The sequence below is a fragment of the Eschrichtius robustus genome, chromosome 6, assembly GCF_028021215.1.
Source record: "Eschrichtius robustus isolate mEscRob2 chromosome 6, mEscRob2.pri, whole genome shotgun sequence".
Lineage (NCBI taxonomy): Eukaryota > Metazoa > Chordata > Mammalia > Artiodactyla > Eschrichtiidae > Eschrichtius > Eschrichtius robustus.
The window spans coordinates 145904842-145975264 of NC_090829.1; the positions used below are offsets into that span (position 1 = coordinate 145904842).

Sequence of the window (70423 nt, forward strand, 5' to 3'; positions counted from 1 at the left end):
GCAGAACTAAACGCCAGGCGCGTGTGTGCCAGACGGTCGAGCCAGGTCCACGACCTGCAAGTGGAGCGAGGGCAGTGCCCCCACAGAATCTACCAGAATGCGCAGACCAATTACAGGTGAGCTCCGCAGACAGGAACAGCCCCGTAGAAGCTCCGGTCCTTCTAACACTCCGAGAGGCTTCACTCCCTGGGATTTGTGCCTCTGACCTGCCGTGGGCCCCTGAGCTCAGGCAGGACACGTGTGTCACTCACTCTCGGGGTTCCTCGGGTTGCAAAGAACAAAATCTGCCCCTGGGGACGGAAGTGGATGGAGGGCTCCGGGGTCACGGGGCCACAGGAAGTCTGTCCCGAGGGGGATGTGCTTGGGATGCGTCTGTCCTGGGACCCTCGGCTCAGGGCTCCAGCCCCCGAGGCACGGCCCTAGTGGCTGAGGCGTGGATTGCAGGCTCCCCGTCCCACCGACGGCAGCCATGGAGGAAGGCAATTCCCAAAGGGCGCTGGGGGGGGGGGCATTGCCAAAATAGGGGAGAAGGGGCCCAGGGCCCAAGCAAGCACCTCACATGTCACACCGCCGCAGCTGTCCCCGTCCCCCCGGCCGCCCGGCCGCCCCAGCCAGCAGCCTTAGTCCCCTGCCTCTGCTCCTCCGCGGATCCATCGGCAAATCCCGTGCGTTCTCCAAAACCAGCCTCGACTGCCTCCAGTCTCCATCTTCTCCGCCCACAACCCCCTAGCACGGCCTCCAGCTGACCCGGCTTCCGTGCCCCCTGCCCCACCCGTCCCCCGCCAGCAGGAGGGGCCTTTGAAGACGCCACTCCACGCGGGTGGCTCCTGGGACCTCGATGGCCCCACCACCTGCGGAGGGACAGCCACGCTGGACACGCCGCCCACGGGGCCACGTCCGGGCCGCTCCGTCCAGCCTCACCGGGGCGCCCCATTCCCAGCCATCCCTGTGCACGTTTGCGTGTGGGCATGTATGTATGCATGTGCCTGTGCACGCGCGTGTGGCTGTCTAACCAGTAAGGACAGGGCCCCACGAGATTCCGAGGCCTGTGCGTCTCCTCCAGCCGCAGGTGATGAGCGCTGGGGGCAGGCCCAGCTTTGATGGGATCTGGGCAGACCAGGTGCGCAGGGCAGCTGCAGGTGAGGGAGGGAGCTGGACAGGTTCCGAGCACGACTGACTCCTGGAGGGTCATCGCTAATGAGGGGCTGGCGACTGGTCTGGACACGCGGTGAGCCCGCCTCTGTGTGTGTGTGTGTGTTTGTGTGTACATACATACACGAGGGTGAGGGTGGGGCTCCCCATGCCGGTGCTCTGGGCAGAGGTGGCGTTGGAGGCACCCTGGAAGGCAGCGTAGTAGAAAGTGCCCGTTACTCAAGGCCTCCTGCCCTCGAGGACCCCGGGGAGGTCAGCCCCGAGCCACAGTGGGCGACGGCGGTGACAAATGACAATAACCACAGACACGGGTCCTGTTTACGTCGAGCCCCTGAGCGCCAGGCTCTAGCTCCAGCGAGAAGGATCCAGGCCCAAGCCCAGGTCTGGCTGCTCCCGAGCTAAGTTCTCAGCCACCCCTGGGCAGCTGTGCGAGGCCCTCCATGGGGACTCCACGGTCTGGCCTCAGGACGAGCCCTCCTGGGGTCAGTTTCAATCACTACGTCACAGCCAGCAGGGCGGCTCCTCGGGGAATGGGACGCGGGAGCCCCTACAGCAGCACACGAGGCTCTGCCTTGAGGACAAAGGCTCTGGACTTGAAGCTGGGCCGAAGGAAACAGAGGAGGAGCCGCAGAGAAGGACGCCCCTCCCTGGGGGCCCCAGGTGCGGGAGGCTCCCGAAGCTGGGACATTCACGCCATCAAGGAGGCACCAGGCCAGTGCTGGGAAAGGGGACCGCTCGTTCCATGAACACTTACGGGGCAGGGGATCCAAGCCAGGCCCGGCTCTCTGCACAGGGCAGGAGGCCATCATGTCCCCCAGATTCACACACTGAAGCCCCAGTGTGATGGTTTTTGGAGGTCATGAGGGTGGGGCCCCAGCGGGATTCGTGTCCTTGAGAGAAGAGGGGGAGACCAGAGCTTCCGCTCCTGCCCTGAGAGGACACGACAAGGAGGCTGCAGGCCAGGAAGAGGCTCCTCACCAGACCCGACCGTGCAGGCACCTGGCCTCGGCCTCCGGGCACCAACCCACGACAAGTGAACATCCGTTGTTCAAGCGGCCGCCCGTGCATTTCACGTGGCAGTGCCATGCCTTCCCCATGTGTCTCCATAGAGACAGACAAGCGACTAGACGGAAGGGTGGGGTGCTGGGGCAGACAGTGGTGGGGGTACAAAAAACACCCCCCAGTGCATTCAGGGCTGAGTGACAACAGGAGCCCACGGGGGGGTGGGGGGGAGGAGGAAGGGAGCAGGAAGGCGCCCGGACCTGGGAACCCGGGCTCGGCTGGACCTGGGAACCTGGGCGTCGGCTGCCCAGCCTGGCTGAGCCCTCACGTTGGAAGGCAGGGCTCCTGAGAAGAGGTGGGACACCCCGCAAAGGGCTACACTCTCTGGGTGACCACAGTCCCGAATGCAGCGAGTCTAGGAAGGTGGCCCTCAACGCAGCAGAGCCAGGGACCCTGTCCTGGAGGAGTGGCAGGCACGGAATGCTGGGACAGGAGTCAGGGCAGTCACACTTACTCATGTGCATTTGCAAAATTTAAAAGGAAACAGAGTTCAAAAATATGCATACAGCTGAGCGAAATCTTGGCTGGTCCGCTCCTCCCCAGCAGACATCACAGACCCCAGGTGAGCCCATGGTCAAGTGTAGGGAGAGGCTCCAGGGGAGGGAGGGGATGAGAGGAGAGTCCTGATCTAAGACCGGCCACCCCCCAATCCTTCCAGGCCCGGGAGGCCCCATCCTTGTCCCGAGCCCTGTGGGTGACTGCTTCTGGCCAGTGGGCTGTGAGCGAGGTGACCGCATCCCAGAAGGGTAGGTGGCGGGGGTGGTCCTGGCCCACGTGTCAGGCACCTGCAGGTCACACTCACTGAAGACGGGGAGGGGACACCCGCGAGGGACCCAGCACTGCCCAGTGCAGCCGGCACACCCAGGCCCCAGGCTCAGGCCCTCATCCCGGGAAGGGCTGGCCTGTGGCTAGTACGGCTGCAGAGCTGGGCCTGGGCCCCGGAATGACGGGAGGAAACTCCGGGCGTGAGAGGACCAGGTGAGTTCACCTGTCCAGTCCTGGCCACAGAGCAGTGCGGGTCTGGCTGCCCGGCGCTTCCTCCCGTTCTGATGGGTGATAGGTCTCGGCGTCCTCGGGGCTTCGCGGATTTGCAGCCCTTGCTGCTGAGACCCAGAGACCTTTCTCGTGATGTAGTATCCTCTAGATGCAGGCCCAGAAGGACACCTGGCTCCTCCTTCTCCTCAGTCTTCAGATGGCAAGTCGTTCCTTTAAAGCACCTTCAATAAGATTTAACTGCATTTTCAAAAGAATTAGATTTTCAAAAGCTTAATTTTAATAATTTTGATTTCCATGTTATAATCATTAATTATATTTGTATTTTGCAAATCATGTGTTATAATTTGCACTTTCACTTTTAATAGGTACCTTTGAATACCTCAGAAGAGAACTTTTTGAAAACACTGAAAAGTACTTTGTCATTTATCTTTCTATTTAACTTTACTTATTTGATGGAAACGTATTCAAGTTTTGTACACTCTGAATATAATCACAGCTGTTAAGAATATTTTAGAGCAACACTGTCAATAGATATTAATTTAGTGAAAATCTTGAGTATGACGTGATTAGTGATTCTGTTGAAACGAGGGCAAGAATATACATTTTATGGGATAAATGCACAACAACGAGGGAATAAACCATGTCTGTGTTCATTACACATCCGACGTCACCAGCTCACCAACAGAGGCCCCAGACCCAAGCGGCCACAACTAAACTGTGCTTTCGTACCTTGCCGTCGACACCTCCTGGTCGGGATGGGGACAGACGTGTCTTACTTCACGTTTTATTGTCTCCCCTTCGTCCTTCCCATGCGCAGACACCCCCGTCCCCGCCACCTGCTGGCTCTGAGCCCCTCCCTTCCTGGAGGGGCCGTGCAGGGGAGGAGCCCCAGCCGAGAGCCCCTGCAGACCCCCCGGACCGGGATGGGCAGCGAGGAGTGGGCCCGCCCCCCGGCCATCCCGGAGCCCCGCAGCCACCTGGCCGCAGCACGAGTGGTCACCCAGGCCACATCTGGAGACCCCGCAGGCTCCTGCGTCAGAGGACGCCCCTCCCTGGAGCGCTGGGCTGAGGGGCCGGCCAGTGCCCGGGCAAGCCCACGGGGCTCCGGGCGGGGGCCCCAGTCTCGGCCACCGAGGCAGCCTGGCATGTGCCGATGCACCGGGGACCTCGTCTGCCACCTACGGTCAGCAGGGACGCAGCCGGTGGGCAGGGGCTTTGGCGGGTCCCGGTCCTCCGGATGAGGCTTGGGCCCCTCCCCCGGCGGCGGGCAGCCGTCTCCCCGGCGACCGCAATCACCTGGAGCCAGGCGTGCGCAGGCTGGCAAATCGCAGGTGATTCATGTGGCTAATTTCTTTATGACAATCAGGCTAAATTAGGTTAATTATTTTTTAATGATTCTCTCGAGGGTACATGAAAATACTTGAAGCCAGTCCACAAACGTGGAGCGCTGCCGGGTACGGGGCGCTATCTGATGGACGGGATGCCAGCGGCAGGGAGTGCCAGGGGTGGGGGATGGCGCTGAGGCCAGGCCTCTGCCCTGCTCCGGGAGGGGACTGAGGGCCCCTTGCGGGGTGTCCAGGCACTTAGATGTGAGTGTGTGCTCCGGGCACTGTCTGCTTGCCCAGCCCTGCGGCCCCTCCCTCGATAAGCCTGGACACCAAGACCTGGGTCACCAGCGGGCCCCTGGGTGCCGTCACCATAGTGGGGTCCCCACCCCAGCTCCTCCGTCCTGGCCCCCTCGTCCCACCCACCCTCTTCCATTTAGCAGCACAACTGAACTTTCTAGATCAATCTAGAAACCGTGGGATGCAGGGCCCCCCCCCCCCCGCCTGGCTCCTCCCCTGAGACTTCAGCCTTCCTGACCCCCACCCCTGGTCACAGCCCTGCTCCGGGCCACCTGCCAGCTCAGCCATCCCTCCGGAATGTTCTGGCTCCCCCAGCTAACCCTGCAGGGGAGCTCGGGGGGCTGCACACAGCCAGACAGAGCACCGGCCACGGCTGGCTCCTCCCGCCACCAACGCAGAACCTCTGGCAGCCAAGGTACCCCCACTGCCCCAGGCTGCCCCATGAACCGCCCCCTCGCTCACCACTCCATCACTGTGGCGGGAAACCCTGCCCTGCTCCCATGGCCCGTACCTCCTGGGCAGGCTACCCCACGGACGCTGGGTGCCCTCCGTGCACTAGTCGCTGACCACACCCGCCACGGTCCCCGGGCCAGGCACACCTGCACGGTGGCCTTGCCGCGTCGGGGGTTCTGGTTCTTGCTGCTTTGGGTCTTTGGATGGGCCTGACACCAAGGTCTGTGCGAGGCCCCCAAACAGAGTGTGGGTTCATACAGAGGACGGTCGGTCAAAGCCAAAAAATAATGTGAAACACACTTTAAAAGTAACCTCCAGGCGTCCAGGGTGAGAGAGAAGATGGTGCAGCAACATGCCCCGGAGCAAGGATGGCTGACAGCTGCTCAAATCTGGCAGACACACAAACTTACACACTCACAAAGCTCCATGACACCCAAACAGGACAAACTCAAAGGGGCCCAGGGCCAGACTCATCCCATCAAGAGAACCAGAGACGGAGGCCAGGGCCTGGAAGCCGTCAGAGGGACGGAGTGCTCAAGGGACGGCAAGTCCAGCCACGAGGGTTCCTCGCCGGATGTGGAGACCAAGAGGCAGCGGGGACGGCGAGTCCAGTCTGAATCCCACGTGGGATGCAGCATCTCCGGGAACAGGGGCAAAACCAACAGGCTGGGAGGAAAGAGACGAGGAGGACGTCCTCAAGGCAGAAAATGTCACCAGGGGGACAAGGCCCCAGAGGCCGGGGCAGAAAACAGAAAGAGTGAACATCTCAACAAGGATAATACGTTACTTGTCTCCTTGAAAGTCTTTAAAATAACTAAATCCTGAAAGCAAAAACCAGAATATCGTCTGGGTGACACCCCCCCATGTGCACATGTGACACGGATGACAAATGGGGGGGTCCTGCACGGCTGTACGGGTTCTGGGTGTCACTTAAAGTGGTAACTTATTAACATAGACTGTGCAAAATAGGCATGTCTACTGTAATCCCTAGAGCAATCGTTAGAAGATTAATACAAATAAATATATTTTAAAAGCTAACAAACTAAACAGAATACTAAAAGAGATTCAAATAACCTAAAAGAGGGCAGGAAAACAGGTACAAATACCCCAACCAGAGGAGCAGACAGAAAGCAAATAAAGCTGTAGACCAGATCCAAGCACTTCAATGACTTTATTAAACAAAAATATACTAATTAAAAGAGAGATTGTCACATCGGATAAAAATAATAAAAACAGAGAAACAAGACCCCAATACATGCTATCTATAAGAAATCCACTTTAAATATAATGCTATATATGGCTTAAATGTTAAAAAAAAAAAAATTCCCCAAAGAAACCAGCAAGTCCAGATAGTTTAACAGGTAAGTTCTACCAAACTTTCAAGAAACAGGTGATCCAGTGAGAAAAAAGGACAGAGACTCCCCAAACTACCCTTGAGGTCAGTCTGACTCTGATGCCAAAACCAAGACACAGAGAGGAGAAGCCAACCCGCTCCCTCGTGAGTGTAGCCAGAAACCCCTCAGCCAAACGCTGCCAATCAAGTGGAACAGACAATTTCAGGAAGAACATAGCGGATTACCCCACAAACACAGGATGGTGCAATTATAGAAAAATCCAGAAACGCAACTCACTTTACGGATTAACAGGAAAAGGGTGCTCATGGGTGCAGGCGGGCGGCAGGGGCGGGGCAGGCATCATCAGAGCAAGTGAAGTCTGAGCAGCGCCCCGAAAACTACCCGGAGCGGGTGCTGCCTCTCAGCATGGGGAGGGGGTCGGGGGGCAGGCTCTCCTGGGCAGTCCTGTCCTCCGGTGACCGGCAGCCCTCGGGCTTCATGGCACAGGGGCCGCAGGACTCAGCGTGTGCTCTGAAAGGCGAGTGATCTGGGGGGAGCTTCTACTTCCCTGCGGCGACTGGCAGCCCCACTCCATGGTGCCCTCGGCCCTGGGCAGCAGCGTGATGACACCCAGCGGGCACCTCGCTGTGCTTGTCCACCCTGATGGCACGTCCACAGCGGGGAGCGCTGATGCGACGGGGTGGCCCCGGCCGACGGGGGTAAGAGGAGACAGAGATCTGCGCTGAAGGGCAGGCTCCATTCTCTCCAGAGGCGTTCCAGAGACCCCCAGGGGCCCTGGCTCAAGTACGCATTGTGACCACTCCCTCGACCACCCACGGGCCCCAGCCCAGAAGAAGGCCGGCCGCGAGGCCCCCCTGTGGGCCCCACCTGCAGGGTGCGCTGAGCCCCGGCCCGGCCCACCCCTCCTCCCTCCGCTACCCTGGTTCAGGCCCCGCTCTCAGGTGCCTTGGGCCAGGTTTGGCCGAGGGAAGCTCCAGCACGTCCCCGTGGCCCGGAGGAGAGTGGACAGATGGAGGATTCACTCCCACCCTCCCCCGTTGCTGGTCCCTGGCTGGCGGCCGGTCACAACCCGGTGACCTCAGCTCCGGCGCAGCAGGGCTAGGACGCCCTCCATCTCTCGCCCAGGCCTCAGGGTCCCTGTAAGACTGCCGGGATCCCGGCGGTGCCCAGGGGGTGCAGGGGCGGGACGTGAAGGCCACGCTCCATCCTGCCCCGCATGGCCGGACCTCGGTGGTCTCATCCTCCCTGGATACCGAGGGTCCAGCGCGGGCGCCGGCGCTCCCCCTCCACCAGCCTTCAAGGCCCAGAGGCTTCTTGCCCCGGAGGAGCCCCATGCGGGCACACGTGGGGTGGGGGCACCGGCCCGGAGCAGGCAGGGCAGGGCTGGGCGAGGTGGTGCCCAGGCTGCAGGTGGGGCCTCCCTGCCACCCGTCGCCCCATGGAACTGCTTCACGGGCGGGAACTAGTCCAGCAGGGAGAACCCGGTGAGAATCCCCACGTCTGCTCTGCCCTGAAGCTGCAAGTGTTCCCGCGTCTGCTCTGCCCTGAAGCTGCAAGCGTTTCCTGTGGTTCCAACTCGTTTAGTGCATCACCCAGGATTTCCAAAAGCCACCGGCAAAAGACAATCCTCGGTCTCATCTCCACCGAGTCGGTTCCAGCGTCAGGTCCTCTGCCGGGAAGGTAAGCCCACATGCGCGCACACGCTCACGCCCGCTTGAAAGGGACGTGTCGCCACCGTTCCCTGGAGCGAGCACGAGTCACAGGGACGTCCAACCGCTCACACAGCTCCGCCGAGCCGCGTGGGGTGGGGACAGACCCCACCCGCGGCCCCCACTCAGCAGGCCGGGGTGCCCTCACAGTGCTGCTGCCAGGGCCCAGTGGGAGCCGCTCGGACAGGGCAGCCCACGGCCGCAACGCAGCGACCTGCGCGGAGGGACGGAGGTGATGCCGTCTCACCGCCCCCCACCGCCATGTCCCCCGCAGCCTGCGCCCCTCCAGGGGCCGAGCTCAGCTCCTTGCAGGGCTGGATGCCCAGGCCTGGGGCCCATGAACACGTCCACCCTTGTCGGGGCCCCTGAAAGGAGATGACACCGCCAAGCCGCCCTGGGACTCGAGGGAGGGCCTCCACGGCGCGGCTGCCCCCCTGCTGGCTCCGCGAGCGCCCCCAGTGTCACAGCAGACACTCCCCGCCCCGGGGACCTCTCCCTGCCATGCTCCGTGCGTTTTACACGTTGTCCTTCACGTGACAAGTGTAGTCAGCAGAGAGGGTGAGGCCAAAGACGCCCCACATGTCGTGTCCGAAGGGCAGCAGGTCGACTCGCCCCAGCAACGCTGCGACCGCGGGGCCACAGCGGAACCTGCCCGGGCGCCGCGCCCCACGGGCGTTCAGATGAGGAGCCCGGGGCGGCGGGGGCCTGCCAGCTCACTGGGCTGACGAGGGCCGCGGAGACGCAGGCAGTGGCGGGCTCCGGGGCCCCACCCTAGGACGGAAGGAGGGGAGCAGCCAGGCGGGGGACAGAGCACTGCTCCCCCCGAGGCTGCGGGCGCTGCAGACAGCTGCGGGGAGTCTGCGCCCAGGGCACACGTGGCAGCCCCCAGCAGGGCAGGCGCTGGTGGAGAGAAGCTCAGGGTGACAGGGCTGGGGGCCCAGGCAGATGGTGCTAAGGGGAGGCTGGAGGGGCGGCCTCGGTGACCCGGCCGGGCTGGCATCCTCAGGAGCTGGGCTTCGCTTGAGCGGGGAGGTGGTGGGCCCGGGATGAGGCCACACCCAGGACACAGGCCAGATGCCGCGGGGCCCGGGCGGCGGGGGCAGGGCTTGGGGACATGGTCAGGGGTGGGGAAGGCACACTTCTGCCTCTGCAGGGACTGGACCGTGGTTCCGTGCCCTCTACAAAGGCCAGTCCAGTGTCCTGCTGTGCTCTGAGCTGACTTCCAGGGCTGGGGCATGGCCTTCTGGCCACATGGCCTACGGTCAGGCCTTGGGGGGGAGGGGGGAGTGGCAGCAGGCAATCCTGAGCCTCCCCCGTGTAACCAGGGTGGGTTCTGTATTCCACCCAGGAGCCCTGACTGACGCACAGGACGAATGCATCACACCAGCACGACCTCTGAAAAATCAGCAACCTGACCTGTACAAAAACCAGACGGAGAGCAGCCACAGCCCACACATGGGAGGGAAGGGTGGAGTGGACCCTGGGGGCTCCGTGTTTCCAGTCATCCGGGGCCACAGGGCCGGCAGGGATGCGCCCCTCCCCCCAGAACACGCCCAGGACAACGCAGTGGGGCTCCCACACCCAGAAGATAAAACCCCGGAACTCCCCTCTCTGTGCCCGGAACCAGACTGGCAAACAGGAAGACAAGGGTGGGCATTCACCTCAAATATCCAAACATTTGCGGAAGACCAATGCCATGGAGAAGGGGCACCAAACACAACACATGAAAAATGAAACACAAAGAAACCTAACAGAGCAAACCAACCTTTTCAATTAAATCTAATTAAAATCCCCAAAGGGGAAAAGTTCAGGATACCTGTGCGGGAAAGAGCACAGCTGGCCTGGGACGGCGTCCTCAGGCAGCTGGGGATGTGCGCTTGGGGAGGGGGTCCCACGTGGTGGGACAGGAGCGCCTCACTGGCCTAAACAATCTGCACCACGGTATGGCGTGCGCTGCACACCTGCTCTCCCTTGGGGGGCTGGAGTCTTGGTGCCAGGCAGAGGGTACCCACGTGACCAACCCCAGATTAAAAACCCTGGGCGCTGGTCCCCCAGGAGCTCCCTGCTGGGGAGTCAAGCGCACCCCGTGTGGCTCCGCTGGGGGTGTTCGGGAGGCCTGTGCCTGGTGCCCCCCAACCCCTCCCCACACCACGTTCCCTGTGGTGCTCGAGTCCCTGGGCCTTTGGCTGTAAAAGTGGTCCCACGGAACCACTGAACATGGGGGTGGTATCGGGGACCCCAACTCACGATCACATCAGAGATCTTCAATAGTAAGAAGTATGCTGGAAACCCCTGGGCAAAAGGCAGGATGAAGGCTGCTGGAGGGCGGGCCAAGCCCCTGGCCCGGACACGGCGCAGAGGGCGTTGGGGGAGAGGAGGCCGAGGGACATAAGCAGGCTCACGTCAGCAGCCGTGACGAGACTGGAGACTCGAGAGCAGGACAGAAGCGCCACCTCCGCGCCTCCTGGTCTCTCCTCGCCCGACAGCCGTCTCTGCCAACACTCACAGGTCAAGGAAAGGCCGAGGGTCAGGGGAGGCTGGTGAAAACGTCTGCAGACCCCAACAGGGACACCCGGGAGTTCCAGGGGAGACCAGCGGGCGGAACGAACAGGAAAGAGCAAAACTTCCCGAAGCTCACGTGTCTTGGGAAGGAGGTGGTAGTGGGAGTCCTGGCGGCTGTGCCACCTGTCGGGGGGCACCCCCGCCACCCGCCGGCCACGGGGTTCCCATACGATTATATTAAAACACGGCAGAGAAAACACTGCTCGGGACAGGGGGAAAATATAGCTTTATTTTACCATAGGAATTAATAAACTCCGTCACAGAATAATGACACCATGGGACTCCTTCTCTTTTGTTTCATTTAATAAATACAAATGAATAAAAATACTTTCTTTTGCAAAGAGACTGCCTCTCTTCCTTCTCCAGATTTCCTGAGCCCCCGTGGCCGCAGGCCCACACTCCACCACACCCACCTCTTCCTCTCTATGGAGAGGGCTATGTCCCATCCAACACGCCCGCAGATACTATGTAGGTACACTACCTCTCCTTTCCCCGTCCCCTTCCGAATGCAAGTCCTCGTACTGCATTTCAACTTGTAAATGATTCCCTTCTGAGAAGGAGAGTCTGGTTTCCACAGAAGCCCTTTAGCCAGTACCACGTAACACCAAGAAATGAGCGAGGTTTCAGTAAAAGACTCCTGCCCACGGGCACATTACGAAAGGGAAAGGATAATGTAAAGTAAAATGTACGTCTTGTAGACTGTCCCTTATTTCAAAAATAGAAACTCCTATTTAAATTTAACCTGTTTGAAACAGGCCAAATATTTGACTGCACGCAACAGATCTGTTATTGCTTGAAACGGAGCCCCGGCCCCGCGGCTGAGCTACCCACGCCGGAGGAATCCAGACCACCTCAAAACCACGAGCCGCAGCTGAGCGCCCCCCACCGGCCCGGGGACCCCGGGGACGCCGTGTGCCACGCTCCCACGAGCGCCGGTCAGGTCTGGGATGCAGCACACCTCCGTGCCCTGCGCTAACGGCAGCGGCCCTTCCCAAGTGGCGAGAACGGTTTTGTCCCAACAGTTAAAAGTTCCTGCTGCAGCCACCACGTACAAACGCTTAGAACTTTCCAGTTTTCAGATTGGAATAGAAAAGCTCCGACACACCCAGAAGACACTCTGACTAAAATCTCGGTCTCATGTGCCCCTGCTCTGGTAAACGCACTAGGAACTGAGACACGAGCGTAAAGTGTGATCAACACCAGCAGGGAAAACGCCGGTCTTCATGGCCAGCAGGAAACTTCTTTTCTATGTGCCCCATTTTTCATTAGTCCACATTTTAAAAAAGTATTTATTTCCTGAAAGTATTTCTAAATGTGATTATTTGTAACATACAACAAATGAAAAATGTGACTAGATTGCAAGAAAAAAATCTGCTTGTAAAACAAAGTACTGAAACAAAGTCATGTCCTCCTCATGGGGGACACGGGAGCCCGGAGGGGCCCCCAGGGACAGCCGGCCGCCGCCCCCCTCCTGGGCTGCAAGGCCCCGCGTCTTCGGAAGGAGTGGCACTGGTTCTAGTCTCTGGGGGCCGGCGCGTACGCCCCGCCCCGCTCCGCACTAAGTGCTGGGTCCGCAGGCACGTCCGCTGGAGAGGTAGTGGTGACAGCTCCCATCATCCCCCTGGGCCACCTCGGCAAGAACGAGGGGTGGGTCCCTCAACTGCACCCAGCTGTCATCGTCCTACAGAAACCATCACTGCAGAAGAGAAGGCTGTTTGGGGTGGGAAAGGTAGAAAAGAAATAGATGCTGTGGTTCTGCAAGCTTGCCTTTTTTGGTACCAGCACAGAGTGTCACTGTCACTAAGTGTTTTGGAGGAGAAACTCCAAAATCTGCTCGGTGGTGTGCCTGCACGCACGCGCGGGCACACGGCTGTGCACACACGTGGGCAAGGCTCAGAGCCCCAGCGATTTCTGCACGATCTGTTTGGCGATCTTGTAAAACTGTTCCCGGTCATCCCGCCACATTTTGGAGGCATCCACGTTGGCCCCGCTTTCATCGTTGGGCTCTGAAAGAGAAGGAGAACCTCCACGTGAAAGGGGCTCAAGAAAGAAGGACCTGGCAAGACCTCCCACCCCCTGGAAGGACACCAGTGATCTTCCCAGAGAGGTAACCGGAGACAAACCGGAAGCACCGAGGGATGTGGAACTCCGGGCAAGGACATCAGTTCTGTGGAGACAAGAGCCTTCTCCTGAGGGGTGGGGCTGAGCAGCGAGAGGGCAGCGGACAGACCCACCCTCAGGGCTCCTCCACCCACGCCTCCCAAGGGCCCACACCAGCCAACTCGGCCTCACTCAGGAGGCACCAGCCGAGCAGATCAAGCGGCCGCTGTGGGCCTCCCCCTCGGGCCTCCCGCTTGGCCACCAGCTCCCTCCGTTTGATGCTCCTCTGTTTCACGGGTGCTCTCTTCCCCCGGGGCCGCCGGGCCGTTCCTCTCTCGGCTCCCTCCCCCCACGTGCTGTCCCTCACCTCCACGGCCAGTCCTCGGAGAGCCCCCGTCAAGGCAGCCACTCACACAACACCCCGAACTCTCGTCTCCCCCGAATCCTGCTCCCTCTGGAGTCCTGTCCCCACAGTCAGCACCCCTCCACCCCGCAGTGAGGGCAGGAGCAGGAGTGCCCCCAGGACACTGAGCCCTAGAGCCGGAGTCTCCAAGGTCCCCCTCCCCAACCTCCCCCACCCTCTTGGCCTGGGACCCACCCCGCCTGTTTCAAGCACGTGGGCTGCAAGGGCGATCCGTGGTCTAACAGCCCCACGAGCGAGTGTCAGCTCCGGGCACGTGCAGGTCCACAGGGCGCCCCGCCCCCAGCCATACCAGTCCTGGCGACGCCCCCAGAGGGTCCACGCCCCCCACCAACCTTGTTAACTCCCACATGTTCTACACTCACCTCGGGAAGTGGCCTCTGTACCCTGATCTCAGGATTTATCACAGTGTCCTGCAATAGTCGGTGGCTGTGAAAGTTCCCTGAGAATGTGGGGCCTTAAGGTTGGGGTCAGTGTCACCTGAGCTTTACAGCCCAGGACACGGCGTCTGCAATATAGCGCCCACTGAATGAATGAAATGCCCACGGATACTCATGGCCAACAATGTGATACGCACGAGACCATCTTTACATCCGTAATTATAAAAAGCAGCTTACGCTTGGAGAAGTGTGTACGAATAGCATTACATGAAAAAGCAGAAAAGAAAACAGTATATACCGACTCCTCACGGCGGACAGGGAGCTGTAAGACAAGGGTTAACGAGGAAAGAGAAGCAGCACCGAGCGTCGGGTCGGGTCTCCCCCCTGGACGCGAAGCTGCGGCGTGTCAGGAGCCGGCGGGGCGGCCGTTACCTGCCAGCATGCTCACCACCGACAGCAGGATCTTCTCCACGCTCTGCACGGGGCTCCACCGCTCGGCGCTGCTCTCGTAGCCCATGGGGTCGTCGCCGGGAGCGTGCAGGATGGAGATGCAGACTCTGCCGTCGGGGTAGACTGCGGGGTCAGAGCACACCCGGTGAGCGGGGGGTAGACTGCGGGGTCAGAGCACACCCGGTGAGCGGGGGGACGGGCCCGTGACAGGGCGCTCGGTCAGGCCCGCAGAGAGAAGGCAGCAAGCGGCGCAGACACCGAAACGGAGCTGTCTGCACGCGGCACAACCTGCGGCCCCAGCGCCACGCTCACGGCCATGCTCGTGTCCGCGCGCTCCCCGCGGGCCCGGCCGGGCTCCCAGGGCACCGCCCACGCACGGACAGGGTGCTGGGCCGGTCTGAACAGTTCTAGTATCAGGGGGTGACTCCACCTTCATATGGATTTTAAAAGCATTATATCCAAAGGGGATAAATGAAAGGCTACCTGGCAGCCAGATATTCCACCAAAATATCTCATGTAATTAGGACTCTTCACAACACTCCTCATAAAAAGTTTCTTAGATATCCCTCGTTCTGCCATTAAATCCCTGAAATGGACTGTGTAAAATATACGTTGCCATAGCTGGGAAAAACGCTACAGGAATTACGTAAATATCCAGAGAAAGACAGACACCAAGATTTCTCTTGGTAACTTACAGTAACAGAAAAACGACCGCCTGTCTTCTCTGGAAATCAGCTGTGCCTGAATCTAAATGCATCTCCCATCAACAGCATCCCTAACAAGACCCTCAAGATCTGATTCAAGAAAAATAAATTTTCAATTCAACGTCTGGGGTTGGTCCTGTCAAAAAGGTCAAAAGCATCTGTTATCTTTCTTTTAACACGTACTCGGGGAAATTCTCAGATGATTCAGTACATGCTCAGATATCCAGGAATCACTTGTAAAACTGTAAGGCTATTAAGCTATAATAATAAGAATACCAGACAATTTTAAATAAAGTTAATTCACCCTCACTCATGAGCTCAGCATTTCGTGACCATTTAGAAATGTGAGTCGTTATAAACAGCCTTTCTTTTACACCTGGTCCCTCGTTTTCCTCGTGCATCCCTTGTTCTAGTGGTTTCTGCGCTTTGAAACTGTACCGCAAACTCTCACTGAAGGGTTAGGAAACCACGCGCGATCTGTCTCAGACACCAGGATGTCCGTCTGAAGTCCACACACACGGGACCTGGCGCCCAGAATGCTCTGAACAGTTCTCTCTGCCACGGACAGAGAGGAGGTGTTGCAGAGTTCTCAACTTCAGTGTCACTTCCTCAAGGTGACAGCACCATGTGATGACACCGCTGACCCCAGAAACATCAAAAAGCAGCTGTGTCCCTGCCACCCCCCCCCCCACATCAGCGTCACTTCCTTACCCTCCCGAGTCCCCGCCCGGCCAAGTCCCCGCCCAGCCGCAGCGCTTCAGCGCCAACAACTCCCGCTGGTGCCAGGCTGGCGGTCTCCCCTCCAGGCCACGGCAGCGACCCAGCACGCGCTCCGCTCCACCGCCAGCCTGCACCACAGTCACCCTCCAAAGGCCATGCTGGTCCCGCCCCCCCTCACGCTCACTCCCAGCCCCTCAGCGGGTCTCCACTGCTCCTCGGATAAACATCAAAGTCCTTAATGCTGACCGAAAGGCCTGAACCGGTCTGGCCCCTCCCCCTCCCTCCCCACACTGGGCCTCTGCACCTGCTAGACCCCCTCCCCGCCCCAAACAGACCCCTGGGCAACTCCTACAGCTCCTCCTGCAGGTGGTGGGTTCAACCACCAACCCTGCAGGTGCCTCCCTGGCCTCCCATGTGGTTTCACATCTCCCTGTATGATTCCTTCATCAGCGTCCATCGCTGCCCTCAGACTGGGAGCTCCTGACCGTCCAGCCCCCCACCTCTGACGGTCTGCTCACCACCCCATCCCAGCAACTCTCAGTGAATCTGCTGGATTATTTTTTTAAGTATTTATGGACCGACCAATTTTTATGACATTGGTAGACCTACTGAATAGCTCTTCTCAAAAATAATTTTTACAAAATAAGAGTAACACATACCCACCTACGGTAACGCCAAATTTAAAAACTATTTGCATTGATTACCTGAACATCAAAAATAATATTATCAGGCTATTCTTAGTACACACATAATTCAATCAGTTTACTGGCCATATCTGTCTTTAAACCACATCACAGATGTCGTTCTAAAGAATGTATTTATCTTCAATATAATCTTATTATTTATTTATTTATTTTTGGCTGCATTGGGTCTTCGTTGCTGCGCGCGGGCTTTCTCTAGTTGCGGCGAGCGGGGTGGGGGGGCTACTCTTCGTTGCGGTGAGTGGGATTCTCATTGCGGTGGCTTCTCTTGTCGCGGAGCACGGGCTCCAGGCGCTCGAGCTTCAGCAGTTGTGGCACGTGGGCTCAGTAGTTGTGGCACACGGGCTTAGTTGCTCCGCGGCATGTGGGATCTCCCTGGACCAGGGCTCGAAGCCGTGTCCCCTGCACTGGCAGGCGGATTCCTAACCACTGCACCACCAGGGAGGCCCTTATCATTTATTTTTTAATTACCCATAATCCTCTTCATAGTTGCATTTTATGATTAATCACCTTGAACTTGCTGACTTCCTCAATCAACTCTTCTGACCATAATGAATTTTTAAACTTTGTATTATGGAAAATTCCAAACACAGAGCAAAACAGCAGTATACCATGAATGCCCACATGCGCACAATCTCTAGGCCTCTCCTGGAACCATCGAAACTACTTCAAAAGCACTTACTGTTGGGATGAAACATCTCACAGGTAAATCTCATCTTTGGAGGACTTAACGGGTAATCAAGTGGGAAACTCAGGATGGCAGGAAAAACCCCAAACTCAAAACAGGTGTCTTCTGGGCCCCTAAAAGATACAAAATACAGAGACAGAACTTCAAGGTAGATTTTTTTCAATGTCTACCACACTTTAGAAACGAGTTAAGGAAATATCTATTGCTTTACAAATGCGCATGAAAAGATTATCTAAATACTATAATAACGATGAATTGGTATTTTTTTATGGTTGGAAAGTAACGTGTCATTGTTCTGTTCCAATCAGGTTTAAATCACAAAGACCGGATCACAGGCACAGTTTTCACATTAATAAGGTTGAGAGTGGGGCAGCAACACCTGCTGAAAATGACGGGATCAGAGAAAAGAACTGCAGCCGACACTGCAAGATCGCAGGGATTCTGTTTTTCTATGTGGTACGATTACATTTTAGGATAAAGATAAAAATCATGGTACATGTTAGAGCAGGATTCTATTGTACTAAATGAATGAGGGGTTAAGAGTTGTTACTTCAAAGGCTATTTTTAATCTTTAAATGCGCCTGAGAAGTGGTTTGGTAACCTTCGAGAAACAGGTACAGAGCACACACAGATCACCGTGACGCTCGCGCGCACGTGCGTCAGCCGCAAGCCCTGACCTGCAGGCCTGGGCTCGTGCCACATCCTGGGACGACGCAGTCACCTGAGTCCTCACCGTCACCAGGCACGTGCCTGCCTGCCTGCCTGCCTAAGTTCACGTCCTCCTCACGTGGAAAAATGGCAGAAACGGGCCAAACCAGTTCCAAAGTCCTGTCAAATTTTAAAGCTCTATATGTGTAAATGAACACTATCTTGACCAATAGACAAGACGCGAAGGCCAGCCGGAGAGGGAGGGGGACAGCAGCCCAGCTCGCACCGTAACAGACAGAGGGACGCCTCCTCCCCTCACAAACGTCCTTTATACAACATGCACGACAGCAGTTTAAAATCTAAGACCACCCTTCCTCTGTACATTTTTATCAGGAGGCAGAGCTGCTGAATGACAGCTACACACAGCGACACCAGACAAGCACTCTGGGAAGACGGGTCAGTTCAACAACGAAGAAGAATCCCGTTCTCTTTCTGGGCGCGGAGAGGGCAAGGCCCCAAGCGTGTAACACACGAGCCCCGAACCAGCACAGGGGCCGAGACCCCGCGCTACAGCAGCAGTTCAAGTAGACAAAAAATTCTCAAAGAAAGTGTGCAGGCAGCTTCACTTCCACCCGGTGACAACGCCCAGGGATTTCGACGGCACCAGCGCAGTGGAGGCCAGGACTGCATCACGGGGTGCGGAGCGGGGTGGTAAAATGGCCAAAACAAGAACAAGGCAGGAAGTGTTTGGTGGAGCCACATTTTTTTCAACTGAAGACACACATCTGGATTCTGAAAACTGTGTCCTTGCTACTTTTGGGGAAACCAAGAGTGGAAAGCTACTCTGTCGTGGAGGGATGAGCGTCCCCGGACAGCGGCACCCAGAGCCCCGGCAGGAAGCAGGGACAGGACGGCCGCACGGAGAGGCGAGCTCGGGGGCCGGGGCTCCCCGACAGCCGCCCTCCAAGCCCTCCGCTCTGAAGGGTGTCAGCGCCGACGGCAGGGGAGAGCCTGCGCCCCCCCGCCCCTCTTCCAGCCTACAACTCACAGTAGAGGATAAACACCACAGCGCTGGCCCTCACATGGCCTCCCGAGGGAAGGTGCCAGGAAGCAGTGCTGTCACCTCAGCGAGGGTCACCTGACTCAGGCCAGGTTCCCGGGTCGGGTGGCTCAGGAGGGAGCAGAGGGCAGCTCAGGCTGCTGACCCAGGAGCCTGCGAATCAGGGCTGCGGCCACACCACGAATGCTCGCAGCGCCTCGGTATTCCTGGCACCTCCAAGTTAGAACGGAAAAGAATGTCTGGGTAGTTAAGTGTTTTTGGACTGAGCCAAATGGTATTTTCTCAAGACTTTGATATTTGCTCAGGTCTTTGTTTCTCATAATAGAGCTTTCTTTAAAATTAAAAAAAAAACCAAAACCCACTAGGTCGTCCATAGCTTCAGAAGCAAGATCAAACATTTCCTGAAGTGCTCCCACATCTGAAACATCAAAGCCATTTTCAAATGCTCTGGTTTGCTACTGGTTTGAAACAGGGGCTTCTTTCTCTTCCAGAATGCCCAGTGCCTTGGCCCAGCATACAGGTGCGCCCACGTGCACGGGGGCCTGCCCGCTGACTTCATGGAAAACGCTATCGAGTAAATTCCTGGACCAAGACGGGCGATATAATTAGCGTTATTTTTGGACACGCTTTCCTGTCATACTCAGGACAGCCTCACTCCTCTTTCACCAAAGAAGGCCTCACCTCGAAATCAAATTTATCTGAGGCAAATACAAACTCTTCAAAGCCTGCAAGATATTTTCTATCTTAATTGATTAAAATAACGGCCTAAATTATTTCAGAGCTCTGAGGCAAGTGTTTTATTTATTTTCTGAGACTAGTATTAAGAGTAAAGCAGAACGCCCTTGCTCCCCTCTGTAAAGGCAACAGTGCACTCTGACTTCCCGGCTTCAGGGGAGCGAGAGGCCAGGGAGCCAGCACTGGGGGAGTAGCACCCACGCTCTAAGCCCAACCAGGGCCCAGCAACGCTCACTCCTCCCAAAGGGCAGCGCTGGCTCAACACCCGCAGCCACGCGCCGTCACTGGTGGTCGGTCACTTGCAGAGCCAATAAAAACTGGAGACACGCTTGGTTAGTCTTTCAACATTAAACTCGAATGAGGCACCGTGCTTTGCCTTTCATCTCTAAAACTGTACGGAGAGAACAAAAGCAGCCCACGGCCTGCATACTGAAGGCGGCAGAGAGGCCAGAGTGCTCCACCGTGGAAGCTGGGTGTGTCCGGGCATCAGTGAGCCATCTGCCCGCCAGGCATGTTCCGGGGCCGCAGCCCGCACGTCACTCCAGCTGCGGCAGGTGTGGAAGAAGCTGTTTTTGCGCTGTTCTTTTGCAAGTTTGTCACAGCACACAGACAAAATTCTCAAACATACATACGAGGCTTGAAATAATGGAGACCGTAAACCCATTCACTAGCGCACACTTGAACTGGATTACCAAGGGACAGTTATTCTCCAAAGCCATTGACCACTTGAAGCATAAAAAAGAAGGGCATACTGCTTCACAAACACCCTCCAGCCCAGGCGAGGGTGTCACTGCCCTCGCTCTCTCGCTGCAGAACCCACACGGAGCACCCGGCGGTGGCGAGAGGGGGCCTGGCGTCAGAGCAGGGGCGCCACCTCCTTCCTGCGCCCCTGGCTCCGCAGCTCGGCCGAAGCTTCTTGCCAAAGCCCCCACCTCCCCAGTGCAGGTGGGCTGCAAGCACAGCCCCCAGGCCAGGGGCTCTAGAAGCCACGACTCCAGCTCCGGGGTGCCCTGCTGTGCCTCTAAGCCCCCAAGTCACTGAAGGAGCGCCTGTTGCGTGAGGGTCACCCCGCCAGCAGCAAGGCTGCACAGAAACTGACCGGAAGGTCCCGCTCACAGGACCTTCACACCGGCAGGAAAGCCAGGACGGGCTGCAGGGAGCTGTCATCCCGGCGACAGTGCCCTCGCTGCCTCTCCCCTTGGGAGCCTGGTGGTCTCAGCTGGACTATGTGTCTACACCCATCTGGCACCAGCCCTGACTCAGCGCCGAGTCTCTGGGGATGGACCCAAGAGCCGCTTTCCTCTTTTGTTGTGTGCTAAGCACCCTAGCGATCCTGATGTAGAGAACCAGCGCTGGTTAAACTGTGAGGGAGGAAAAGGACAGGGCCTTCCATCTCAGGAAAGCACGGTGGTAACAAATACAGGCTTCCTTCCATATAATTATGGGTCAACTGATTCCGACAAAGGTCCAAGGCGATTCAATGCAGGAAGGATTTTCTTCTCAACAAATGGTGCAAGACAATTGGACAGCCACATGCCAAAAAATGAACCTGGCTCCTACCTAATGCTATACTCCAAAATTACCCAAAATGGGCCAAAAACCTAAATTTAAGAGCTATAAATATAAAACTTCTAGAAGAAAACACAAGAGAAAATCTTCTCAATCTTGGGTTATATGACACCAAAAGCATAATCTATACAAGGAAAAACTGCTGAACTGCGTTTCATTGGAAATGAAAACCTTTGCGTTTCAGAGGACCCCATTAAGAAAATGAAAAGGAGGGACCTTCCCTAGCGGTCCAGTGGTTAAGACTCCATGCTCCCAATGCAGGGGGCATGGGTTTGATCCCTGGTCAGGGAACTAAGATCTCGCATTCCACACAGCTCGGCCTAAAACATAAAAAAGAAAAGAAAAGAAAAATGAAAAGGAAAAGGAAAGCTGCAGAATGGGAGAAAATATCTGAAAATCATATTGATACATCTGATAAAGGACTCTGTACCCAAAATACATAAAGAACTCTTAGGACTAAATAAGAAGACAACCCAATTAAAAAAATGGGCAAAAGTTCTTAAGTTCACCAAAAAAGATAGGTGAATGGCTCATACGCCCATGAAAAGATGCTCAACAGCATCGGTTATTAGGGCAATGCAGTCCAAACCCACGAGACCCACCTCACACCCAACAGGACAGCTGGCATCAGACACCACCAAGAGGGTGAGGAAGTGGAGAGCTGAGAACTCAGCACTGCGGGTGGGAGTGTAAAATGGTGACACGACACGCCGGGAGGCCCACTCCTGCGCATCCAGCCGAGGGAGGGGGAAACCCGTCCGCACAGACTTAGGTCCCGTGTTCGCAGCTGCACCGTCACAACAGCCGAAGAGGGAAGCAGCCAAATGCCCGTCGACGGGTGAGCGGGTCCATTCCCGGTGGACACAGCTCGGTGGTGACGGAAAGGAGCCGCTCCCACAGGCTGCACCGGAACCTCGAAGACACCACGCCCAGGAAAAGGAGCCAGACACCGAAGATGCTGTATCGTGTGATTCCACTTGCAGCAGAAGTCCAGAAAAGGCAAATTGACAGAGTCAGAGAGCAGATCAGAGGGTGCCCGTGGCTGAGGGGGACTGAGTGCACAAGGGCATGAGCACGTGTCTGGAAATGATCTAAAAGTGAAGTGTGATGACTGCAAAACTCTATAAATTTAATTTACTAAAAATCATTGACTTGTGCACTTAATACAGGTGAAACTCTGCATGTAACTTCTATCTCAATAAAGCTATTGAATGCACCCGGCCACACCAGGCTGAGAGATCAGCCTCAGCACCACTGCCACCTCGGGCGTCCTGGGCACGGCAGGGCGCTCAGCGCTCTCCCACCCGGGGCCAGTAGAGATCTCCCCCTGCTACCCTGTGTGACAGCCACAATGTCTCCAGACACTGCCCAAAGTCCCTGGGGGCGAGGCCACACCTGGTGACAACACTGGTCTAGACCCGTCGTCCAGCGTCTGCCTGAACCATGGCAGTGCTGCCGGCATCCTGCTGATTGGATGTCCGTAACTTATACTGGACAATGACGTTTCCACTTTCTTTTATGACTGCAGTGAATGTTGTAATAAACTTCCTCACACAGAGGTTTTCCTAACAGAATGTCTGATGAAGACATTCCCAGGGTGGGAACCACTGGGTCAGAGAACATACAGTGCAAATTATAAACATCTATTGTAGTATCTCAGGTTTATCTGAGCAGGCACAATCCTGACAGGAGCCAGGCTTCTGTAAAGAAGAAAGGCTGGTGCGGAGGGCGGTGCCGTGACCGTGGCCTGGGCACCCAGCATGAGCCAAGCACGGCCTAGGAGGAGCCGCAGCCGGGGGAATCCTCCCCGCCGCAGGTGTGAACCAGCTGGGACCCAAGTGCGCCAGCGGAGATGCGGGGATAGGGTCAGCCAAGGGCTCCCAACCGCTGGGGAAGGGAAGGGCCTTCTCATCTCACCACAGCCTCGGGGCCCTAATCTGGAGACGGGACAGCGGCTCGGCCACAGACCAGGCAGGGAGGTCACCATGCAGCTGCTTGAAGAAACCTGGGGCAGGACAGAAACGGGGCAGCAAGACGCCAAGGGCTTCACGCCTCTTCCAGCCACGGAGGATAAACCGCCGTCCTGCACGGCAGGGCTCCTCCTGTCCTGCAGAAGCTCGCGTCGACCCTCCACAGCTGCCACGCCGCAGCCAAGGGCCAACGAGGTTGCACAGGCCAGAGACCCTGCAGCTGGAAGAGGTGGAAGTGAAGCCACTGGTCTAAAAAGGTGTCGAGGCTCTGTACTGATCCTAATAAGTGAAGGTCAGAGAGGCAGAGTGACTGCCTAAGACCATAAAGCCAGGCCAGCCACACATGGCTCAGGGGCCCGCAGCCGTCAGTGTGACTGACCAGAAGCCCCAGGCCTCTCCCACTGGGTCACAGGCTCAAACTCCGCCCTAAGCTCGGACGGAGTCACTAGAGTTCTTGTCTCCTTTTAATCAGAGAACAGGCTGTGGTGATCTTATTGCTGTTGGTTAATTTGTTGTGTTCCCCACCCTAGTCCCCTAATCTTGTTCTTTCAGGGTAGAGATTTGGGGTCACCTAGGACACGCCTGTGTCCTCAGACGAGGGCCCTAATATAACAGGCACTCAGTATTTGTTGCCTGAACATCTGAAAAGATGTTCTCTTCGTTGCACAGCTGAGGCTCCGAAGGTAAGCACTACTGCAACAGCACCAGACTCACAGAAACGGAGGCAAGTGTGGTTTTTAGAAGCACTAGGGTATGGAAGAAACTCTGGAAACAATCAAAGAATAAAATGAGAGAAGAGAAAACCTATCACTAAGGAGTGAAACTCAGCCAGCTGTCTGCCAAAACAGCGGAGTGAGACAAATCAATAGGAGGACAGTTAATTCCTTAACAGATGTTTTAAGTACATTTGTAAACGGCCTCTTGTTTGTGAAAGGATCTGGAACAGGACCAAAACCCACAAACTCACCAGATCTTGAAGCAGGGGAATTCCATACTAACTGCAAGAGCCTTATTCAAACATAAAAGTGTTCTACCTAAAAATAGTTCTAATTACTTTTTAAGATAAGTTTTCAAAATATTGGTTTAATTTTACGTTATTTATCTGTAATTAGTAATATTTATCCTAACGGATTCTTAACAATAAACACTTTAAAAAAAACCATACTGGGAGGCTCAAGTGTCCCTGGAAGGGCTTCGCAATAGTCTCCCGTGGGTGCGCACCAGCCTCGTCTTCCAAAGACAGAAAAACCGTCAGGGGCCCGCTGACCTGTGCACTCACAAAGGCCTTCCAATCATCTGTGCACCCCAGCCAGGCCAGCTGCCCTGGGGCATACTGTTTCCCTAAAGATGAAAAGCTATAGCTGACCCAAGTGCACAATGCCCTGTAACATCAAACGAAGGACACCACTGACCAGGAGACCCACCACACAATTTGTAAGTGCTTCAGGGGGTGAAAGACACAACACCATATTAGATACAAACACAGACTGTGAAGTCATCATCATGCCAGAAACATTTAAACAGAAAAAAAATGGGTATCACAGGCCCAAACAATTAGGGTGTAACAAATGATCAGGAAATGTTAGGTGCGCTGTACTTTCTCTGGATAGTGTTTATTAATTATTTTTAAAACAATCTGCTTATCAAAACAACTCATTTTCACACCCATTTTCATGTACTACTCTAAGCTCCACAGACAACACTGAGCAGCAAGCTGTTTCTCAGACTAAATGGGATACAAGCACGGGGCAAACGCAGAAGGTCTGGCGAGGCTGACACTACACCCCCTCACACACCTTCCAGGCCCACCCCACTAGAGCACACCTCAGCCCAACGAAATCCCACCTGAAAACTTTCTAGCTACTTTCTCATTTTACTAACGAGACTACTGAAATGGATTATACATTTCAACTTCCTAAAGTCTACCTAACCACATTTTGTTAAAAGTACAGTCTGAGAATGGCCAAGAATTGCACATCTAAGGTAGAAACATGAGGAAAAAAAGGGCCTGGGTCATAGGGCCAAAGAATACTCTGGAATCAGGGGTCCATTTGGCTCTTTCCAAGCAACATCACTGTAAGTGAAATATGAAATCCAGTAAGGATCTTTCTAGAATGAGGTCAGGACCCACACTGCTCACCTTAGAACTAAGCCAGATCTCTAAGTCAGGGACAAGGGAAGGCCAGACAAGGAACACAGAAAAGGAGGAGCAGCAGAGGAGCTGAAGAACTGGGAAGGGAAGGGAGGGGGAGGGGAGGGGAGTGGGAGGGGGAGGGGGACGAATCCAGGCACACAGGTGGGCAGGGCCCAGGCGGCACCAATAGGCCTGGGGCGTCACCCACACCCTGAGGACCCCTCCGCACCGTCAGAGCCCCAGGCTCACAGGGACTCCTTGAAGCCAAAGCCCATTCTGTTTGAGGCTAACCCAACACGCAAACTTCATTATTTTGAAACTCTACAAATATAAATACTTACAACTAAACCTTTTACTGGTTCTAAGGAAGTACTTTCATTTCTTTTGGATGAACGTACGTGTTGTCTGCTTTCAGATCCGCAGACACAGAAAAGCTCGATGACAGAGGCGCACTTGGCCTTTTTTCCCCATTGACGCTTCTGATCACTCACAGTGCAGAATGTGATTCATGGCTCTAATTTCCAATAAAGGCTTAAAACCAAACAACACATATGATTAACTTACATGATCAATGCCTCCCATTCAAAAAAATTCTCTTCATTCATGGGGCCTGCAGGAAAAGAAGAAATTCCACAACTTTACTTTGAAGGAAACTTTGGCAATTAGGAGTAAATGATAAAGAGGCGAACTTCACACTACCTTACCTGCCACAATTCCTTCCGGAGGATTCAGTGTTAATTCTATAAGGTTAAAAAGTAAAACCATTATGAAAAAGAATGAATATTATGTTGCATTTTAACAAAAAACATTAAAACGTATACAAGGCTATAAATTATATGGCATACATATTAGCAGATGCAAATTAAAATTCTGCTTGTCCCAAGTGAACACCTGCTGCAGTTACATTTCTGATCAAGACTATGTCAACAGCTCTTTATACCAGCAAAAAGGAGAATTTTAGAACTGTCAACACTTTCACTTTACAATGAAGAAACAAACAAAAGGTGTTGTTAACTCTCTTTCCAAAATACTCCTGCTGGTTATTTTGATTAAAGCTCATAAATCAAACACGGTATATTATTTCCTAACTGAAGGGATTTCCTGTCATTTTGAGAGTGGGCACAAAGCTTTCTGAATGAGACAAAGTAGAGCTATGAGCCCGCGCCAAGGTTTCAAAAGCCTGGTATTATCAAGTCCGTCAGCGCCGTATAGGCTGGCTGTCGACCTCCGACACCACGCTACAAAATCCATGAGCCCCCCCACGTGTGAGGTCCCGCAGAACAGCAGAGTGAGAGAGAGGCAGGAAGAAACCATCGGCAGCAGCATTCCTCAGCAACTGAAGGCTAGTAGTTGTTCTAAGGCTCTGCCAACCTGGAAGCTGTCCTTTCCACTCCTGGCCTCCTGGCTTTGTATGAGATACGGGAGGCTACAGAATGAAACCACACCTGCGGGCAAATGTGGCAAATCTGGCAAGGAGAACACCGGGCGACGGAGGAGCACTGGGCAAGAAGGACGGCCACGGGAGCGAGGGGTCAGGTGGCAAGGGCACCCCCTCTGGGCCGAGTGCAGGGCCGGGACATGACTAAAACAGTGAGAAACACAGGAGATCAACAAAACCAAAAGCCAGTTCTCTGAAGAGACATAAAACTAACAATTCCCTGCCAAGTAAACATAAAGCGTAAGGACCAGAAAAGAAAAAATAATCATTATTCACAGGTGCTCCGCTTACCTACATAAAGTCCAAAAGAGTCAAAAGATAAATTATAATAAAAAGTGATTTTGTCAAAGTTGCTGAATACAAGGTCAATCAATACATACAACTGAACTGTACTTCTATATATCAGCAAGTTAGAAAAGTCTAAAAAAGACACCAATTACAATGGGAAACATGCAGAAATTAGCTTTTCAAAAATGTGCAAGATCTGTAACAGAACAGAAAACATCATTAACAAAAAATTTTAATAAATGGAGATTATATCACGTTCATAGACTAAAACATAATGGAGTTATGACTAAACTAAATGGAGACCTTAATAAATGGAGTTATAGACTAAAATGAATGGAGACCTTAATAAACGGAGATTATATCACGTTCATAGACTAAAACATTCAACATTGTCAAGTTATCAATCCTCTTCAAACTGCACCTACGGATCGAGCGCAACCTCAGCCAAAACCCCACCAGGTTTTCTTGTCTGACTCTGCCTAGGTAAACACACATGAACATGTGAACGACCAGAACAGCCAAGGCATTCTCTAAAAAGGGTAAACTGAGAACCATCCATGGGCTAGCAAGACTCATTACAAAGATGCAGAAGGTAGGCAGTAGACACTGGCACAAAGTTCAATAGACGATGGAACAGAAGCGAGCACGCCCAGCGCAGGCCATGCAAAGAGAGGTCCTCCATCTGCTAGGAAGGTCGCCCCACAGGAAAGAGGTGAAAGAACAGAAGAACACAGGTGAAAAAAGAAAACCCTTTTCCCTATCTCAAACCACATACAAAAATCAAAGTATATAAGGAAAAGGGGAGAAGGGGCATGAGAACTAGTAGAAAATATACACATGGGCCTCTGCCCCAGTTCCCAGCAAAGCTCCTAAGTCCCTCGTAAATTCCCAAGTGACAAGAGCACCAGGCGCATCTCCCACTGTGGGTGGCTGCTGGTCACAAGACCGAGCCATGATTAGAAGGTTTCAGGCCCACCCTCCATTCTCCAGAGTGAGAGGGGCTGGAGATGGAGTTACGGGTGAGTGAGGCCCACGTGGGGAAGCCTCCATACAATCCCACTAGCATAAGGTCAGGGAGCTTCCGGGCTGGCGAGCACGTGGAGGGGCTGGAGATGGAGTTACGGGTGAGTGAGGCCCACATGGGGAAGGCCTCCATACAATCCCACCAGCATAAGGGCAGGGAGCTTCCGGGCTGGCGAGCACGTGGCGGGGCTGGCAGGGAGAGGCACCCAGAGAGCAGGAAGCTCCGGGCTCCTCCCCACCCCTGCCCTCTGCTTCTCTTCCATCCGGCCGTTCCTGGGTTCTACCCTTCTACAATATACTGGAAACCATGCAAGTAAAATGCTTCTCTGGGTTCTGTGAGCTGCTCTGGCAGGTTAATCAACCCCAAGGAGGGGGTCACAGAAACCTCCAATTTATAGCCTATCAGTCAGAAGCACAGGCGATACCCTGGATTTGCCATGGGCGGGGGAGGGGCAGCAGCCTCGTGGGACTGGGCGCTTAGCCTGTGGGATCTGACACACTAACTCCAGGTAGGTAGTGTCAGAACTGAGTGCAATCGCAGGACACCCAGCTGGGGTCACAGAAGTGCCGGGTGCAGGAAGACCCCCATGCGTCTGTCGTCAGAAGTGCTGTGAGTGCGGCAGTTGAAGGCGCGTAAAGGAGAAGTACAGGACAAGTGAGGTTTTCTAAACAGGGCAAGAGAGTGCAACCGGCCCATCACCAAAGCGGGCACGGAGGCAAACGAGCATGTGGGAAGATGCTCAACGGTGAGTCAGAGGGAAACGGAATGAGGACCACTAACAGACACTGCTCTACAGCCCGACTGCTGAGAGTCTCTTCACTTGGACCAGAAGAGCTAAAATTCAAAAGACTGCTAATACCAGCGTGGGTAAGTTCTGCAGCTGGGTCTCTCACGCTTCACCAGTGGGAATGCAAAATGCTTTGGCTGCCCCTGGCGAACAGTTTAAACATGTACTCACCCTGAGACCCTGCAACTCTACTACGGACTGCCTACCCAAGAGAAATGAAAACCTGTTTTCTTGACTACCTTGTGCACACGCAGGAGCCCTGTCCTGGTGGTCAGTGAGCCCCTTCTCAGCACCTAGCAGAGCACCTGGCATGAAGTGGGTGTTCAGGAAATACTTGATTGACTACGTTGTTTATAGAAAAGGTTTACATTGTACTTTCATTTGCTTGATTTGGTGCTGTAAATCTGTAATATTTCCTTATGCTTGATTCTCAGGGATTAAAGACTGTGGACAAAGCAAAGTACCTCCTTCCCCTTCCCCAACAGAAATGTATATTATTTATCTTAACACAAAGTGTATACGTTCAGTTAATAAAAATGATATAAATAATAGTTTTATCATCAAAATGGTAATACTGCATTAAGGATCCTGAGATCTCTTGCATTCCTCTCTGGGAGCTGACCCCCCGGCTGCAGCAGACCCAGTGTTCAACACCTGCTGCTAAGGTAGATCCTGCCACACTGCTCCTACAACGGAGCCAGCGAGCACGAAGCCCGAAGAAATCCTGGAGCCTTGATACCAGCTGCACGGCTGCAACCAGCATAACAGACAGCGCGTGCTGAACTCTGTAGGCAGCTAAGGACCAGGACAGTCAGGGATGCAGTAGCGCGTCGAACTTGAACCACACGGAGAATGCGTGCCACTGAGTTGGAAAACCCCACCAGAGAAACACGTTTCAGAGGGAAGAAAATAGTCTAGTTCTGAAAACATCAAGTTAAAGATGCTTGTAAGTCATCTAAGTGCGGACGGTCAAGGAGGAAACTGGACGTGAGACTAGAGCCCTAAACAGTAGTCCAGACTGGACACATAAAACAGGGGTCCTGAAACAGGATGGTACCTGAAAATAGGAATGGAATACAAACACATGAAGTTAAAACTTATGTCCCCAAGGACTTCTATGTGAATGTGCCCAGCAACTTTACTCACAATAGCCCCACACTGGAAACAACCCAAATATCCATCCACTGGTAAATGAATGAGGAGTGATCCATCCACACCAGGAACACTAGGCAGCAACAGACAGGAGCAAACCACCGGCACACGTGACAACAAGGGTGACTCTCAAAGCACTGGGCTGGGTGAAGGAACCTGACATAGAGGCTACACACTGTGTCTATTTATACAAAATTCTAGAAGAAGCAAAGCTATAGTAACAGAAAGCAAATCCAACATTGCCAGAGACCAGGGGCCAGTCACAAGGGAACTTTCCAGGGCAATGGAAACAGTCTCTCACGATTGTGTTGACGGCTATACACAGCATACACGTGTCAAAGCTCAAAGAATGGTATACTTGGAACTTCCCTGGTGGCGCAGTGGTTAAGAATCCACCTGCCAATGCGGGGGACACGGGTTTGAGCCCTGGTCCGGGAAGATCCCACATGCTGCGGAGCAACTAAGCCCGTGTGCCACAACTACGGAGCCTGCACTCTAGAGCCCGCGAGCCACAACTGCTGAGCCCGCGAGCCACAACTACTGGAGCCTGCGCGCCTACAGCCCGTGCTCCACAACAAGAGAAGCCACCGCATCGCAACAAAGAGTAGCCCCCACTCGCCACAACTAGAGAAAGCCCGCACGCAGCAACGAAGACCCAACGCGGCCAAAAATAAATTAATTAATTTTTTAAAAATGGTATACTTGAAATTGACACATTTTATAGTGTGTAAATTTTATCTCAATAAAGTTGACCGCCCCAAATTAATTTTTTTTATGAAATATAAAACAATAAGTCTCCTAGAGGATAATGCAGAAGAATCTCTTCATGCTCTTAGTGTAAAGACTCCTTAAACAGAACTAACTGTAAAGTTAATAACCAAAAAGCACGAACCATAAAGGAAAAGACTGATAAAATTAAGAGCACTAAAATTAAGAACTTCTGGGAATTCCCTGGCGGTCACGGGGGAGGGAGGGAGGCAGGCACAGGTTCCATCCCTGGTCCGAAATCCATAAGCCAAGCAGCGCAGCCAAAAAAAAAAAAAAAAAAAGAAGCAAACAAAAAGTCTCACATCAAAAGGTATCTTTGTTTTTAATATTCAAAAGAGACAAGGCAAGGCCACCCCCTGCCCAGGGCACAGTCACAGAGCCTCGCTGGAGAGATGGGAGCGGATCAGCACTCCCGGGCCTGGGCCTCCGGCAGCCTGATGTCCCCCTCGAGTCCTGAGAGCCAAGACCCGGCCACCACCTCCTCCTGACACTCAAACCCACAGTTCTTTTAACCCAGCTGACCCCTGCTCTACCCCTGCCTGAGTCACTGGCACCGACCGCCAGGCCAGCTCCCTCCACTCCAGCCAGGGGGTGCCAAGCCCCAGAGCCACCTCTCCTACCTGCAGAGCCCGCCCTGAGGAAGCACTGCTGACGTCCAAGCCTTCACTCCCTCCTGCCCACCCACCCTTCCTGCCTTTTCCCCGAGAAGACCCTTCTCGGAGGACCCTTCTCAGGAAGGCGTGCTTCTCCCCTATTGCCCACTTTATACAGTTTAAAGGCTGTTCTTATTTTAAATAATACTAAAATAGCTTCATTATCCTAAAACAAACCCAAAAAACAAACAAAAAAAAACCACCTTTAAGAGAATGCAAAGGTAAGCCCCGGAAAGGAAGAAGACATCTGCAACAGATATAGCCAACAAAGAGCTACTATCTGAACTTTGAAAGAATGCCTTACAAATCAATACAAATACATAAACAACCCAAAAGAAAATCAAGCACAAGCAAGCCTTGAACAGGCACTTCACACACACACACACACACACACACACGACACCTAAGTGGCCAATAAACCTAAGACAAGGTGTTCAACCTCATTAATTGTGGGGAAATGCAAACTAAGCCCACAATCAGAGTACTACCCCAACCAGAATCACCCAGTGACCACAGCTGAGAGGGCTGACCCTACGAAGTGTCCACACAGAAAAGGAGCCACAGAAATAGAATGCCGGAAGGAGTGTGAATTGGTACAACCAACCACTTTGAAAATGAGGTTGCTCTCACCTCCTATGACCTAGAAATTCCTCTCCAGAGTGCAAACTCACAGAAATATGTGCACATGTGCACCAAGAGACATGTCAAAGAATTTTTTTTTTTTTTACTGTTGATGTCATGACTTAGAAGACTAGCTTCAGAATCTAGGTAGCAACCAACATGCAGAGCAACTTGAAACAAATTATAACAATCCCCGTATGTGTCAACTTCTGGAAAAACATGGGGAAATAGCAGGTGAAATGTCACTGGATGTGATTAAGGAATTTTATATTGTAACATGTGGCACTCTCCCAAAAGGGACAGAGAATGGGCTCTGACCAAGGATAGTAGCTTAAGCAAGAGTAAGGAGGAGAATTCGCCAGTACCACTGCTGAAGAGCCTTGATGAATCTAAATCTTGTAAGACAAAGGACAATCTAAGTATTTCTCCATTGTCATGAAAATATTGTTGACTGGTGTTTTGAAAGTTGCTCATGTGTCTCTATTTTGCTATATAATGTTTTTTTGTTTTGTTTTTTAAATTTGTTTATTTATTTTTGGCTGTGTTGGGTCTTCGTTGCTGCGCGCGGGCTTTCTCTAGTTGCAGCGAGCAGGGGCAACCCTTTGTTGTGGTGCATGGGCTTCTCATTGCAGTGGCCTCTCCCGCTGCAGAGCACGGGCTCTAGGCGCACGGGCTCAGTACTTGTGGCGCTCGAGCTTAGCTGCTCCGTGGCATGTGGTATCTTCCCGGACCAGGGCTCGAACCTGTGTCCCCTGCATTGGCAGGCAGATTCTTAACCACTGTGCCACCAGGGAAGCCCCTATATAATGTTATAGTTACAATCCTAATCACAGACTCATTCAATTCCAGGCGGTATTCTTCTCTTTACGCTTGCTTCGTGGTGCTATCTGAAGCTCTGAGGAGCTAGACAAGCCGCAGGGCGATGGCTTGAGCACCCACACTTGGCCAATACGACCAGAAGTAGCCAACCACAAATCACATATCAACTAACAGATATCAACTACACTTCCTCTCTGCAAAGCTATTCCAGGCAGCAGGGGTGTCGTGGTGAATGAGACAGACAAGGTCCTGCCTCCAGTGAGCTTCAGTTCTAGTGGCGGAAGACAGGCAGTGAACACGGAGACATATAAACACAAAGAGTGTTTCACATACTGACGAGCGCAGTGAAGAACACAATGAAGTGACAGCACGACATGGCAAGGTGGTCAGGAGAGGCCTGCTGGGCAGGTGGTACTGGAGGTGGGCTCTCTTTTTTTTTAACTGAGGTATAATTGATATGGAACATTATATTAATTTCAGGTGTACAACAAAGCGATTCCATAATTGTATCTATTGTGAAATGATCAGCACAATGCGTCTAGCTAACGTCCATCACCACAGAGAGTTACAAATTTTTTTCTTGTGGTGAGAACTTTTAAGACCTACTCTCTTAGCAACTGTCAAACACACAACACAGCTTTATTTACTACAGTCCCACGCTGTACATGGCATCCCCAGCACTTCTCATCTTCTATAAGAAAAAGCCCCACGCCAGATTAGGGCGGATGAATTGCAAAGTGCTAAAGAGGGGCGGAGGATAGAATGTCGGTGGGAAAGGGAGCGGGGCACCTGAAGCCTCGAGGAGGAGCTTACACCAAAAAGAGCTGGCCTTATTTCTCCTTTGCGGAGATCCCCTGGGAACTCCCCTACGTGACACCCTCCCTTCAGGGTCACAACTGCCACCTCCAGCAGCCTGCCCACCTGCATCCTTGGTCAACAGCGGCATCTACCGGTCAGCAAAGAATTACAGCAACCGAGTTTTCCAGACGGAGGGAATGTTTCTAGATTACATTGTTTCCTTGTTTTGTTTTTTTGTTTTCAAAACACACACCCACAACCATATAGTTTCATGTTTAATGATAAAAACAACTTCAAAAAGAGAAACAAAATCTTAACAATATCAGAGAAATTTGCAATGACCATTCGTTGGCACTGATTCCTTGAGAATGTTAATTGGTTAATAAAAACACTGCTTTAAATAAATAGTGGCTTTAAAAATAGACACCACGCAAAATAAAATATAAATATAAACTTTGACCAGTAGTCCTACTTCTCAGAATCTATCCCTCGGCAAGAAAAGACACATGCGTAAAGTTATTCATTTCAGGACTTTTTGTAATAGCAAAAAAAAAAACTGGAAACAACCCAAATGTCTATCAATAGGGGACCAGTCAAATTATGATACGTCTACTGATGGGACACTTTGCGGCTGTAAAAGGGAATGATGAACACCTCTGTGTCCTAGTACAGAATGAACTCCAGGACATAGTAAATGACAAAAAGTGCATTAGAGTGTATAACCAGGGTCTTTAAAATAGAAGTAATTAAATGAGGTCATCGGGGTGGGCCCTAATCCAATCTAACAGATGTCCTTATAAGAAGGAGATTAGGGCACAGACATGGACAGAGGGACAAACGCTGTGAGGACACACGGAGGAGGTGGCCGTCTACACGCCCAGGAGAGAGGCTCCAGGAGGGACCAGCCCTGCTGCAACTGGATCTCCGACTGTAAGGGAATAGTTTCTGTGGTTTAAGCTCCTTAGCCTGTCATACTTTGTTACGGCAGCCCAAGCAAACTAATACAGTGCTCAAACAACTGGACGGCCATTTGCAAATCATCTCCAAATAAACCTTGACCTTTATCTCATACCACATACAAAACTTTACTTGACATTGAAACGTAAGAGCTGAGAGTATAAAGAAATCATAGGACAAAACCTTAGTGATCTTATGTTAGGCAATGATTTTCTAAACACAATACAGAAAGCAAGAAATGTTTTAAAAGTCAATCTACTGGATGTCACTGAAAATTTTAAAACTTTTGCTCTTTTAAAGGCAATGTTATGAAAATTACAAGGCAAACCACAGGAGCTGTCATTCAAGGGACAGAGTCTTTCCGTCCAGCCTAGTGAAGGAGCTGCAGAGCCCTGCCACACAACCACATGCACACAGCTCACAACAATGCACTGTACACTTCAGATGGCAACAGGGCAACAGTATGTGTTTCTTACCACAATTTTTTAAAAGGCAACCTACAGTCTAAGTGAAAATGTTTACAAAATATCCAACAAAACACCTGTACCTGCATTATATAAGGAACTCTTACAACTCTTAATAAGGAAACAATAAACTCGATTAAAAACTGAGGAAAAGATTCAAGACACGTTATCAGAAAAGATATGTGGATGGCATATACAAACATGAACTAAAACCACAATGACATGTCACTGCACACCCAACAGAACGACTAAAACTTCACAACTGACCACACCAAGGGTCAGCAACGAAGTGGGACTCTTGATACACTGCTGGTGGGGATGTAAAATGGTACAACCACTTGGGAAAACAGTTTGGCTATTTCTTAAAAATTAAACACACACCTCACATATGACCCAGGAATTTACTCAAAAGAAACAAAAGCATATGTCCACGAAAAGACAGGTTTAACCCTAACCCTAACCCAAATGTTCACAGCAGGTTTATTTGTAATAGCCAAGAACTGGAAACAATCCAAAGGTCCACCAACAGGTGAATGCAGCAACAAGCTGTGGTCTTGAAGGGACTACTGACCCAAGCAACAACCTGGATGAACTGCAGCATGATTATGCTGAGTGAAGGACCTCTGACAAAGAAAGTACAAAACAACTACAGGAGTGACCGAAGGCAGATCAGTCATTGCCTGGGACCTGGGGGTGCAGGAGAGAGAAGGCCAAGCCAGATTACAAAGAGGCAGGTGGAGACTGGGGGGCGGTGGTTACTCAGCATCCTAACTGTGGCAATGGCTTCACAGGTGTGTGCACGTACATCCAAACTCATCGAATGTACGCTTAAATACATCAGCTTACTGTATGTCCATTATACCTCAATAAAACTGTTTTTAAAAGGGTGGCTAGGGCTTCCCTGGTGGCGCAGTGGTTGAGAATCTGCCTGCCAATGCAGGGAACATGGGTTCGAGCCCTGGTCTGGGAAGATCCCACATGCTGCGGAGCAACTAGGCCCGTGAGCCACAACTACTGAGCCTGTGCGTCTGGAGCCTGTGCTCCGCAACAAGAGAGGCCGCGATAGTGAGAGGCCCATGCACCGCGATGAAGAGTGGCCCCCGCTTGCCACAACTAGAGAAAGCCCTAGCACAGAAACAAAGACCCAATACAGCCAAAAATAAATTAAAAAAAAAAAAAAAAAAAAGTGTGGCTAAAAAAAAAAGACACCACAAAGGTTGAAAAGACAAAGCACAAACTGGGATAAAATACTTGTAACACATATAACCAACAAAGGATTAGGAATATAAAAAGGGATAGGGAATTTATAAAGAACTCCTACAAATCAGTAAGAAAAAGAAACCACACTATGGAAATCTGGTAAAAGATACGGACATTTCACAAAGGGAAAACATGACAGGATGCTCACCTTCATTCATTAGTCATGATCTACAAATTAAAACCACAAGGAAGCACATCACACCCACCGGATGGGAGGAAACAGACCCCGCACGACACCAAGGTGTCGGTGAACATCCACAGCGATGCACGCGGAACACGCACACAGGGAAGCATCATGCGTAAGGCCGACCCGCGAGCGCTCCAGGGCTGCGTCACACCGTGCACAGGCACCAGAAATGTCCACAGCAACCAATCTGTATAATAAGCAAAGGCTGGAAATAACCTACATGCCCAGCAGTAAAGGACAAATTGTGGCTTGTTCATAAAACGAAATACTACGCAGCAGTGAAAACAGACACAGCTGTATGTTTCAACATAAATGAATCTCAGAAAGAGTGCTGAGCAAAGATTCAATTTGCAGAATACATACTGTGCAATCCTATTTCCACTAAGTACAAACACAGGCAAAAGCAAACAAAATGTTGTGTAGAAGGATATTAAGTGATAGAACTATAAAGAAAAAGAAAAGAACAAGTCACACAAAATTCGGTGGTGGTAACTCCTGGTGGGGGTGGGAAGGAGCACAAACCAGACTGCTCAGTTCCTGCTAACGTCCTACTTCTTAGGCTGGTGTCACAGGTACAGGTGTTCATTTCACTATGTCATCTGCAAGTACACCTTTTATATCCTTTACATACATAACATACTTTACAATAAAGGATGCTTTAAAAAACTAAAACGGGTTAATGACAGGGAAGGATGACAGTAATGGGAAGGACAGGCTGAGTCTGGTGGTTCAGAGAAGGTGTCTCCAGGGGAGCAGGGCGAGGAAGGGCCGACACCCCAAGAGGAGTGCGCTGCTGCAGCCACCAAGTGGGGCTGGGGAGACGCGCCGGGGCGCAGGGGTCAGTGAGGTCAGAGGCCAGAGAAGGGCCGGAGCACACAGAGCCTGAGAAGTCACTGCAAGGGCTTCTGGACAGAGCGACCCGATCTGACTTTGCTGTGCTGAGAACCGAGCCAAGCGGGGCAAGAGAGAAGCAGACCGCCGTCAGGGCTGGGCTGCAGTTACCCAGGCCGGAGGCGAGTGGCCTGAGCCAGCACTGGACTCCGCATAAACGAATAAAGTCTGAAGGCAGGTCAACAGGTTACACTTGGATACAGAAGAAAGTGAGTCCTCAAAAGACCAATCTAAGGTTTTGAGCCCAAACGGCTGGAAGAATGAGGCCGCCACTGAGACAGGCAAGGCTGTGGGACAACAACGAAGCAGGAGCACAGCGGCTCGGCGCCACACCTGTAAGTTCGGGGTTCCTACTAGACACTGTACTGGGTTGAACAGTGTCCCCCAGAACCTGTGAAAATAACCTTATTTGGAAACGGGGGCTGTGCAGATGTAATCAAGTTAAAACGAGATCACGCTGGATTAGGATGAGCCCTAAACCAGTGACTGGTGTCTTTATCAGAGGGAAGATGACCACGGGAAGACAGGGGCAGGGACGGGAGTTCTGCTACCACTAGCCACGGAGCACCGTGGGCTGCCAGCAATGCCCAGAAGCTGGCAGAGGCAAGGAAGGATCCTTCCTAGAGCCTCTGCAGGGCGCCTGGCCCTGCCAACACCTTGATTTGGGACTTCCGGCCTCCAGAGCTGCGAGAGGATACATTTCTGTTGTGTTGTGCTACTCTGTTATGGCAGCCCTGGCAACTAATACCTAAGTCCATCTCTGATACTCCTAGAAAAGGCTAGATGAATGCATGAAGATAAAACACATAAAACATGGAGAAAAGATATCGGTTTAAGACACCTTGTTTCTTTTCCTGTCTTTCCTTTTTTCTGGTTGTAAGAACCTGGGCAAATCATTTTGTCTGTTATTCAATTTCCTATAAAATTTGTAAAATTAGGGGCCTGAATGGAATCATATCCAAGGTCCTACCACCTCTGAGTTTCTGCAGCTCTGTGACTATTCCAAATACAAGACAGGGGGCCTGAACCCCATCCAAATCTACCTAAACCCATTCCGCACAGAAGTTGCTTCTGTAAAGCCTACCTTTCTACTGGATGTGCCGCCTTAGAATGTGGTAGGAGGGCAAACCAGATGCTAAGACACAAAAGACAAGAATCACTAAGTGGGATTTTATCATGTTCCTAAGATACCGCATCAACAACCCCCGTCCCCAGCAACACAATGGAGTCATTTTCTACGGCTGATGTGACGATGACCACAAACTCAGTGGCTGAAAGCAACACCCACTGATGATCTCGCGGCTTCCGTGTGTCAGAGCCTGGGCACCGCACAGGCCACTTGGTTCTCTGCCGAGAGCCTCACAAGGCTGCCGCCCCAAGTTCATTCAGAGGGTTGGCAGAATCCTGCTCCCTGCAGCTGCAGGACCGAGGCTCCAGGGCCCTCACCGCTGTCAGCCGGGGTCATTCTCAGATTCTAGAAGCCACCGTGTTCCTCAGCTCCTGGCCCAGCCACGGCAGGGGGTGCTCCTCCTGCGCTGGGTCTCCTGCCTCCCCTCTCCTGTCTCCTCTCCCGTCTGGGGGCCTCGCGTGACAATGGGGCTCCACCTCCATAACCCAGGACACTCTCCCCATCTTAATGTCAGCTCGTTAGTTATCTGTAAACAACATCTCCAAAGTCCCTTCACACGGTGCCCAGGTCAGTGTCTGATTGAGTAACCGGGGTACGGGAGTCTTGGGGAGACACCTGTAGAGCTCTGTCTGCGACACACTCCAAAATGTCGTATATTTACACATAAAAACACACACAATACGCTTCTGTGACACAGCTTTGGAAGTCAACTGCTATTTACGTTTTATTACTACAAATTGACAACATGGTTGAGATACTGGATGGGACTTTTGTAAGCACAGAAAAGGGGAAAATATTAGGAAATACAAGTTCAACAATGCAAAGACCGGGCTGAAGCAGTCACCTAAATTCCCCATGCAGGGGTTTAACAGAGTCCTTCTCTACAGAAACGAGAAAATAGTACCTGCTGGCAGTCTAGAAACAGGGCCAAATAAACTACAACAGATGCAGCGACACAGACCAGGATGGCAGGAAATGGCACGTGTCCCCAAACATCTGACCCCCAGCCAGGTTTCCCATGAGGAGACAGAGGCAACGGCCCCCACCTCCAACCCTCTGTTCAGGGGGAACCATCTCTTCCCCCACTCTGCCCCCCGAAGTCTCCCCTAAATATACATTCTTACTTTAGAGAACACTAGATGGTGAGCGTTATCTAACCATTTATTTTAAGGAGCCTGCATCTGCAACTCTGTGGTTTGCTCTAGCCAAACACTGACACCCGCTGCGCAGTGCCGCCAAGATGGTTTAGGAAACTCAGCTGCGTGCGTATTTACCAGTTAGCTTTACGACATTCGTTATTTTAGTTTATGTTCCAGTTTCTTCGGAAAGTGTCCTCAGTGTAATGACAAAAGGAACAGCTCACGCTGCGGAGAGCCAGCTGTCAGGTACCTGGCTAAGCACCATCTCCACAGACGCGGAGAGGCAGAGGGCGACGTCCGAGGTCAAGGTCCACAGCTAACAAGCAGAGGCAGGTGTGAACCCCCAGCAGGCTCCCGCCCACCTTGCGCTCAGCAAACACAAGGGCATCCATCCCCGGCTTCTCACAGCGACTCCTCCAAGGGAGCCTCCGCTGTAAAAGGGAGAACACGCTTCTCACTTCTCCCTTTGCTTTCCCCAAACATCAGAAAATTCTGCGGGCTAAGAAAGCACGAAGGAGGCTTTTGCAACGCTACCCGGGAAGAATGGCAGGTGGCACTGTCCAAAAACCCTGTTCCCTCGTTAAAGAGAAAACCCAAATCTGACCTTTCGCCTCCGCCTCATCAGTACGCGCTTCCCCTCCTAGGACGCTTCCCGCAACTTCTCACTAGGCCGGTGAGCCGTCTCTCCGCCCGGCCCGCCGGCGTCCGCGAGGCTGGGTCGGGGAGCCCTCCGGTTACTGGCACAGCCGGAGCCCAGGGTCCCCAGACCAGCGCCGCGCCGGCTTCTCCCCGCCGGGGGTCGCGGGCGGTCCCCGGCGACCGCACGAAACCCGCCCCGACGGCGCACAGACGGGCCGGGCTCGGCGGCGGACCGAGTCCACGCCCCGTACCCGAACGTCGGGGCGGCCGCCAGCAGCGGGCGGGAGGGGGCGCGGGGCCCGGCGGGGGGCCGAGGGGCGGCGCGCGGCCCCGGACTCACGTTTGTATTCGGCCATCAGCCTCTTGAGCGCCGTCCCCGCCATCTTCCGGGCAACAGCTGCGCCGTCGGCCTCGCCTCCTCAGCGCTCCTCCCTCCCGCCCGAAGCCAGGGCCGCTTCCGGGTCGCCGCGGGGGCACAGGAGCCCTTCCGGGACGCAAGGCGCGTGCGCTGTGGGCGGGGCGCGTGCGCTGTGGGCGGGGCGGGGCCCTAAGCCGCTTTGTGGGGTCAACGCCGCTTCCGGGGATCCGGATTCCGGTAGGGAACTCTGCAGAAGATCCTGGAGCAGCGAGTGCCTCCAGAGTGTGTGTGAACCGCCTGTTCCGGCCTCTTGGCCTCAGGGCGGCCCCGACGGCGGGGACGGGGATGGAGGATCGTGGACAGAGGATGGAGACGGCGGGGAGGGCGGACGAGGGGGGCGGTGGGCAGGGCTGGCCACTCGCGGGCCGGATGAGCAGATGTCGTTCAGACTATTTGCTGAAGGTACACCGTGGACCGTGTCGGGGCTCCCTCGCTGTCACCCGTGCAGTTCAGAGGAGGCGACTTTCAGGCCCAGCTGCAGTAAGAGCGAGAATCCACGCGCAACACATTTGGTGCCCCGGTGGCTACCCTCGCAACGCTTTAGGTTTGAAAAAGTGAGATTGGCGATTGTGGCGGTTTTATGCCGTGTCGGTGTGGTTCTGGATTCCACTCGGCCAAGAGAGGAGCTTTGGGAGCTCGAGGAGGGAGCAGAGCAGCGGCCAGACCTCCCCCACCCCAGGTGTGGATGGGCTCCCCTCCCAACCGCCAGCCTGCTGACCAGCAGCTCCCAGAGGCAGCGGGTCCAGACTTCCCCACGGCCCCCTTGGCAGTCCCCCAGGCCACTGCTTCAGGAGGCTAGCAAGGGGCTGTCATCTTCCTCAGGCCATACATCCCCCCCCACCCCCCGCCCCCGCTGCTGCTCTGGCTTCTCCACTGAGTAATGTGCATCGGATAACTAGACGGGCGAGTCTTTTTTTTTCCGTAACATTCATGGTGGTTCTACTGACTGGCCCACTGATCTGTTGATCTGTTTATGCCTCTTAGAACCCCATTCTTACTTCAGAGAAAGTCAGCACCTTTAGTGCTTTGTGGCAAGGATATATGCACCTTTTAAAAAAGAAAAGTTTTTATCTTCACAACACATATCCAACGTACTCCTCTATAGAATTTCTACGTAATGTCCTGTATAATTTTCTAGCATAGTACACAACTTATCTGTCTCCTGTAACCAGAAACACGTCCCATGAGGGCAGGGTGCTCTTGTCTCATGTGTTCCTGGATGCAGCCTCAGTACCTGGACGTGGCAGGAGGTATCTGTCGAGTTCAATAAAATCAAACAATTCGCACAAACCTCACAATGGTGCATATTTTGCAGTAGAGGTGTCACAAAAATTCAGTCTGACACTGTCTTTTCAAATGACCATGGTGATTTATAGAAACAACACAGTACTTTTAGACAGTTCCAAAGAGTAATGGATTTGCACAAATACTCATGAGGTTTCCTTCTCCTGTTCAAGTAGTTGCCCTCTCTGCGATCAAACCACACCCCACTCCCCCCAGCTGGTCAGGGGTCAGAGGGTGTGGTTCCCATGGAGATGAAAGGAAACTCCACTTGGCCACCTAAAGGAAGTGTGGGTGATGAAAAGCATTGTCATCAACGTTACGACGCTCAGACAACAGCGCCTGTCAGATGCAGGGTGTTTTCTTAACTGCGTCCACGTCTGTGTCACTGCTGTCTTTGTGACATCATTTTCCTGTTGTAGAGCAGTGTGTGTATTCACAGCTTGTACCAGGATTAGTTTCAAGTGACAAAAACCCAAAATATGAGATGCTCAACGTAACAGAAGGCTCTCACCTCACTGTGGCTGGTGGGACGGCCTCGCCTTCAGGGAAGCGGGCCCCCTCCGCACGTCTTCTCTGAGATTCAAGTGTAACTGGGCACCCTGTATTTTATTCACTCAATCTGGCAACTCTTTGCTCGGTCAGTCGGTCCTGGTATCCCCAGGGTTCTCAGTAGCAGGTGTGTGGTATCAATACTTAGAGGCTTTGGCCCACTGGACAGGCCAGCAAGTTCAGAATAAACTAGTTTCTTTGGGAACTGAAGTTCTGAGGTACAAAAAGGATCTGCTTTTTGCAGTTCCTTTCCATGAAGCTGTGTCTCGTGGCAGAGCCAATATTAACACATGCTTCCCCACCTGTGCCCTGCAGCACAGCCAGGCTGGCACCGCCCGTGTGCCTGGAACTGAGGGGTCCTGGGACGTGGGACTTGTGGTACCGAAACTGAGAAAGTGCCAGCTGGGACCAAGGGCACCAATAACAGCATCAATAGGGCCTGTCTCCTACTGAAGCATCAATTTAACCCAAAGATTCTGGGAGTTGGGTTTAGGTAACAATATTTTAAAAACACTGGTGTCAACAGATTATTCCGAATGCACAATCTGCATACATTTCTAAGATAAAAGACAACCTCCAGGACATTGCCTGCTCTTCGGTCAGGCAGCACTGCTCTAAGGCTCCCAAGGAAACAGCGCTGCTCCTAACCTAAGGCACCCTGACGTGTCCCTCTCGGCACAAGTGCAGGGGCTGCCCTGCTGGGCTTCACCACCCGCCGCAGCATCTGGCAAATGACCCAATCCCTGTGCTGTGCCTTTACCCACCTCCTGCTGCTGCTGTAAGCGAATCAAGTGCTCCACTGCCCGGCTGCCCTTGAGCTTTCAAACTCGTGCTCACCTCACCCAATGCACCCACGCCTGGTGCTGTCACAGCGTAGCACGCAGGGAAGTTCTCAAATTAGTGCCAACTCACTTCCGTTTCAAACAGATGAGTGAGTAGGTTGTCAACTGCACCAAGGAAAAGTCTTATACTCAAACACCAAAAATATCGAGAAGCCCAGAGTAACGGCGACCCTCCACCCAGGACGCCCAGGAGAGGAAGGAGGAGAGTTCTGAGGGTGAGGGGGTGGCCTCGGCAGGAGACGCCACCCGCCTGGGAAGCCTGCGCGGGTGCAGGAGGGGGGCAGCGGTGAACCGGCCTTTAGATCAAAGTCTGAGTGGCCTCGCTGGAGGGTTGCTGCAAATACTGAATGTGACACAGTGCCCAAGCTCCAAACGCAGTATTGAATACAAGCCGAGAGACAGAATACCAAACTATATTTACTGTTGGCAGTAGTAAAGGACAACAAATAATGTACAAACGGGAATAAACACAACAGAGCCAGCAGACATCCCACCCGTGCCCGAAGAGCAAAATACAAAGGAAAAGCAGACATCTTCAGTGAGATGCCAGCCAAACAAGAGATGACGGTGGTTGTGCTGCCCAGGTGACCCGAACAAGCAGTGCCGGGCCATCCGGCGGCAGTGGGTCCACACACAAGGGCAACAGGACAACTATCGGAGTTTAACCGGGACAGACCCCAAATGCTTCACAGAACTGAAATCACATGTAACACGTAAACTCCATACCAACTTGGGGAGCAGAGCACAGCTCATGGGGAGAACCTGGAGCCGTCTTTCACATCACAACCACATAACCTGGAGCCGCCATAACCACATTTTGAAGCAGCTCTTTTACACAAAAACGTTAACTGCAAAACAGCAATACTCAATCTTCCTTTTTTATATACAGACCATCGTTATTCATCAGAAGCAAATACTGGAAGAAATCTGAGGCCCCGGCACTATTACCAGGTGAGACATGTGGGAATTACTTCTTCCCTGTTAAGGAAAGGGGAAAAGCCAATTTTCACTGCACCTGAACAGCATGACTGGCCATGGGTGGTGATGGGTCCTAGGCCCCAGGCCCCATACGGGGCCACATTACTGAAGAACTTCTTACCTTTTAAGAAACATTCCAGTATTTTCCCTTCAACTTTACTATATTCTGACAAAGCTTACACTTGTAATATTTAGCATTAAAAAAAACCTGTGCCAGCGAGAAACAGTAAGTGAAAGTTTGTCTCCCATCCCGACTGTGTCCCCAAAACTCACCCCAAAGAAACACCCCCAGAGCAGTGACGTGAGTTCTCTACACGACTGGAATGGGTAGGGGCCAATAGCTGGGGTAAGAGCCCCACCTAGATGGAAAGTGGGCACTCGGGCCACAAGTTTGGGGGAAATGTCATAGGAGGGAGAAAAAACAAAAATGAAAGTAAAAACAAAACCAAAACCCCTCGCCATGCATTTTTCCCAAACAGAGGTACCGGGGTGATGGGCTGGGGGAAGCCGTGGACATCCCCGCGGCCGCACTCAAGTACGTCAGAGAGCAAAGTCCTTCTGGGGAATGTCCTCGGTGTCTGAGCCTCCCTGGGGTGGGCATGGTCACACCTTCACTGTTCAATAGCGAACACGAGCGCAGTGACACGAGGGGACGGTGGCTCTAGAGGCTGCACCGCAGAGGCAGCTGGCCGCCCCGGACCCCCCCGTCTGCTGCTGGAACACGTCGATGGTGTCCTCGTCCTCCATCTCCAGCTGCAGGCACAGAGGGGGCGGTGAGTATCCTCACATCACAGGAAGGGCTCCCACCCCGCTGGGCACCAGGGTCTCGGAGCTGCCCCCGCCCACGCCAGGGACACCACCCTGAGGTGCCTGAGCCCCGAGCTGCCCTCGGTGGGCACCCGGGGACAGAGGCTGAGCTGTAAATTTCCAACAAGCCCGCTTATTCCCCAAGCTTCCCCTAACAAAGAAACGGTCAACATTAGGGGCTTGACCTGATAGAAACACTAAGTCCTGTTACAAATAAACAAGTGTCTATAAAGTTTTACTGAAAAGTACAAACTGGCTAACGTTGCAGACCCAGTGCCCAGGCTGCAAGTGGGTGGTGACCGCATGTGCCCGGCTCGCCCAGAGCCTGGAGACGGCGGCGGGGATGACCAGGCCCAGGCCTTGTCCCTGTCTCTGGAGCACCTCTGCCGAGCACCCAGCCCTCCTACTCCTTCTCCCAACACACAAGAGGCTGACAAAGGACGTTTTCCTCATTCGAAAACTGAACCTCAAAATTACAAAATCAAATGATCTAATAATTAAAGCCATTAAGAAAATGTAGGGACTTCCCTGGAGGTCCAGTGGTTAGGACTCCACGCTTCCACTGCAGGGGGCACAGGTTCAATCCCTGGTCAGGGAACTGAGACCCCACATGCCGCAGAGCACAGCCAAAAAAAATTTTTTTTTAATAAATAAAGAGAAGGTAAGGTGGGTATTCCCTGGTGGTCCAGCGGTTAGGACTCTGCAAGTCCACTGCCGAGGGCCCAGGTTTGGGGAACTAGAATCCCGCAAGCCACTTGGTGCGGCCAAGAAAAAAAGAAAGAAAGAAAATGTAAGGTATTCTTTCTATGTGAGAAGCAATCGGTGACTCTCAAATGCAAGTATTCCAAATGGCAGTTATGAAATGCAGATCGGAAGAAGCCCTCAAGTATAGACAGGGTTGGCTTTCCTACCTGTGCTGGGGTGTCTGTTTCATTAATTGGTTGTCCATCAAACCTGAATCGAATCTGTCTCATTGACAAGCCCTGAAAATAAAAAGCAATCATCATTAAACATTTTCAGCTAACACATTAATTCAAAAAGAATCACACATTTACGTGGAAACACCAGATTTCTGAATATACAGATTTACGACGCAGTTGACTACGAAGTCTCACCAGTGGGGCTGCAATCTAGCTCACGTGATGCCCCCAGAACCACCTTTCAGACATTGCCGTTCTAGCACCTTCTAGCTCCTGGGGCTCCTCCCTCATCCATCCCTCTCGCTTCCCTCCAGGCGCTGAGCAGAATTTCGACACCGTTGGCACCATCACTTCCTCCCCTTTAAACAATTCTCAGCAATAGGTCGGGCGACCCTGAGGCATGTGACGAGCAGCCTGCCTGAAGCTGGGAAGCGGCCCTTCTGCCTCCCGAGGGAACAGCTGGACGTGGTCGGGGGCACGGCTAGTTCCTCAGGACAGACAGGACTAAAACACCCATCTCTGCTCCCTCCTGAAACCTACTGCTGTGACATACAGAAACAAAAAAAGGCATAAACAAGGACAAAGAAAACAGGAGAGGGGCCAGGCCAGCAGACACAGGGCGTCACCTCCGGGCTGGAAGCTACAGGGCTGTGGACCCCAGACCCCAAGGTCAGGATGCGGTGCACTGGGGGGCAGGAGGGCGGACAACAAGAGTCCCGAGAAGGGCAGGGGCCGGGCACACAGGTGTAAGAGGCAGCAATGCAGCCGATTTGGGATGACTGCTGGAAAGTCCATATCCGACTCCCAAAGCAGGGCCCCCAGCCCCAAGGTCGGGCACCGTCCCTCCCACAGGCAGAAGGTCCCCATTGTGGAGAGGTGGACTCAGAGCCCTGGGCTGGGGACACAGGCACAAACGGGGCAGCGACAGGTGGCCAGCGGAGGCAGGCGAGTGACGGCCAGTACACCCGGCGCCCCGCCGGGCTGCTCCTCCCGGCCGCCGCGCTCCCAGGTGGGAGCCTGGGGGCCACTCCGGGGAGACTTAAAGACTCACAGATTGCAACACTGGGACCCCCACAGAACACCCACCCGGGCAGGCCACCCCGCGACGACACGCGGGCCCCGTCCACACACCAGGTGTGCAGCTTTCCACCAGCTTTTCAGTGCTTCATGCTTAAATACGAGCCGTCACCCAGGGAGAGAGAGCAGTTAAAGAAAGACCAATGTGTGAGGGGTCAAAGCAAAGAAGAAAAAAAGGGATGAGGAGGGCACAGCGGGAGGAAGGATCAGAGGACTCCGGGACACGCGCGCACACGCGCACTCAAAGATGCGCACAGAGACACAGCCACGCACACACGCACACACTCACACGCACGTGTACACACGCGCGCACACACACGCACTCAAAGATGCACACAGAGACACAGCCGCGCACACACACACACGCACTCAAAGATGCGCAGAGACACAGTCACGCACACACGTACGCGTACACACGCGTGCACACACACGCACTCAAAGATGTGCACAGAGACACAGCCGCGCGCACAGGCACGCGTACACATGCACGCGCACACACACGCACTCAAAGATGCGCACAGAGACACAGCCGCGCGCACAGGCACGCGTACACATGCACGCGCACACACATGCACTCAAAGATGCGCACAGACACAGGCGCGCGCACACACACGCGTACACACACGTACACATGTGCGTACACACTCGTACACATGCGTGCGCGCACACACATACGCACTCGTATACACGCGCACATAGATGCATACACACACCTGAAGCTCTTAGGGAGACAGAAAACAACAGAAAGTTCCCCCGGGGAAAAAGGAGCCTCAGAAAACGGGAAAGAACAAGAACTTTTAAAAATCAGAAATCATGACAGAAACAAGACCGTCCATAAAAAGTGGGAACACGGGAGTTGAGAAAACCTCCCAGAACAGAGACCAATAGCAACAAAACGCAATGCACGATGGGAGGAAATGATCCAACTGAACACACGTGGAGCAGGTAACTGCAAGCCGGATGGGAATTCCAGTGGAGAGGGACACAAATTACCAAAGAACTAACAGAAGGTCTAGTTCCTGAACTAAAATGAGTTTCTAGACCGAAAAGGCCCAGAACGTGCCCAGAAGAGTAAATGGTAAAACTGCCTCAAATCACGAAAACAAGGTCCCAAAAGCTATCAGAGATAAACCAAGCCGCAAACAGAGGAGAGAAAATCAGAATGCCATTGAACTTTCCACACCAGCGTTGGAAACTAGACGAAAATGATGCAATAGCTCCAAGAAAAGAAAACTGCAACCTATGTGCACTCAAACATTCAAGCGTGAAGGTTTATAAAGCAAATCACTTTCCGACGTGCAGTATTTTGCAGTATTTTTCATACCCTTTCTGAGCAAGATACTGGAAGATATGCTCCATCAAAACAGGGGAAGAAGATTAATCCAGAACATACACAGGAGGCGGCTCTGGGATGATGGCTGAGCAGCAGTTCAGGTGGGGCAGGGGGGGAGGGGCCCTGGGAGGGACGAAGGGAAAGCAAAAGACCCAGGAACATGGGGGACGGTGCAGCACGGCGGGAAATTCAGGGCATAAATTAACAATGGGCCCCCAGAAAATGACACACACAACCACCACCAGACCAGGAGAAACAGGACTCAGACAAGAGCCGGAAATCTTCACAGGCTGCTGTGTGGCTCAGGGCTGGCGCTGCCCCAGTCAGGACAGAAGCAGGAGATTCCAGAGCGACGGTCTGGAGTCCAGGGAAGGAGCTGTGTGCAAGCGTGGGTGGTGGATGTACGGTTGGCGGGCCAGACCTGAAGTCCCACCTTTCACAGGCGAAAAAATCTCCAAAATCAAAAAACGTGAAGCAATAGAAGCACAAGCATATTTACCAAAGAAAAGTGAAAAAAAAAGTTGGAGTTGAAGGTGATCTCCTCTGAGGAACAAGGTCTAAAAAGTGGGGAGAAAAAGAGTTAGGAATGGAGATTTTGTAGGGTGTTTTTAATAATAACAACAGAAAGCCCAAGGCAAGGATTTATCAAAGCCAAGAACGGAAACTAACAAAGGTCCAGTATTTCCGAAGTATCCTGAGAAAAGCTGCCTCACCTGAAAGGACGGGCTCGGTGGGAGAGACCGGCAGGAGCATCAGAGAGCACAGGGGACCGAGGGGCCCAAGGGCACAGTCACGCTCACACGTAACACACGCGCCACACTCCGGGCGGTCAGTCTCTCTGGTCACTGTGGGAGGGCATACGAGCATCGGCTCCTTATTTTGAAATGTAGTAAACAAAGGGCAAGAACCAAGCATCGTCTGGAAACCGAACTGTGCCAAGGGCAGTGGCTCCACAGACGCAAAGGTGGAGGGATGGAATCCCAGGCGAAGCCACCACTCTGATTCCAACAGCGCCACAAAGAGATCGCCAGACATCCACCCCTGACCGGGGACAACCGTGTGGCTGAAGAGGGAGTGACCGGCCAGCCTGGAGGGGAGCGCCTCCGGGGGAGGTGTGCACACACACAGACACACAGGCACGCGCACACACTCCGGGACCCCTCCCCACACCTGGCGCTCGCAGTAGGCCTTCATCAGCTTGCTGAGCGGCGTGTGCCTCTTGATCTTGAACTGGACGACGGAGCCGTCCTGCCCGGCCACCTTCAGGTTGATGTGGTCATTCTCCGTCTTCACTCCCTCCTGCAAAGAGACATGAATCTCGGCCTCCAGCCCGTCGCCCCACAAACACCACTTTAAAGGCAAGTGTTTGCGTGGCTGCTGGTCTTTCTTTAAGTCTTAAAACCAAGCTACTTCTTAAAACTCCCCAGCAATTCAGTCACTCGTGTGAGTGTTTGATTTCTACACAGAACTTATTTTTAACTTCTACTTGCTGAGTCAGGAAATGCCCTGCCAATCTAGTGTTTCCACAGACTGTCAATTCAAGGGGGAAAATCTGCTCAATAGATCCAGAAAACAATGGAGAGAAAATCCATCTTTGTTCTAAGATCACTCTCATGAGACTAGGAACCGCACATATGCACAGGTGATTTATACTTACGCACGCGGGTGAATGAGACCAAACGACAGACGTTTCCGGCCGGGAAAGCGGGTTGCAAGTGGCTTGGGGTCCAGATGGCCCGCAGCTTCCCTGCTCGCCACCCAGGGAGGGCCACCCTCAAGTCCGTTCCGTGCCACCAGTCCCACCTGGACGGGGTCACCGCCATATTCTATCCTGACATGATCCCGTAGCGGGGGTCTCTGGCCCCTGGAAACTACTGGAAGTTGATGCAAGAAGCTCGTGCTCAGAGCAGAGGCTCAGCCTGAGAGCACCGCTGGGGAAGACAGGAGTTGTTTATTTTTTAACAAAATGATGAAGCTGACCCCTGAGTCAACCTGCAGACGAGCTTGGATGGAGACCAAAGCGGGTTTGTACGCTGTCCAGCCACGTGCTCTCGTCCTCCTCCTGAGGCTCCGGCAGGTCCGGCCGCCGCGGGCTCTCTGCCCCTTCCCTGCTGCTTCCCCTTCCTCCCCCGGGACCCGCTCCCCGCCGCCTCCCTGCCTCACGGAGGGGGAGAGGAAAGGAGGCCACTCAGCACTCTGGCCCCTGGAGACCCCAGTAGGGGAGCTCGGGCTGGCCCGAGAAGCGGCCCCAGGAGGCGAGGCTCCAGCAAGGGGCCTCCTCTGATGGAGCTGGGGCCCCAGGATCACTCCCCAGAGACTGAGGATGCAGCTGCTTTTCCTTTTTTTCAAATAAAGGTTTTATTTTGGAATAATCTTACATTTCCAGAAAAGTTGCAATACCGAGGCACAGTGCACTCCTACACCAGCCCCGCCCGTGTTAACATCTCACGTATGGCAGTGCCCATCACACCCAAGAAACCAACACTGGCGCACCGCTGGCAACGGAACTGCAAGCTCTTTTGTATTTCACCAGGTTTTCCACTAATACCCTTTTTCTGTTCCAGGATCCAATCCAGGGTACCACCTTGCATTTACAGGTAAGATTTCTTTTCCATTTATTCATCGTGTTAAAATGCACATAAAATTTACCACCTTAACCATTTTCAAGCGTACAGTTCAGTAGTATAAAATACAACCATTGCCACCATCCACCTCTCAACTCTTTTCATCTTGTAAAACCGAAACTCTGTCCCCACCGAACACTAACTCCTCCCCCTCCAGCCCCTGGCCCCCACCGTTCTTCTGCCCCTATGAGTCTGACTCCCCCAGGGACCTCCTGTAAGTGGAATCACACAGTATTTGTCCTTTTGTGACTGGCTTATGTCACTCAGCATAATAATGTCTTCAAGGTTCATCCCTGTTGTAGCATGTGTTTAGGAAATCCTAAAATGATTTCCTTCCTTTTCAGGCCCGAATAATATGCTGTTGTATGCATAGACCAAGTTTTGCTTATCCATTCATCCATGGACCAACTGACACTTGGGTTCTTCCACAATTTTAGCTATTGTGAGTAATACTGCTATGAACATCGGTGCACAAATATCTCTTTGAGGCCCTGCTTTCAATCATTTTGGGTCTATACCCAGAAGCAGAGCTGCTGGATCATATGGTAATTCTACTTTTAACTTTCTGAGGAATTCCCATACTCTCTTCCACAGCAGCTGCACCATTCTACATTCCCACCACCAATTCCAACTTCTCCTCGCCAGCACTTGTCGTTTTCTCTTTTGTTTTTTGAAAGCAGCAATCCTAATGGGTGAGGTGATATCTCACTGTAGTTTTGATTTGCATTTCCCTGATAATCAAGTGATGTTGAGCATCTTTGCATGGGCTTCTTGGCCATTTGTATGTCTTCTTCGGAGAAATGTCTATTCAAGTTTTTTTGCTCATTTCTGAATCAGGTTGCTTATTTCTTGTTGTTGAGCTTTAGGAGTTCTCTATATATTCTGGATACTGATCCTTTATCAGATATACGATGTGGAAGGAAAATCAAAATGGAGTCAGTGTTGCTCAGAGAGCCTCTCTAACGGAGCCAGGAGGCCACTGAGGACGGACTTTACGCTCATCTCAGCCCGGACGGAATCTGACCCTGTGACCACGTCCTGTCCTGATGAAGGCATCCAGGACACCTGCCAGAAACTCAAGATACCTGTGGGACCCAGACCCTAAAACAACTCGTGACAGCCATCCCTTAAGGACAAATATTTCCTTTCTGGCATCAGAGCTCAGCCTCGTGGCTTTCGCCTTTATTATAAAGCCCCTGATTCTTTCTCTTCCTCGAAAGCTCTTTCGGTTTTACCCAAATCTGTGTCTCCCAAATTGCAATTCTTAACACCCCAAATAAATTCTTTTCTTATCTGAAGCCTTCTGTGGTCCTTTTTTTGGTTGATAGTGATTTGAAAATATCTTCTCCCCTTCTGTGGGTTGGCTTTTTACTCTGTTCACAGTGTCTTTTGATGTACAAAATTTTTTAATTTTCATGAGTCTAGTTTATTTTTTTCATGTTACCTGTGCCCTTGGTGTCATATCCAAGAAATCATCACCAAGTCCAATGTCATGGAGCTTTTGTTCTATGTTTTCTCCTAAAAGTTTTATTGTTTTAGGTCTTACATTTAAGTCCTCGAACCATCTTGACTTAATTTTTGCATATGGCGTTAAGAGAGGTCCAACTTCATTCTTTTGCATGTGGATAGAGGATGCATTTGCTTTTTTAATGAAAAAATATGGGTGTGTTCAAAACAAAGAGACGCAGGGGCCAGAACACAAAACAAACAGAAAGAGGGTGGACCAGGCAGAGAAAGACACCAAGAACAAATGGCCTGTCCCAGACCCCCGGTGAATCCCTAATAAACAAAGGAACTTAGAAGAGAGGAGGGGAGGGGAAGGGAGGGGAGGGGAGCCTAAAAACCAGAACCACAGTTCACACCGTCACTCCCCCGCCTGGGCTCTCCAGGGGAGGCAAACTGTCTTTCCCAACTAATCCACAAGGTTTTCTTTCTGCCAAGGTGGCCTGGGAGTGCACCTCCTACCCTCTCCTCTCCAGGCCCAGAGGAGAGAGTGGCTCCAAGTAGGGAGCAGTGCCCGGCAGGCACAGTGGGCACTGGTGGGGCATGAGGCACAACCATCCAGTTGCCTTGGAAGTAGTTAAAACAAGTTTATTCTACTGAATCGGGCCTTGGACGTTGACCACGTGGGAGAGTTAAGTTTAAACACACTGAAGGGATGGTACTGTGTGTATTTCGTTGCCTATAAACTACCGTAAGAGGAGGCCACCTAGAAATCATAAAGAAAGGGCATTTACATTTGGCCTCCCCAAGCGTGAAAAGCAAAGGCAGTTCCAACTGCACCTGGAGGGAGGAGGCTCCTGGAGGGTGACTTTCTCACAGGAGAGGGCAGCTTCCGGAGCCCCACCGTGTGATCCCGACCAGGGAGGGGCTCCGTGACCGGGGGCCCCAACCTCAGCTCAACCTCCAGCATCAGCGGGGTCAGCGGGAGCCTGCACGCAAAGCACTCAATGCGCAGCAGATGGTCCACTTCAAAAAGACCCCAAGAGTGCAGACGAAGAGCTCCAGAAACCTGTTTTTAAGACTAGTTAGCACAACCGCGGGCCTTCGCGAGGACTGCCGGCCAGGGCACCAGAGTGCGGAGCGCACACCGGGTGACAGCGACGGGAGGTGGGCGCACACCCTGGGGGCGGCAGTGCGTCCAGACAGGTCCGGCCTCTCAGAGCCCCTGCCCAGCCTGCGCCCTCTCGGCGCTCCGCAGTGAGGACTAAGGAGGGGGCCCCGCGCACGCGGGACAGTAGGGCCCACGCCGGCCCGGACCGTGGGTCCCCGCGTAAGGGGCGTAGTGGGGGAGGGTCCCGGCGAGGGAAGAGGTCCTGGGGAGAGGCGGTCCCAGAGAGGGACTGGGGACGGGGGCGCGATGTCAGCGGAGGGAGAGGGTCGCAGCCAGGAGGGCCCGGGTTAGAATCGCCCGCTCTCCCGGACTCGGCCCACCGGAGGGGTGGAGCTCGGACCGCGGAGGAGGAGTCTGGGCGGAGGGAGCCGGGGGGCGAGGCCCGGGCAGGGGCGGAGCTCGAGGGCGGGACGTGCGGGGGAGGGGAGGCCAGGGGAGCCGGGCGGTGCGGGGAGGGGGAGGCGGGGGTTGGAGAGGGGAGGGGGGAGGAAGGCGGGGAGGCCTGGCGACGCCGCCGGGCCTGGGGCCCGGAGGCCGGCGGCGGAGGGCGGCGGGGCCCGGGGCACGGGGGCGACGCGGGCGGGGGGGCCGAGTCCGGGGCCCGGCCCGCGCCCGCCGGGCCTTACCTTGGGCTTCTCCTCGGACATGGCTGCGCGCGGCGGGCGGCGGGGCAGCAGGCAGCGCCGAGCGGGCGACTCACGCTCTCGGCCCGCCGCTCTCCCGCCGCAGCTGCTCGCGGGGCCGCGCTTTGCCCCCAAATCCCCGCGCGCAGGTTGGCCGGCGCGGGTCACGCGGTGGGGCGCGCGTGCACGAGGCGCGCTCCCGGGCGTCGGGCGCGTGCCCGGCCGGTCGAGGTTCCTGGCGGTTTCAAATGCGTCAGCCGGCGGGGCCCGCGCGGTCCGGCGTCCGTACTTCGCGGGGCGCGCTGGGAGCCGGGGGAGCACAGGGCAGCTAGGGTCGTGGGGGAAGGGGGCAGCTGTGTGGGTGGGGCGCGCTGGGACCCCAAGCGTGCACGGAGAGCCAGGCCATCAGCCCTACAGGTGCGGGGTCGGGGGCAGGCCTGGCACATTATCTTGGCGCCTGAGAATGGCCCGTCCGTCCCCCGAACTGGCCCCTCACCTGCCGCAGCTCCACCAGCTGAGACCGGGTGTATCCACTGGCTTCTGTGATGAGTGCGTCTCACAGGGAAACAAGGACAATAAAGCCAGCCAGGTGAACCACCTCCAGTGGCCCTGGCGGACGTGCGTGAGAGAGAGCTGCCTGGGGGACGACCCCAGGGAGGCGACCCCAGGGCTAGCAAAGGCTCGGTTAACCTTCACAGAGGAGCCGAGTGTCAGGTCCTGAGGAAGTGGGGGTGAAGGAAGAAGGCCTACCGGGCTGACCCACCGGGCAGCTCCGTCCACTAAGGACACACGGCATGTGTTCATTTGGCGAGGCCACACAAGTCCAGCTGCTTCCACCCAGAGCTCCCAGTGGACAGAGGCCTAAACGGGGCATTTCTAGGAGGGGGTCAGGGAGGTGGAAAGTCTCTCTCACTCCGTCCACTTCTCACTCTGCGCTTAGCCAGGCTGACTCTCTGCGGCTCCTTTGTCTCCCCTTGTCCAGCCCCCTTTGGGGCCTTCGGAGCCCAGCCAGTGGAAGCTGAGCATCTGGGAGACAGTGACCTAGCCCACTGGGTTCAGCTCATTTCCTGTTAACACTGAAAGGCCATAGAGCCAAGTTTTCACGGTCCTTAATTTCACAAACCAGTTTTGACTCTTCAGAATTCACTTCCTGGGCTAGAGGCACCATTTAGGACAGGGAAAGGGGGCCCCCCAGAATGGAGCTGCCATGTCACAGGCTGACGAAGTCTGTCCATTGAAAGTTCTGGTCAGAGCCGACCTCCATCTCAGCCGGGTCCAAGGGTTTGGTCCCTTTCACCCTGGACTGTGGTGCCTCTACCAGGGGACTCCCCAGGCACAGTGGCCAGCTCGAGCTGTGCTTCCTGGAGAGGGGAGTCTCCAGGAACTGGCCCCTTCCAGGACAGAGGTGGACAATGGGAACCAGACCCCCCCCAAAGATTATTGGCTGTGGTGTAACTTCAGGTGGGCAGAGCTTGGACCCATCATCCATCATCGACTCTAAGACATCAGCAATTATAAAACATTGTTTTTTTTTTTTAATTTTATGTATTTATTTATTTATGGCTGTGTTGGGTCTTCGTTTCTGTGCGAGGGCTTTCTCTAGTTGCGGCAAGCGGGGGCCACTCTTCATCGCGGTGCACAGGCCTCTCACTACCGCGGCCTCTCTTGTTGCGGAACACAGGCTCCAGACGCGCAGGCTCAGTAATTGTGGCTCACGGGCCCAGCTGCTCCGCGGCATGTGGGATCTTCCCAGACCAGGGCTCGAACCCGTGTCCCCTGCATTGGCAGGCAGATTCTCAACCACTGCGCCACCAGGGAAGCCCCAAAACATTGTTTTATTTAACACACATGTTAAACTATGACAGGTTATGGATGCAAGACACCCCAATTAGAACTGATGAAATACAGTATCTAAATGTGTTACAAGAAGGAATTAAACTATGGTTGATTCATATAATGAAAGGCTATGCCACTATTAAATGTGTAAAAAGAAAGAGTAGTTGATAACAGTAAAAGATGCTCACACATTATGTGTTTTTTTAAAAGCAAATTATAAAACTATTATGGTTTTGAACAACAAGAAAATCCGTATAAAATATTTTGAAAATCTGTTTGAAGACACCCGATAACTGCCAAAACAGAGAAGACTTTCTTGAGGAGCGAAGATCCCAGAAAGAAGGGACGTGGTTTTCCTTTTGAGATATTTAGCGATTAGTATGATGTTTTAGTCAGCTCAGCAGCCATAACAAAATACCACAGACTGGGCAGCTTAAACAAATAGTCTCTCACAGTTCTGGAGGCTGGAAGTCCAAGATCAAGGTGTGGGCAGGATGGGTATCTCCTGAGGCCTCTCTCCTTGGCTTGTAGATGGCCGCCATCTCCCCGTGTCCTCGCATGGCTTTCCTCTGTGTGTGCAGGGGAGGGGGAGAGGGAGAGGGAGGGAGGGAGGGAGACACACAGTGCAGTCCCTAATACGTGCGGCACACAAGAAGTTGAGACACTGAGCACAGCTTTTGAGTCTCATAGGATGGGGGAGACAATAATTGGGCGGGACCTACTGCAAGATAAACTGGTCGGGGGGCTCTGATAATAACCTGGACCTTCAGCTGGAACACTGAAACCTACAACAAAGGAGTGAGGCTGAGGTGTAGATCAATCCTCACAGACTGAAACCCAGCATCCAAACGGCTCACTCCCAAATTGCACCAAGCTGATCTGCTCTCCTGCCCATTGCCAGCCTGAAGGAAATCTCTGGAGGACAGCAGCAGCACCTGGGGCCTCAGGTTAACTAAAATATCTTCATAGATGATATCCAGAACAGAATAAAAATTCACAAAGAAAACCAGAAAACAAATGATCCAAAACCAAGGGAGAAAGTATGTATATATTAGTAATAAATCCACAGGAGAACAGGATATTGGCATTATTAGATAGATTTTTAAATAACTCTTAATATGTTCAAGGAAATAGACTATGAGATGGAAATTTTCAGCAGATTCGTGAAATCTATAAAGAAATGGAAATTTGAAAACAAATACAATCACTGAGACTATGAATTCAGTAGGTGGGTTTAACAACAGATTAGACACGGTGGAAGAGATTATTATGAACTGGAAGGTAGGTCAGAAGAAAATAGAAGCAGAGGGAGAAGATTGTCCCAAGGATAGGAGAAATAACTTTCAAACCACTGCAAGAACAATGCAACAACAAAACTCAACCAATCTGACAACGTCATAAAAACAGATAAAAGGAAACAATAGAAATAACAGAAGACATTTATGTAGCACTTATGTGACTTGCACTCTCATACCTTCATACACATTAATGGAATGAGGTAGGTACCATTATTGTACCATTTCACAGATATGGAAGCTGAGGCACAAGTTTCACATCCAAGTTTACCTGGTTACTAAAAGCAGCAGAGCAAGGATTCAGGCAAAGGCAATTATACCAGCTCTACAACAAGAAAGTAGAATAGAGCATACAAAATAAGATAGTAATAAGAATAAGTAAAGATCAGCAATCATACTAGATATGTATGGATTAAATTGTTCTATTTAAAACAGTGGCTCCCTACGTGGGTCAAAAAAATACAACTATGTTTTCTTCTACTGTAGAGTAGAGAAAGGGTAAAAATAAAAGGCAAAAATGCTATAGCTTATAACAGTTTTCATATCAGATAAAATACATTTCAAACTGCAAAGCATTAAATGGACAATGAGAGATATATTACATTAGTAATGGGTCCATGCCACCAAGAAGCAGGTAGAAAAGTGCAAATAGGGTCTGACTCCGTTTTTTTTTATGTTTAACAGCTGACATCTTTAAAGCCTCATCCCTGCCTCTTTTCTTTCTTCCCCACATCTTAACAGGCAGATAAAGACTGAGCGCTGCCTCCTTTGGTACCGGTGGGAAATTCAAACCACTCAAGCACCTGCCCATGCAGAAACCCTCACCATGGCCCCGCCCTAGCACAACAGAAGCCCCAAGTGCATCTCCTTTCCTGGCTCTCAAGCCATTTTCAGACCAGCTTGGGAGGCCTGCACTGCTCTCCCTAGAAAGCCTCCTTATGTGAGGGATGAACATTTCCATACCCTCTTGATGTGTGTGTGTGTGTTGTCACCAGTCTTGACAACTGGACCAAATTTTGGGTGAGGGTCCCTCTTCTTTCTGAAAGGTGTCACAATGACAAAGACTAAGTAAGCATATAGAAGATCTGAATAACATAATCAATAAGTTCATGAAAATGCATAGAGAGAGAAAGAATTTGGAAACCAATGAAAAATTTATGTAATATTTTTAATCACCTGTGGAATATTTACAAAGTTTGAGCACATATTAGGTCTTTAAGAAAACCTCATTAAATTGTAAGAAGCAAAATCATACAGAGGGCGAGTTCTGCCTAGGATGTCGAAAGCTGGAATGATCATTACCCCCGTCTAAAAACAAGAAAAGCTGGACAACCTCAAAATCATAACTTTTCCTAAATCTATCAGAAAGCTGGGATTTTGGCTTCCTTGTCTTTAAGTTTTGGGCCCTCTCCCTAATCTGCCTGCTATTATTAAGCTTTCAGAGTCTCAGACAGTTGCTTACTTTGTCTTGTCCACACCAGAACTCTCTGCGTTTTTGAAGGTTAGTTTTCTGAGTATAGAAATCTGAGCTTAGGGACTTCCCTGGTGGCGCAGTGGTTAAGAATCTGCCTGCCAGTGCAGGGGACATGGGTTCGATCCCTGGTCTGGGAAGATCCCACATGCCTCAGAGCTACTGAGCCCACGTGCTGCAACTACTGAAGCCCACCTGCCAAGAGCCCGTGCTCCGCAACGAGAAGCCACCGCAATGAGAAGCCCGCGTGCAGCAACGAAGACCCAACCCAGCCAAAAATAAATTAAAAATTAAAAAAAAAAAAAGAAAGAAATCTGAGCTTAAAGCCTTTAAAGGTATCATTTCACTGTCCTTATTGTCAGAATACATCCTGGGCCCAGCCCCTTGGAGGTCTTCTGTCTCTGGAGAGGAAACAGGATCACTGAATAAGTCCCACCCCAAGATCCAAGGACATGAGGCCTGCATCAATGTGGACCTGGACCAGGGCAACAGCAAGCCCTACCAGCCATGCCCCGTCCCAGGACAGTCAGCGCCAAGAAGCAAGCTGGAGGGGCCCATCACAGTGAGGGGAGAGAGGAGCAAGAGGCTGGAGAGAGCCTCTTCCCGAGGTGCACAGGGGAGGCCTGGCATTCAAGGCGGAGAAAAACCCTCCAGCAAACCATCCTCCACCCTCAGCACGAGGCCATGCCAGAGGAATTTGAGGTCAGTGGACACTAAAGGTAACCACGGCAACCACAAAACCCAGAGCCAGTCAGCCCCTAGCCTGCCTGACCCCTGCAATGGCAGCCAAACAGAAGAAGAGGAGGAATGTCCATTTCCAGATATAAATACTGCTAACCTCAGTCTCTACTGCCCTAAAGACAATATCTGGCTTTCAGTAAGTAATTACAAGACTCAAAAAAGAAGAAAAAACCCTCCACAATCAAGACATGAAAATCAACAGAACCAGACTCAGATGTGACTCAAATGCTGGGATTGTCTGACAGGATTTATGTTAAGGCTCTAGTGGGAAAGATAACATGAAGAAAAGGGCGGGGAGACTTTCAGCACAGAGACGGAGACTCTGAGGAAGAGGCCAGTGGAAATGCTGGAAGTAAAAACAGAGTAACAGAGGTGAAGAATGCCTTCAACAGGCTCACGAGTAGACTCAGCACAGATGAGGAGAGAATCATGAGCTTCAAGATAAGACTGTGGAAATTACCCAGACTAAACAAAGAGGAAAGGTGGACCCCCACCCCGCCAACAGAGCAGAGCAAATGGAAGCCCTGTAATAATTTCCAGTGGTCTAACACATGTGTAATTGGAGTCACAGAAGGAGAGGAGAGAGTGGGCAGGAGAAATGTTGGAAAAAATAATGGCTACACATTTTCTAAAAATAAAGACACAGCACAGATCCAAATTCAGAAGGATTTAAATATATACATTTAATAATATATATAATAAACATACAAAAGGCACAACAAGACACATCATATTCAAGCGATGAAAACCAAAGATAAGGAAGACACCTCGAAGGCAGAGAGAGGGGAAAAAAGACACGTTACGTGCACAGGAACAAGGATCAGAATCACAGCACACCTGATGCAGAAACGGTGCAAGCCGAAGACAATGAGGACAAGGACACGCTACCTCTACACACACGACGCTCAGGTCTCTATACTCAGCAAACCAGCCTTCAGAAGCCAAGGAGAGACTTCTGGTGTGGACAGGACACAACCCTCCGAGGACTCTGAAAGATCAGGAATAGCAGGCGGCTTTGAGAGCAGACCCAAAACTTTGAGACCTGATGGGGTGACTTTCCTAGTGTTCCTCCTCTTTCATCGGCCAGCTTCGACCAGAGCGCGACCCCAGTGTGGGATTGCATACCAGTGCAGGTGTCAAAACCTCCAAGAGAAAGCCTCCCTCTCTGGCCAGAGGAAAGGAGACCCTGTGAGCCAAAGCATGTGAGTGAACCCAGGTTTTGGTTGGTTGGTCGGTTGGCTGGTTTTGTGCTTTTTACTCACCGGATCCTGTCCTGAAGAGACCCCGATCCTGGAGCTGCACTGTGGCCGCCGACCAGGCACCCCAAACCTCAGGAGAAAACCCATCCCTCTGGCCACAGAAAACGGGAAAAGGGGTCCTGTGGTCCAGAGAGCGTCAGGGATCCTTCATTTTATCCCTCTTCCCTCCCTGCCTGGCCCTCAGGCAGCCCCAGTCACATGACCCCACCGGCCCCTCCCCTAGGGAGGCGGGGCCTCTCCACTGATCGCCTCCCGGCCCCAAAGAAGGGTCAGAGGTCCACACAACCACCCGAAGCTTGTGGGTCCTCACCAGCTATACTGGCAGGGTCTGGGAACATCCTAGAAACAGACCTCACACCTGTCAGGCCAGGGAGATGATACACAAGCCTGACTGGGCTGAAGGCACCTCCGTGAGAGCCGCCCCAGGATGCGGGGATGGCGTCACCAGTCTGGCTAACGGAAACGTGGGCATCACCGGCATCCAACCGCTTAGAATAACAAACGTCCCTGGCATTCTAGAGCAATCTTCCCGACGTCCCTGGACCAGCAGCACCCACATCTGCTGGAAACGCGTTACAAGTGCACACTCTGGGGCCCCTCCCAGACCCGCTGGATCGGAAACTCTGGGGTGGGGCCCCGCCATCTGGGTTTTATGAGCCTTCCAGGGGGTTCCGACGCAGCTCAAGCTTGAGAACCCCTGGTGGACAGCGGTGCTGCTCAGATGGGACGCTGTAGACAAATCGTCAGGGAATCTTGGCGAAACGCAGGTTCTGACTCGGCAGGTCCTGGGTAGGGACTGACGTTCTGCAGGCCTGTCGAGCTCCCAGGTGATGCCGGTCTACTAAAACCTGGGCCGCGCCATGAGGAGCAAGCCCCGAGGGCAGTGGTTCTCAGGCTCGGCTGTGCATTAGAACCACGTGGAGATGTTGGGAAAAACCCACCTGTGAAATGAGACCCATGAGGTGGGTGTGGCTGGGAGTGCGGGCTGGCACTGGCGAGCGCCGTGAGCAGCCGAGGCGCAGGCCCGCTGCTGCGGAGGAAAGGCCTGGGCTCCCAGAAACGGGGGTGTCGGTGGGCCTGTTACGTGAGCCTGCGCACCTCCCCTCCAGCTGAGCTCAGGACACTCCCTGCACAGAGCCATGGAGAAATGCATGGGCAAAGCGCCTCGGCGGCTGTCCTCTGCAGACCGGGGAGGCTGCCGGGGTCACCCGATCTCCCTGGGGATGAGGGGTCCTGGCGTGGTGGTACCAGATGTCAGTGCTTAACGCTAGAGACAGACACAGAGCAAATAATCATGGAAGGAGAGGAATCAGAATTTTTTGAACCGATGGCAGGGACCCTGGGAATGAAACTGATGCACAGCTGCTAAACTAGCAGGCAGGATAATTCTAGGTCTTTTGGTCAAGCCCCAACCCGTCACCGTAACGGGGGTGCCTGGCTCGTCCCAGCAGCTTCCGGGACTGGTGAGGAAGGAGCCTGCAATTCAGCCACAGGTGAGACCAGCAAGTGGCTCTCAGGGCTTCCTCAGAGGGACCGAGGACCATTTTCAAGGGTCACTGTGTCCTGGAGCAAAGGAAAGCCCCTGACCCTCAGGGGTTACTACACACCAGCTCTGAAGAGGCCCGGTCAGCCACTGAGGTCCACTGGCCAGAGTGGGCTTGTGGAGGCCGGATGAGAATAGGTCTCACCCCGTCTCGCTCACCGTGGGCCCGTGGGAACCAGAGGCCCAGAACGTGTAGCGGGAACAAGCACACTTAGCGCCCTGTGGAGTCTCCCGACTTGTGCTCCAGGCCGGAGCGGAGGCCACGCCGTACAAGGGCCCCGTGGAAGCCCGCGGAGCCCTACCCCCTGCTGCGGGAGGTGGACCAGAGGCGCCACATCCCCAGAGGGAGCGCTGCAGGTCAGGGCACCCCCCAGGCTCGAACGCAAGGCTCCCTGCCTGTGACTAGCTGGACTGTGTCCCCCAAGTTCACAAGCCAGAGCCCTAATCCCAGCATCTCAGAACGTGCAGAATGCAGAGAGAGGACCTTTAATGAGGTAATGACGTTAAAACGAGGTCGCTGGGTGGGTCCTAATCCAACCTGACCGGGTCCTTACGAGGAGAGACGAGGACACAGACACACACGGGACCAGCACCCGGGGGCACGGGGAGGGGACGGCTGTCCACATGCCCAGGAGGCCTCGGGAGGGACAGCCCTGCGACCCCTGGGCCTCGGACTCCCAGCCTCCAGACTGTGAGATGATACGTGTCTGTTAAGCCCCAAGTCTGCGGTGCTTGTCATGGTGACCTGAGCAGATACCCCACGGCCAACTGAACCCCCTCTGTGGCTGTTACAGAGCAGACGGGTCCTGAAGAACGGCTGTGGCTCACAGCCAGGGCCCTGGGGTCGCAGCTCCCGGCACCCGGGCCCTGCTCTCTTCTCCCGACCCCGCAGGCCGAGGTCGCCAGCCGGCGGGTGCCTGCACGGGCTGGGAGAGCAGAGCGCCTCCACGCTGACCTCGGCCGGGCGACCTTCTGGTCCGGTCATCCGCAGTGCACTCCGACATCCCTGGAGGCGGTGGGCCTGGTGCACAGGAGGCGGGGGCAGCCCAGATGCTCAGCTAGGACCGGTGGGGCCCAGGGTGGGGGAGGAAGCGGCCTCGGCTCAGGGCACGTGACCCTGGTGCCCCGCTCGGGGAGAGGGGCGGGAACGTGGAGTCGGGGTCACCGGGGCCTGGGGGACCCTGAGCAGGGGGAGAGGGTGAGGGAGCTGGCCCGGCTCTGACGCCGGACCCACGGCCACCACGCTCTGGAGCCCAGGACCGCAGGGTCAGAGCCGCCGAGCAGGTGGTCTCCTGACGAGCTGGCACAACCTCTCCGTCCCTTGGGCAGGGGGCGCCCGGACCCTCTGGGGAAAGGGGCTGGCTCCCCCAAGCAGCCATCCAGCTTCGCTCCCACCACGGTTTCCCCTCGCGAGAAGCCGGGTCTCCTGGGGTGTGGCTTTGAGCCGCTTGGTCCCGGGCGTGGGTCGTTCCTCCTCCCGGGGGTGGCCAGAGGGGCCGGCAGTGCCCGCCGCCCCCTTCCTGTCACCGTCAGCAGTCCTGTCACTGAAGGCAAGTTCCTGTGCCCAACGCACAGTGAGGCCAAGCCAACCAAAACATTGCAGTTTGGAGCAGAGAAGGGCCCAGCAAGGAGACGGGCTCAAAAAACCCCTGGGCTTTAGCGTGGGAGAAGTCTGTTGCTGGTCACTTGCTTCAAACAGGAGAGCCAAGGACTCCAAGCGCAAAGGTACAGCTGCTTCCCCTGCAGCCCTCTGTACCTGATCCCAGCGCTGCAGCAGGGACACACGGCGGGGCCGATCCCCGCCGGCCGCGTGTTGGGAGGGAGGCTGCTCGTTCACACCGATGGGTGCAGAAGCCCCTCTTTACCCGGACAGTCCCCCTGTCCTCACTCCCCAAGCAATCACGTCCACACCGCCCAGAAATGAAACACAAGGAACGCAAAGCATAGTCAACAAAAGCGTGTATTAATCTGCTGGCTGGAAACTGGTTAAAGATTAAGGCACTCAGGCTCATGGTCTCCTTGAGGTTACAGTTTTGGCTGCTCTTAGTACCATCTCAGAAGCTCACGGCTACAGTGACGCTCCCGGGGCGGGCCCCGTGCTGTGTGGGAGGACGGCGCCCGCTTTAACAACTCGCGCTAACAACCCGGCTCTGCTTTCAGCTCGGCAGCCTCAAGTCAAGAGAGTGATTTTACATCCACACCAACTACCGTGTTAATACAAAGTTCACTGAAGTCTATCACAAAGTTTCTTTTATGAACAAACAGTAGAAAGTAAAAATTTGCAAACTGTTATAAAATACTTAGGAATGTTTCATAATACTTTCACTGCTATCAAATGCCCAAGAAACCAGAGAAATAAGACTAAAGAGTTTGTTAAAGGTTGTTTGTGAAACTTAAAGGTAGAATTGTTAAACAGATCTGTGTAGCTAACAAGGCACGTGCAACTGTTTGACGACACGTCCTTTGATCACTGGGTCCGCACGAACTCTCACTTCATGTGCTTGTTCACCCGCCTCCCCAAAGCTCAATGGTTTTCACATTCAAAGCAATTTGGCAACTAGGACTATTTTCAGATTTAAGAAAGGCTGTTCACGGTGACTCCACGGTCTGCTGTCCCTGCCAGGAAGCGCTCAGACCATTTACTGCAGTCATGCATCTTGATCTGGAAGAAAAGGAACCACCACGTGCGGCCACTGAAGGAAGTTCCCAGAACATGGCCGAGACAAAGGAGCAGGCCGGGAGCTCAGGTTGTTGGCCAAGCAGGACAACCGCCAGCATCTGTCGTGCGTGGAGATCCCATCAGCGGCCCCGTGGAGCCTGGCTAGTGCAGGCAACTGACTGCTGAGGGTGGACCTCCGGTCACCTGCGAGCCCTAGGTGACCATCGCAGATGGCAGGGAAGGTCTGATTCAGGAGACTCCGCCCCTGGGGCCTGAGGCCTGTGGTCAACGGGGCGGGAAAGGAGGCAGGCGAAGCCTCTTAGACACGCCCCCCTGCCATCCACACACCAGCACCTGACCGACTACTGCCCTTCAGAGAGGTTTTATAATTCAAACTTTTATTGGAAAAATATCTTGATGTTCCAGTAAAGAGACACACTAAAAAATCATCCCATGAGTGGCCTGAACTTTGACAGTAAAGTTTTTTGGTGGAATCTTTTAGGTGGGAGAATAAAATCCAAGAATTATTTAAAAAAAAAAAGTAAGGTGAGTTTAACTACCGCTCAATGCTATTCGGTATAGTCAAGGTCGGAAAGCAAACCCTCGTCCGACTGCGTCCTGTACCCCGAGGTCAACAGCAAGTCGTCTGTGCTTTTCTGGGGAAATGACAGGGGCTGGAGGGTGGCCCCAAGGCGGACTGCAGACGCCCCACTTCCTGCGCGTGGAGCTGCGCAGGCCCGGACGCAGGGAGACGGTCTGCACTGGCTCGCAGACGGAGCAGAGGCCTGGGATGTGCAGTTTCCTCCCCAAATGAACAACAGAAAAGCCCTGACAGTCTTAATGTCTCAAGTGACTAAATACAGAAATGAGAGAAGAGGGAACAGAAGCTCCCAGGCCTGGGCCTGGAGGGCAGCTTCCCTCCCCAGGGTCGGAGGCGGACGGGGCAGCGGGTCCCTGCTGACCCACAGCCCGAGGAAAGGCGTGGAGACCGCTCGCCGTGCCACGAAGCGCATCTCAGTTGTTCTCGAATCTAGCATATGGGTTTTCTTCTCTAAACAAACCTGAAAACAAAACGGGCCTGATTAGAAATGCACTCAGCCAACAGGAAACGAGGGTCAGAAAGCAGCACGTGGTGTCTTCTATGAAGATTTACTGAGGCCAAAAGGAAGACGGGTACGCTAAGCAGGCTCAAACACTACCCTTAACCTTTCGCGAAAGGCACACCACCGGTGACTTTAAAACTGAAGTGGAATTTATTGGAAACGGTATGTCTAAGAAACACAGATCCTAAGAAATAAAGACTTGTTTGCTGATTCTCTCTAAATTATACAGAAGAAAACAAAACAAAACCACCTTACTTTAGATGTTCTTATAAATGCTGATTAATTTTCAGAATTAAGGCCACACAAAGAAGGTGACCGTCAGTTTAACTGTGAAGGAGCTAAGTACCCAAAGACTCGGAGTTTTCTCTCTGCATCGTGGAAACACACCCTCTCCCCTCTTTAAACATCTGGTCTGTACACGCAACTAACCGGAGCCACTGCAACACATCTACTTACACAGGGTTTTGGGGGGCAGGGGACAATGGGGGAAAGGTAAGGGCAGAGGGGAGAATGCCCTTCTGTCAGAGGAACAGGGCGAGCTTAGCCTGGGGCGGGGAAGAGCTCAGCCTGGGCCGGGAAGCGCTCAGCCTGGCGGTGGGGCAGAGCACACAGCTGGTTTTGGGTAAAAAATTATCATGTGCCAAATACCAAATATGAGCAGTCTTGTTAAGGCCCTGTTGGGAAAACAAAACCCCAAAACCCCCCCCCAGATCCTGGCTCTACTTCTAGTTTAGAGGGAAAAACAGACATAAACTGCTTTGTGATAAAGAAACCAAAGGCCTTCTAAACTCAAGAGATGGTTTCGTCTGCGGTGCATTTGGTGTTAATAAGCCCAAGCACCTCCCTCCCGCTCCCACCAGGAGCTCGAAGGTTCCCCACAGCTGAGGGTTCCTCCTTCCCAAGTCCAGGCCACTCAAAGGGCTTTACACAAAGGGCACAAGATAATTCTTTCAGTGCAATTAAAGGGCAACTGACCAGCTCCAAGACAGGAACACAGCGAATCCGTGACTGTTCCAGAAAAGGCCTCGTGCAGGCCGGGCAGAGCAAAGGTCCAGGATCCCATCACTACCTGTGCTGTGTTGTGTGTGTGTGTGTACACGCACACGAGCACACAACCATCCTGTCTTTTATTTACATTAATGTTAATCAGATGCCCAAAAGCTCCTTTCCATGATTTCCAAATTTCGTTGGAAACCAAGTGCCAGGGAGCAGAAAACACCAATGATATCGGTGGTTTGAAAATCAGTACAGAGCCAGCTAAACACAGGAGCAGGTTCAATGCTCTCAAACACCGAAAAAATAGTCCCCCCACCGAAAACCTCACCAAACAAAAACCCAGAACAGAACCAGGACACAGCTCCCGGGAAACAAGCGGTCCAAGGCCTCAGTGTGGCTACTGCCGACTCGGTCAGGAGGCGGGCCAGGAGCAACTCCAGCACAAGGGAGAAGGCGGGCAAAGCCCCGCAGGTAAGGGACTCACCCCACCGTAGGGCAAACAGGACCACAAGGTGGGAAAGGGCGACAGCACTTCACCAGCAAACAGGTGCCAGGAAGGCCGGCAGAGGCAGAAACACTCGCAGGCCTCGTCTTACGAGAAGCCACTCCCGGTGCAGCCCACACCCTACAGCAGAGCCCGCCGGGCGCTGGACGTGGCCAAGACGGCCAGGCCAGCTCCTGCCAACGGAAATGGAGAGCCAGGCGATTCTCACCATATTTCCTTCTGATTTCATCATGTCTTGACTTCATCTCTGCTCTCCTAGAAAACACAGAAATCTCGTTCAGCAGCAAATTACAGTGTAAATTTCGTGTGTGTGTGTGTGTGTGTGTGTGTGTGTGTGTGTCTGCGGGGCTTGCGGGATCTTAGTTCCCCGACCAGGGGATCAAAGCCGGGCCCCTGGCAGTGGAAGCGCAGAGCTCTAACCACTGGACCGCCAGGGAAGTCCCCACAGTGTAATTCCAACAGCTGTGCCTTTCACTCCCTGTGGCCTCCGGGAGCCAGAGCCGGGTGGTGGCGGCTCTGACGTGGCCACGGCCACGCTCCCACCGGGACGGGCGGGGTGCTGAGCACGGACCCCTTCATTTCAAGAAAAGCAATTCCAATACCCCGTGCTGTGATTGAGGACATTTTTTTCCGCATAAAAACGAACCAATCAGCAAAGATCTTACGCTTGGTTCTGAAGATGGTTAGGAACACGCAGGAGCCTCGGCCCCAGCAGCTGCGGGCTGACAAGCCCCCCAGCCCCACCGCGCGCACGCCAAAGGGCTCCGGAACCTGGGACGCACGGTCACCAGAGCACTAGTCACACAAAAGGCCCGGTGTGGGTTCGGACAGACAGGAGACCCCAGTCAGAAGCCTTCCTCCTGTTGAGCCCCCACGGGCTCAGAACCGGACGGGCCCCGAACCCCGGGCTGGCGGCCACCGGCCAGGTCCCTGCCACGCGGCATCGCACCCTCCACGCCACCACCGAGAAGCCCCCTCGGACACCCGACACGGTCCTGACTTTTCCACGTGGAGAAAGCTGGGACCGAGTAACCGCCCCGGTCGCGGGGCCTCACCGCTCCTCCTGGCGGACCCGGCGCTCCTCGCGCTCCCGAGCGGCCCTCTCCTCGCTCTTGTCCGGCCGCCGGCTCCGCCGCTTCCCATAGCAGCAGCAGCAGCAGCAGCAGGCGACGCCCAGCAGCAGGGCGCCCCCCAGCACCGACAGGGCGATGATCAGGGCCTCGAAGTTCACTGCCAACGCAAAGGCGCAGAGTCAGGGCCCCGCTCAGGCCCCGCCCCCTCCGGGGGGGGGGCAGGGACGGACGACGACACCCCCGCCTTCCTCAGCCTGCTGCTGTGACTTCGTCACCATTTCCATCAACCTGAAGCAACAGGTAGCTTTTCTCATCACCTGATGCTGAAAGGCTGTTTCCAGCCTGAGAACAGTTAACAAAACCAGGAAGAAAGAGAAGCTCCGCGGTGCACTCAGCTGCTACGACACTTGACTCAATCTCGCGGAATCGGATGCTAAGCCCGATGCGGCTTCCGTGATTATCTAAGTCAAAGCCCAGAGCCTCCCATCTGCTGCCAACAGGACACACGTCTGCCCGCGTGGGCTGAGCACCAGCTGGAGCCACGGCCCAGGCCAACGCCCGCGGGCTGGAAAACGGTGACGGTGACTTCCCGTCCAGACCAAAAGCACTCAGAACAAGTTGCAATTCTTTCCAACTTCTCTTGAGGATTTACAAATTAAAACCAGTCAGTCGGTACTTTTCCACTCCATTCAAGCCAGAGCCCATCACAGGACAGGCTGACACCTTCCCGTTAGCACAGCCCCGCCCTGGACAGCAGCACAACCCTCACAGGACGGCCCCCTGCCGCACACAGCTCGTAAAAGCTCTGGTGCCACTGGTCTCTTGGTTGGGAGGGGGGGTGGGCTGGGGTCTGGAAGGCGAGAGCTCTTCCTTGGGTCAGGGAGGGGAGGGAGACACCAGTGCCCTGCTGCCCCCAGCCCCCCTCAGGCTGCCAGTGTGACAGCACTCGCTCTGCCTTCTGAGCTTTGAATCATGTGGTTTTTCCTCCTCTGTCCTGTTCTGGAAGTGCCAGAATTGCAAGATACAGTAGTAACAGGAGACCCCCACAGGCAGATGGCGTAACTTTTTGACTAGAGAACTCGAGAACGATCAACTTTATTTTTATTTATTTTTTAAAATAAATTTGTTTTATTTATTTATTTTTGGCTGCGTTGGGTCTTCGTTGCTACACGTGGACTTTCTCTAGTTGTGGCGAGCGGGGGCTACTCTTCATTGTGGTGCGCGGGCTTCTCACTGTGGTGGCTTCTCTTGTTGTGGAGCATGGGATCTAGGCGCATGGGCTTCAGTAGTTGTGGCGCACAGGCTCAGTAGTTGTGGCTCAAGGGCCCTAGAGCACAGCCTCAGTAGTTGTGGTGCATAGGGTTAGTTGCTCCGCTGCACGTGGGATCTTGCCGGACCAGGGACTGAACCCGTGTCCCCTGTGTTGGCAGGTGGATTCTTAACCACTGTGCCACCAGGGAAGTCCCGAGAACAATCAACTTTAAAAACCGGCGAGGGACTTTCCTGGTGGCGCAGTGGTTAAGAATCCGCCTCCCAATGCAGGGGACGTGGGTTTGATTCCTGGTCAGGGAACTAGATCCCACATGCTGCAACTAAGAGTCTGCATGCCACAACTACGGCGCCTGTGAGCCACAACTAAGGAGCCCACGTGCCACAACTAAGGAG

At 53.3% G+C, this 70423-nt stretch overlaps 3 protein-coding genes across 4 annotated transcripts in view; all 3 read right to left on the reverse strand.

Annotated features, from left to right (window-relative positions):
• Positions 1-12189: 12189 nt before the first annotated feature.
• UBE2G2 (ubiquitin conjugating enzyme E2 G2) lies at positions 12190-40654 on the reverse strand. Of its 2 annotated transcripts, XM_068547192.1 has the most exons (6): positions 40549-40654; positions 25899-25934; positions 25759-25804; positions 17073-17191; positions 14248-14388; positions 12190-12920 (listed from the first exon to the last, which is right to left on the reverse strand). In XM_068547192.1, the coding sequence occupies exons 1-6, from the start codon at positions 40589-40591 to the stop codon at positions 12808-12810; spliced, it is 498 nt and encodes a 165-aa protein (XP_068403293.1). In that variant the 5' UTR covers positions 40592-40654; the 3' UTR covers positions 12190-12807. The 2 variants fall into 2 exon arrangements, with proteins under 2 accessions (XP_068403293.1, XP_068403294.1); XM_068547193.1 differs by lacking the exons at positions 25759-25804; positions 25899-25934 and having other exon boundaries at positions 40549-40631.
• A 3044-nt stretch (positions 40655-43698) lies between these two features.
• Positions 43699-54398, reverse strand: SUMO3 (small ubiquitin like modifier 3). Its single transcript, XM_068547194.1, has 4 exons — positions 54281-54398; positions 49587-49715; positions 45998-46069; positions 43699-45032 (listed from the first exon to the last, which is right to left on the reverse strand). Exons 1-4 carry the CDS (start codon positions 54299-54301, stop codon positions 44898-44900), a joined length of 357 nt encoding a protein of 118 aa, XP_068403295.1. The 5' UTR covers positions 54302-54398; the 3' UTR covers positions 43699-44897.
• Positions 54399-64364: 9966 nt separating this feature from the next.
• Positions 64365-70423, reverse strand: part of PTTG1IP (PTTG1 interacting protein) — a 17080-nt gene continuing 11021 nt past the window's right edge. Inside the window, exons 4-6 of the mRNA XM_068547195.1 lie at positions 68741-68915; positions 67894-67940; positions 64365-66142 (exon numbers count right to left, since the gene is read on the reverse strand). Of these exons, the coding sequence (XP_068403296.1) occupies positions 66096-66142; positions 67894-67940; positions 68741-68915 (269 nt within the window). The 3' untranslated portion in view covers positions 64365-66095. The remainder of the gene's footprint in view (positions 66143-67893; positions 67941-68740; positions 68916-70423) is intronic.

Coding starts and splice junctions, on each gene's coding strand:
- UBE2G2 (XM_068547192.1), bottom strand. CDS start 40,591: ATGGCGGGGACGGCGCTCAAGAGGCTGATGGCCGAATACAAAC. Junction 25,935..40,548: donor GCTGATGGCCGAATACAAAC/GTGAGTCCGGGG, acceptor TTAACCTTATAG/AATTAACACTGAATCCTCCG. Junction 12,921..14,247: donor GGTGGTGAGCATGCTGGCAG/GTAACGGCCGCC, acceptor CTTCTCTTTCAG/AGCCCAACGATGAAAGCGGG.
- SUMO3 (XM_068547194.1), bottom strand. CDS start 54,301: ATGTCCGAGGAGAAGCCCAAG. Junction 49,716..54,280: donor TGTCCGAGGAGAAGCCCAAG/GTAAGGCCCGGC, acceptor GTCTCTTTGCAG/GAGGGAGTGAAGACGGAGAA. Junction 45,033..45,997: donor AAACAGACACCCCAGCACAG/GTAGGAAAGCCA, acceptor CTGTGCCTGCAG/CTGGAGATGGAGGACGAGGA.